This window comes from Trematomus bernacchii, unplaced genomic scaffold (genome assembly GCF_902827165.1).
Source record: "Trematomus bernacchii unplaced genomic scaffold, fTreBer1.1, whole genome shotgun sequence".
Taxonomy (NCBI): domain Eukaryota; kingdom Metazoa; phylum Chordata; class Actinopteri; order Perciformes; family Nototheniidae; genus Trematomus; species Trematomus bernacchii.
Window position 1 is genome coordinate 163,496 of NW_022987808.1, and position 72,089 is coordinate 235,584.

General features: G+C 39.2%; 1 protein-coding gene across 1 annotated transcript; it reads right to left on the reverse strand.

Annotated features, from left to right (window-relative positions):
• Positions 1-13,249: 13,249 nt before the first annotated feature.
• htr7c (5-hydroxytryptamine (serotonin) receptor 7c) lies at positions 13,250-58,971 on the reverse strand. The gene is made up of 2 exons (XM_034150890.1): positions 58,430-58,971; positions 13,250-14,065 (listed from the first exon to the last, which is right to left on the reverse strand). Exons 1-2 carry the CDS (start codon positions 58,915-58,917, stop codon positions 13,327-13,329), a joined length of 1,227 nt encoding a protein of 408 aa, XP_034006781.1. The 5' UTR covers positions 58,918-58,971; the 3' UTR covers positions 13,250-13,326.
• Positions 58,972-72,089: the final 13,118 nt, after the last annotated feature.

The window sequence follows — 72,089 nt, forward strand, 5'->3', positions numbered from 1 at the left end:
CATTTTAGCCGGCCCGGCTAAAATAACTGGATGGCCTACCTGCCTGTCAGCCTTCCATCTGTGCACAAACTTATCTTGTGCCCTCATTGGTCATGTGTGCGTTCGTGTGTGTTGGAGGAGGGGCTCTGTAAGGAAGTGGCAGATTTTCTCCGGTTGTGTATTTTCAAATTCTAGCGATCTCGAGCCGGTTTCTCCAAAATTACCTACCCTACCTTTAAGTAAAAAAATAAAGTAAACAAAGGAGTCCAAAAGAGGCATTTCAGGGGGGGGGGACACACAGGGATTTTAGCCTTTGCAGACCATTGACATGCACAGAAACCTATAAAACACACTACAGTAAAGAGAAAACCCAAAAAGCTGCATAACCTACTTCCTCCACTGCTGGTAAAATCAATAAAACACACACAGGCCGACACGTACTGTGAGTTCACTTTGAAGGGTTCCCTCATGTACAGTTTCCTTTGATGCTGCCAACCTTAAGAAGCATGCGTTTACCTCCCAGCACTATCACACAACCCTAACACAGAGAGCTGTTTGCAGAAAATACAAAACCAGGAAGTATTTTGGCTGTCACTTTGACATTTTTAGCAGATAACTTCTCTGCATAATGCTGTTCTGCAGGCCCATCCCCGCAGGAAGTGGCACGGACTAAACACCGAGTCCTGAGCTGTGATTGGCCGCTCGAGGTGTCCGTGGGAGGAAGTTGATATTTCAGGACACAGCACATCAATCGGATTAACACATAATTGACGTGTTTACTGGGTTTATTTATAGCCTCCATTTGATTAGAAAGTAAGGCTCAATTCACAGTGCTGCGAACACATGAGCCCACATCAACTTACAAATGTGATTTACATCGCTCTGTGGACGCAAATAATAAAGGAAGAGAGGGAAGATGTATTCAGATCCTTTAGTTAAATAAAAGTGATGATACCACGCTGTTAAAATACTCTGAACTAAAGTCCTGCATCGAAAATCGTGCATGTAAATGGTCTGCAAAGGCTAAAATGCCTGTGTTCCCTCCATCTGTACATCTCTAAGTGGTTGACCAATCACGGCTATTGGGCCAACTCTCCACCTATCAGGGGAATCAGGGGTTGGGCCACGGCCGGCCATTGCCGCTCGAAAGCGCTGGAGACGCTGTAGTACATATGCCAGGCCTGTAAGTGGCGCTCTAGTCTGCCACAAAAGCAGCGAAGAAAACTTCCCGCGCATGGTTGCCATGGTTACCCTTCTGTTTATAGAGAGGCGAAGTCCCTCCCTTTCCGGGGGAGCTCCATGGGACCTTATTTCGGAAAAGTTATGCATTGAAGTCAATGGAGAGAGAAAGATTATCTTTCGATCCCGTTTGAATTGTGCCACGAATTACACATATGATGTTTGTCAATTTAAAAGATAATTTTACAAGTCCAAAAAATTAAAATGTGTCGTAAAACTGTGAAGTAACACTTTTTTTGTGTGAAACCGCTCAATGAACTACATCTCCCGTCTCGCACCAGACACCAAGACGGCCGTCACGTTGGCACATTTCACTTCTTTCTTTCAGAATGAGGCGGAAAGTATTAAAAGAGGTGAAAATCACTCCAAGTCTGGGCATGTTGAGAGCTGTACATACACACAAGGGGAGTTAGTCGGTTCGTAAGAGCCAGCATGCGGGACAGGGATTCTGGGATTTGTAGTCTTTCTAGTTGCGTATTTTTCATAGTCTTATATTTCAACAGTTTTACGACAAACTGTGACTTTTTTTACATGGAAATTATTTTTTAAGATTGACAAACATCATATGTGTAATTCGTGGCACAATTCAAACGGGATCGAAAGATAATCTTTCTCTCTCCATTGACTTCAATACAAACTTTTTCCGAAATAAGGTCCCATGGGTCCCACCAGAAGGGGAGGGACTTCGCCTCTCTATTCTCCGCTGTGGCTTTTTTTCTCCCTCCCCGAGGCAAGCGTTTGCTCCCGCTGCTTTAATTCAATGCAATCCCTCCCCGTCGAGGCAAGCACTGTAATTCTCTCCGGTTAGTCCACCAGCAGATGACAAACACCCACCTCTCCGCCTCTTCCAAGGAACGAGGGGACCGTGCGGCAGAGTTTCAGTTAGATTTTTTTTCGCCGGTCAACATGTCAGTTAAAGTTTAAATCTTCCGGACAAAATTAGAAAAGTGCCGGTCAAAGGTCTTCTTTGTTATTTATTGAGCTTTAAAACAAATGAATAATGACTAGAATAAAACACGGAGGACGGAGATCTCTTTTTCTCCCCCTCTTCTGACTTGATCAGAGCACGCTCTCCTCTCCTGCAGGGGGGCGTGGTCAGCTGCAGCTCACAGAATCAGCCCCCTGCAAAAACAGGGCTGGGGAACAGCAAATAGAGCGAAATGAGGCATGGCTAAAATGCATGATCTGTTTGGTATTTTGAAAACAGAAACGTATAAATATACCTTATATAGGTATGGCCCTACAATATATAATTTAAATGTAGCATGATAGGTCCACTTTAAAGTAGAGACACTACATACTGATATACACCTGAACATCAGCAGGAGAGGACTCTTTAAAGTAGAGACACTACATACTGATATACACCTGAACATCAGCAGGAGAGGACTCTTTAAAGTAGAGACACTACATACTGATATACACCTGAACATCAGCAGGAGAGGACTCTTTAAAGTAGGGACACTCAATACAAATGTGAACCTGGAAATGAGGATAATAGAGAAAGGAATTCAAAAACTAAAAATGAATTGGTAGTAAACATTGTTCTTATCTAGGATAAAATGGCTGATCATATAAACAATTGAGTGGCCATGAAAGAAGAAGTAGAAATGTTGTGTGTTCATGTGCCAAAAAAAAGAATTCATACATATTTTAACAATGAAAATAATGATAAATCATACATGACATATAGTGCTTTTCACACTGCTCAACCATGCTTTACAGGCAAACAAGATTGTAACGACAGAGTAAACAAATGTCCTGAGTCCAGAGGAAGAAGAGGGAGGGAGGGAGGGGTGAAGAGGTGAAAGAGCAGCAGTGAAAAGGTCAGTTTTGAGGAGTTTTATTTGTCTTTTGTGTTTAAAAATGTGTATTTCCAGTATTTTAAGAATCTTTTAGAATCCCTTTTATAAAAGACAAGCGTTAAAGAAGTTCTTAACTGCCTAAATACCCCTTTACGTCTCTTTGAAAATGAAAGACTACATTATAAAAGCAAGATTACTGAAGAAAGAAATGCAGAAATGCTTTAATAAATGTGAAATATGATTGATATTATTGATAAACATCTTTCTTATCTAGGAATAATGGCTTAGCGTAATGAATAAATAAGTGGCCATGAGGGAGAAAGGGTGTGTGTTTATATGCCAACAATGTACAGTAAATTATATGACATGTACAGTATAGAGAGCTTTTCAAACTGCTCAAAGACACTTTACTAGCAAACAACATTTTAATGACAGAGTTAACAAATGGAGGGAGAAGAGTAAAGGGGTGAAAAGGTCGGTTTTGAGGTTTTATTTGTGTTTTAAAATGTGTTAGATTATCGCCTTTATCACTACTTACTCTCTAACTGCTGCAGGAGGCCTCTCATAACAGCTCTACGGTGTTTACATACGGGGGGGGGAGTAAGGGACACATTGCATGATAGTAACATTGCTTTAGATCTCCCTCTGCATGCTTAATCAAAGCTTCCCCCACTTAATTACTGAGGTGGATTAAAAATAGCCGAGCTGGAGAGTGTGTTCCCCCGTCAGCCTGTCAGAGCCCGTGGGCAGCATATGTGAAGAAAGACTCATCTGCTTCCATCCCTCTTTGATGAGAAATGGGCGACTACATCACACGTAAAGCATTTCCCCCTCTCATCCCGAGTACTGAGGAGAGAGAAGCACTCCTCTCACGTCGCGGCTCACTCGCCGAGAGTATCGCCTGTTGACATCGCTGCTGGGAGATCTGCGGAGAGATGCACTGGGAAAACAAAATGTCAACAAGGCCATGTCTCTGCCCTTTACTTCCCGGAGTTCAGACATTTTTATGCCCCAAATAATATTCCACGAAGAGCCATTTAAAATGATTTTGTCCCTGGCACCTTCATGTGTTGGCACATGACTTCTTATGCATATATATATATATATTATTATTTTCATTTTATTTTATCTTAATGAACATATTAATTTAATTTCTTGTATTTATATAATATGTTTCTCTTAATCGGACATAATTCATTCATTTTCTAATGTTGACATAATATTTTATTCTTTGATTCTGATGTTGTTGTTATTGTTGTTGTTAAAAAAGTACTGAATTACATAACTGTTCAGTGGACTTGGAACGATACTCGCAATGAAAAGTATAATTAGAAAAGTCCTTATGCTCTAATTGGATCAGTCCCACCAAATTATTTGATAAACAGCAGCATGCAGGAATTGGCTAAATCAAGCGTATAAACCCAAACAAGCAGATGATATTTGGGGAAATGATGTAATGTTAAGAAGATTAAAGAAAGCTTTGGAAATGTGTTAACAGAAAGACATGTCATCCCTAATTTAACAGATAGCAGCTATACAAGCAAGCACAGAAATGTCCCTTTCTCATTGTTGTCATAGGATGTTTGGTTTTTTAGATGTGAACCATCTGATCAATTCAACAAGAAAACAATATGCAGATCAAATTATATCATTTTATTTGGGAATACCTTGCAACACGTGACGCAAAGTCCTGCTCAAGACCAGTTTTGCAAACCCTAATGCTGCGTTCACACCGGACGCGATGCGAATATTCGCTTCGCTCTAATCGCTCCTATCGCTCCTATCGCATCGCTCTAAACGCTGGAGTTTCACCACGGCTGCCAGCTGTGTTTACTCGCATCATTCAAACAATGAGCTCGGGAGCTACAACTACAACAAATGAACATATTTTACCGTGATTTAATTGTAATACACGTTTCTAAATGATGCCGAAGTAACAACATACTGATACCGGTTAGTAAAAACCATGAATTAATGCTTTGACAAGTCTGCAGACAAGACGGCAGGAGAAAAACCTTTTAAAATGCTTGTTTTCTGAATGAAGATCGGGTCAACCAGGCTAAGCTAACGTTGTATATGCTCATTCCACACTCATAACAGCGTCATACAGACATAAATAAAGCAGCGACTGTATTCACCATGACACAGACAGTCTGTGGTTTGTACTTGTTTAACTTTTGTCCAGTTTCTGAACAGATATGAGGAGCTGTGAGCTCTGTGTGCTAACTGCTAACAGCTAACGGCTGATGTTGTGTGGTTGTGTTGTGTTGTGACGGCGGCTGAGATCCTCACCGCTGATTGGCTTCCGCGAGAACGCGGCACCGTTCAATCGCGTGATTCGCGCCGCGTCCACCGCTTCATGCGCACCGTCGGAGCGAATTCGCGTCTGTCCGCGTCTCTGCATTGACTTTACATGTAATCGCGCCGTCCCCAAACATCGCATCGCGTCCGGTGTGAACGCAGCATTACACAAACTTGCACCTGTTATTTTGCTTGTTTATGTAATTTCTTTATTAGTGTATGTCTTTTTATCTTGACATTATTGGTCATTAAGGTAACCTCAAATACTTTCAAGGTTTGAATAAAGGTTTTGAAGAGGCCCTATGCTTTTTGGGGATGTCCCTTTCCTGTAGTGTGTTCTATAGGTTTTTGTGCATGTAAATGGTCTGCAGAGGGTAAAATCCCTGTGTTTCTCTGGAACCGGAACATAGTAACATCGATATGAAACACTCCTATTCGCTAGCGCTCCATCACATTGTATGTGATAGGCTAAGGGGCGGGACATCTCTAAGCGGTTGACCAATAACAACAGAGCCGGCCAACTAACCAATCAGAGCAGACTGGGCTCTGGTTTCAGACAGAGGGTGAAAAGAGGTGCTGCAGCACAGGCAGTATGAGAAAAATAAAGAGCTTTTTGAACATTAAAGCATGGAGACATGTCCCAGTAGAGACACTACATACTGATATACACCTGAACATCAGCAGGAGAGGACTCTTTAAAGTAGAGACACTACATACTGATATACACCTGAACATCAGCAGGAGAGGACTCTTTAAAGTAGAGACACTACATACTGATATACACCTGAACATCAGCAGGAGAGGACTCTTTAAAGTAGAGACACTACATACTGATATACACCTGAAGATCAGCAGGAGAGGACTCTTTAAAGTAGAGACACTACATACTGATATACACCTGAACATCAGCAGGAGAGGACTCTTTAAAGTAGAGGCACTACATACTGATATACACCTGAACATCAGCAGGAGAGGACTCTTTAAAGTAGAGGCACTACATACTGATATACACCTGAACATCAGCAGGAGAGGACTCTTTAAAGTAGAGACACTACATACTGATATACACCTGAACATCAGCAGGAGAGGACTCTTTAAAGTAGAGACACTACATACTGATATACACCTGAACATCAGCAGGAGAGGACTCTTTAAAGTAGAGACACTACATACTGATATACACCTGAACATCAGCAGGAGAGGACTCTTTAAAGTAGAGGCACTACATACTGATATACACCTGAACATCAGCAGGAGAGGACTCTTTAAAGTAGAGGCACTACATACTGATATACACCTGAACATCAGCAGGAGAGGACTCTTTAAAGTAGAGACACTACATACTGATATACACCTGAACATCAGCAGGAGAGGACTCTTTAAAGTAGAGACACTACATACTGATATACACCTGAACATCAGCAGGAGAGGACTCTTTAAAGTAGAGACACTACATACTGATATACACCTGAAGATCAGCAGGAGAGGACTCTTTAAAGTAGAGACACTACATACTGATATACACCTGAAGATCAGCAGGAGAGGACTCTTTAAAGTAGAGACACTACATACTGATATACACCTGAAGATCAGCAGGAGAGGACTCTTTAAAGTAGAGACACTACATACTGATATACACCTGAACATCAGCAGGAGAGGACTCTTTAAAGTAGAGACACTACATACTGATATACACCTGAAGATCAGCAGGAGAGGACTCTTTAAAGTAGAGACACTACATACTGATATACACCTGAACATCAGCAGGAGAGGACTCTTTAAAGTAGAGACACTACATACTGATATACACCTGAACATCAGCAGGAGAGGACTCTTTAAAGTAGAGACACTACATACTGATATACACCTGAACATCAGCAGGAGAGGATTCTTTAAAGTAGAGACACTACATACCAGAGGTGGGAGTAAGTCCTACATGTGCAAGTCATGAGCAAGTCTCAAGTCTTGACCTACAAGTATCAAGCAAGTCCCAAGTCACTGTGGTGAGAGTCAAGCAAGTCAAGTCAAGTCATTGCTCAGGTCAAGCAAGTCAAGTCAAGTCATACGAAATTCTGATGAATAAGCCCAGTTTCCGCATTTAAATCAGTTAAAAGACAGTGGTTATGAAAATGGATTCAACCCACACTATGATCTTCATTACATACACAGTTAATCATTTGAAATCTAATTTAGACCGATGACAATCATATTAGATTAATATTAACCCCAGAACTGCAGACAATATAGCTAGGACTCAGTCAGTCTGTTCAAAAAGGCAGAATTCCAGGTAAGAAAATCATATATGGCATTTTCCATTACACATATTTAATTTAAATGTCTGTTAACACTAGAACCGCCAACAGCATCAGCACCTACATAGATATCATTTTGAAATCATTTCATTTGTTCCTCTTCATAATTTCCTTATAAACTAAGTAGGACGATTTAAAACTCAGTTAATTGGGTTAATTTAGAAATTGCTTCAGTTTATCATCATAACAGATCAAAAAGTTCAGATTCATTTTTACAATAAATCAAGGATTGATGCACTTCTACAAACAAAAACAACATAATTAAAACATTTAAACAAACTACTAAAAGTAGATGAACTACATTATTCAACAGTTTACAGTAACTTCTGATAACACAGGGGAAATAAACGAGGCATCTCTTTTCCTCTCTCTCTCTCCCCCTCCTGACAGCCCGTCAGTATCAGGGTTAGTCAAAATGAATCCCTTGGCGGTTCTAGTGTTAATTTACCGTTTTGTCTTCTCTTTGCTTAATCGATTTGAAACCAAGTCTAACGTAGCTTAAACTTAACGTTAGCTTTCTAGCTAACACAACACATTCACGCACCTTTCTCTGTGGGGTTTTTTGTAGTGACGAATGAAGTTGGATGTTGTGGTGGTCGTGTCACTGATCTTTATGCTGCAGACCCTGCATACCGCTGTTCTCTTCTTATTAGCGTCATCGACAACATAATCCTTGAATTCAAACTTCACTATTTGTGGAGTAACGCTAGCCGCTGCCATGTTAACTGACGCTCCTGTCTTCTAGTGCAGGGGTTTTCAAAGTGTGGGAAGGTGAGCCTCCCCTCAGAGAACATAAGAACAGCCGCGCCCCCCCTCCCAATTATTATTGCTATTATTATTATTATTATTGTTGTTGTTGCTATAATGCAGGGGTATTATCATCCAGTGGAATGCCCTTACCTACTGGCCTAGTTAAATCAAAGTGGTTACTTATTTTTGTCTGGGCAGTGTAGTTTTACACACCATCTTATTTGACTTTCTCAGGACAGACCCCCACAAAGAAAAAAATATATGTACAGTTTTTTATGCTCGAGTCATCCGTGAGCAGAGCATCAAGTTGGCATGCCTATTACAGCTGAATGCGGCGATTACCATCTTGTTCAGCAAAACGCCTCACAAACGTATTAAGATCCAAAGCTTTAGTGCGTTTTGATTCAATGCTGAGTACAGCCAAACTTGACAGTCTCTTCTCTGTCATTGTAGACCGCTAATACCTTATTCCTTCCGTGTACTTGGGTCCGAATGCTTCTCGTTTTCTGCGGCCCGTTCAATTGAAATCGCCGCCAATCACATTTCCTCGCTCGCGCCAGGGTTACAAGGCTCGCGTCTTGTGCTGCATTCACTTGCACTCGGACATCAGGGATTTTCTCTGATAAATGTCCGATGAGCCACAACTTTTATTTCAAAACAAAGCTGCCAACTGGGGTGGCCAGACGCTGTCTCCTCTCTCACTTTAGGTAACTTCACTAAAAATCGATCCATGTTGCCGCTCGCATAAAGTTAGCTGAAGTTAACGAGCTAGATTTCACTGTTTCTCTTTATTTTTTTCTCACACTGCGCCTCCCCTGAAGCTCTCTGGCGCCCCCCAGGGGAGGCGCGCCTCACACTTTGAAAACCGCTGTTCTAGTGGGTTGCCAGGTTTGCGCGCACGGTGCTATAATCACCCAATCACGTTTTTCGAAAAAACTAAACGTAATATCTCACTACAAAAACAAATGCAAATATTTAATTTTAAACAGTCAAGTCCTTTCAAGTCATCTGTCTCAAGCTTAAGTCAAGTCTCAAGTCATGAATACCAAGTCAAAGTCAAGTCAAGGCTTTTATCAATGTTAGTCAAGCAAGTCTCAAGCAAAAAAATATGCGACTCGAGTCTGACTCGAGTCAAGTCATGTGACTCGAGTCCCCACCTCTGCTACATACTGATATACACCTGAACATCAGCAGGAGAGGACTCTTTAAAGTAGAGACACTACATACTGATATACACCTGAACATCAGCAGGAGAGGACTCTTTAAAGTAGAGACACTACATACTGATATACACCTGAACATCAGCAGGAGAAAACTCTTTAAAGTAGAGACACTACATACTGATATACACCTGAACATCAGCAGGAGAGGACTCTTTAAAGTAGAGACACTGCATACTGATATACACCTGAACATCAGCAGGAGAAGACACTGCATACTGATATACACCTGAAAAATTGCTTATTAGGGCCACTTTAAATTAAAAAAGCCCGTCTGCTGTGCTTAACCTGTTTTTTTTGTTTTTTTATTAATTATTTTAATTTTTTTTTTTTTCTTTGGATGGAATGAATACCTATGGTGATAATTCAATGTAATACATCATTTTTATAGTCTGGTACCTGAAAAAGGTCAAATGGCACTGATGGAACCAGATGTACCCAAATGTGCCGAAAGCTTATTCCGCCTGGAACTTTTTTTTGCTAAACCTCTCTAAAAAGGTCAAATTTAACTTGTTTTGCCTCAATCTCGATACAGGGTACTTATTATATGTTATAGTTTGGATTCCTAAAGCTTTTAGTCTACCATCCCATCATTCAAGGGTGGTTTTCACTATAAGTAATGTGTTTTCTTTAGGCAGAGGTAAGAATTTACCTTTTTTTACTATGTTCCATCTGAATTGACTCTGACTGAGAAAAATCTATATTGATTCTGACACTTCTACATCCAACTCACAGAGGTAACCTTGCTTTGATAAAAGAAATTATTCATATAACCCTTTTAGAAGTGAAGTTGTAGTCATCTGTTTTGGGCATGTCATTTTCGAGCCTGAAACCTGAAAAACAGGCTCGGGGCTTAACAGGTTAAATACAACCTCTTAGAGCTAGCGTGGCATTAGATTTAGTCTTAGGTGTTTGTCTCTGCACAAACACAGCCTGAAAAATCTATATTGAGTTGTTTGGATACATTAACACTCCTACACATGACTGCTAGAAGTGTAAATTATTAGGTTTGAGTATATCTGAACACACCACACACATCAGACTCTACCTCGTCCTTGTGTCTCCACGGGACAATTTCAGTTATCAAAAACAAGCAGACAGCTGTCAGACTCTGAATAAAAGATTTAGCTCCAAGCAGACGGAAAATAAAGGAGTCCTTACAGTAGCATGAAGGCCTCGGTGATAATACTCTGGGAAAAGGATGAATTTTTAAAGGCTTCGAGCGGACCTTAAAGGTAGCGTCTCTATATCCCTTTACCTATCCGTCTAGGAGGTGAGGATTATGAATTGTGTATGACATACTGTGTGCATCAGGCTTTCTGTGGGGCTAGAAAGCGAGGAGCCTTGTGCGAATTGTCTCCTTTGAAAATGAGAAATGAAGAATCTTTTGATAGAAACTCGAGAAACATGTGCGTTCGTTCATATAATCTGAGGTTACCAATGTAGGTCACAGTGACGTTTAAACCAAGTGTTTCTTTATTTACAAAGTGATGAAATGCTTTGCCACTTCCCCAGCTTGTTTCTGAAAAGACAAAGCGTTCACACAGAGAGCAATCACAGAGCAGTTGTACACAGATTGATCTTACACCATATATAAAATAGCAATTAATTACAAAATGATGCAAGACAGCGGTACATCTGTTCGGAGGAAATCTCAAAATCGAGGTAGAAAAAGCACGCACTGCTTTGAATGGTGACATTTGACGACAAAAGTTCAAATGAATGATTCAAGAACGTTTGTATTCTTAAAGTGAAACTGCAGAGTTCATCAGCTTTAGTTGAGCTGCGTAAAACCAATAAGGTCAGCAGCCAAATGTTGAGTAAAAAATAAAAGGCAAAATAACGACAGTGAAAAATGTCCACAGTATCTGACACATATTGTATTGAGTTCATTTGTATTTCAAGTGTGCGATAAACACTGTATTCTGCTATAAATAATCTCTTATGGTTTATTTTTACAGTGGCATGTGTACGGTGTCCGACAGGTGCAAATGCAAAGGTCAAAAATATTTCCAATAGTAGCAACGCGCTGCAGTTTCAAAAACGATGCAAATATCAAAACACAAATGTGGCGAAACACATGCAGATGAATAAAACATCTTCACCGACTCACAAAACTTGCACAATTACTAAAAGGCTGCATAATCGAAATTCTGCAAGAAACTCAAAACACAATGGAAACGGGGGGACACTAAAAAGTGACGCACACAGCTGGGACCGGAGCGCTTGTTGACGTTCGGGGTTTATAAAGTTAGCCAACCTGCATAGCCGCGGGAAGTAGAGGTGCTGGAGGTGCTGCAGCACCCCCTGTTGACGAATGGTGTACATTTGAAAAACTGATTTTTCTTTATAAATATGGACATTTTGTGCACAAATTGAAATGCCACTGTCAATGTGGTTTGTCATTATTGATAGGGCTTTTTTGCCGGTTACTATTATGTTCATGTTACTGTTGAAATCTCTCCCCACTTTTGGCCGCACCCCTTAAGTAAAATGACTTCCCGCGGCTATGCCAACCTGTCTCTGTTGTTGGAAACTTACCTAAAATGTGAGTTTTAACGCCTTTTTTTTAACAATGTGATCACATGACTCCCTCCAATATTATAGCGGATCTGCTGTAAGCTTACGTAGCTAACCTAGTCATTTCAAATATACTGACAAAACACTTACAAATATGAAACAGACTATCTTTGCCAACAGAGACAGTTTGTCCATCTTTATATTCCTGAACGCTCCGGTCCCAGCTGTGTGCGTCACTTTTTAGCGTCCCTGTTTCCGTTGTGTTTTGAGCTTCTTGCAGCACTTTTAGTAAACGCTGCTCATGTTTCCTCAAGTTGCCAAATGTTATCTAAACGCTGCGCATGTTTGCATGTGTTTTCGCACATTTGTGTTCTTGTATTTGCTTGGTTTTTTAAACTGCTGCGCGTTTCTCTTAATGGAAATGTTTTGGGCCGTTGAAGCGCGTTTGCACTTGTCGGTAAAAATGTGTTTCGTGCAGACACTAAACAAACTACTTTCAATTTATTTTCATAGCAACAAATACTGAGGTTTAATGAATGGAAAATGTTCCCCTTCATTCTGCATTTAACACCATTTTGTCCACCCACCTCCTCTCGCTTGGCATCAACACATGTTTTGTGAAACAATCAAAGTGCTCCTGTTAAATTTAGTGAGAGGACCAAATGGAAAAGTATAACTGGAGTCAAAGTGATATAAATGTAAATGTAATCATGGCACAAAGCACAAAAGAGCTCAAAGTGTATACTCTGTCTGAAAGGAATCTGTGATGTCTCTAATGGGTGTTTTGATGAAGAAACTGTGCCACATAAACAAATGTTTTCCCTTATCAAACATCAATTTCACTAATGTACACAGATCTGTTTGCTTCTGTTCCCTTGATTAATTGTGTTTACATGTCATTTCCTTTGTCACTTCATTACCCTTCCATTAATCCAGGATTGGTGGCATTTGCACAAAAGCGCTGTCGACATGAATAGCCCATCATGTGCGCTCCATGATTTTCTTTCCAAAAATAGAAAGACTGGGACACACACACACACAGAGGGATGTGATTTGCAGAGAGACCAGAAAGCCACATACAGCAACTCCTCTTCTGTCAGTCTTATCTTCACGCTGTGTTCAACATCCCCCTTTAAGCACCAGGTATACAATCACAAGGCCTCCAAACCACCCTTTTTTTGACAGTCAAACCTCAGCTTTTTAAACCTTGAGAGCCTCGTGGACGCCCACAGCGGACAGTCTGCGGTTGATGTTTCGATAGCGACAGCGGAGAAGGTCACGGTAAGTGGAGCGCAGGTCTCTGTTGAAGAAGGCGTAGATAAAAGGGTTCATTAGGGAGTTTGCGTATCCCAACCAGAGCAGCGTTCGCTCCAACCAAATTGGAACGCAGCTACACTCAACGCCACAAATAAATGGCCTGGCGGTGGAAAGGATGAAGAACGGCAGCCAGCAAACGCCGAAAACCCCGACGATTACGCCCAACGTGGTCGCTGCTTTCTGCTCTCGCTTAAAGATGGAGATGTTTCTTCGCTCGCGGTTCAAAAGGCGGGAAATGGCGGCACATTCCTCCGCCACGCCACCCGGCTTCATTCCGTGCATCCTCAACGCCTCGTTAGCCACCGTGCTGAGACGCTCGCGGCGAGAAATGTCAGTGAAGCGATGTTTGGCGCCACTTTTACGCGCCGCCTTGAAGATCTTGTAGTACATGACCAGCATGACCAGCATGGGGATGTAGAAAGCGACGGCTGTGGAGTAGATGGTGTAGCCGAAGTCTTGGCTGATGAGGCACACGCCGGCTGTGTGCACGTTTTTGGCCCAGCCGCAGAAAGGTGGCAGCGTGATGGAGGCCGACGCCAGCCACACGCCCAGGATCATCTTCGCCATCAGCTGACCGTTCTGCCGCGCCGGATAGGTGAGAGGCCGCGTGATGCCCAGATATCTGCGGGGAGAGGAGACAGAAGAACATCAGTAACAACCTTTACAGTTTTACATTTATATTAAATTTAATATGCCATTCCTTGCACTCTTAATGTCAATAATATCCTGCTTTTAAATTGTGTTAGCTGGAATTTGGCCCTTCACCATTTGGTCTTCAGATATATATCTTCCACTGTCATTATGTATATATTTTACTTTACATTTCTGTTTTTATTTTCTATTTTGAGATGTTTATGTCTGTTTATTTCGTTCTCCTTTCTATTTTCACATTGTATGCAATGCCTTGTTTTAACATGCTGCTGTAACGAAAACATTTCCCAATTCAGGATCAATAAAGTATATCTTATCTTAAAATAATAAATAAGCAGTATTTTATGTCACTCTAAAGCATTTTATTTGATATTCTATTTTTGGCTCATCTCATTATTTCTTATTTTTTGCGCAAAGTTAACTTCTCCTGCATTAATTGAACATTACTCTTGCAAAATTGTATTTCTACTCTTTAAAATCCTGATGAGTGACTAAATGAAATTTTTAAAAGTTGGCTTACACATGTTTTCTAAAATGTTATGTTAAAAGAAATTGTATTTAAAACTTTATTAGTGGATTTGGGGAATATTTACAGTAAAAAATAGACAAAGTTTGTCAAAGAAAAGGCTCAATATGTATTTTGGATATGTTCTTGCTCGTGCTCAGAATCAAAAAAATGACCTGTGATAGAACAAACTATATTTTCCTGCATTGTCTCGCCCCACCTTGTCCAGTACGGTAGGTTTATCACAGTAAAACCAAGAATGTATTTTGAGTTTCTTCATGAAAAGCACTAAGACCCCCTGCTGATACACAACAATCTGCTGCCTGTCTTCTTTGGGTTGAAACTGCAGGGAAGTGACATAAAAGACATGGCTGTCAATTCAAAGACGGACATTTCAATGAGAGGTCATAAGCTCTGCCGCTGCCTGCAGAGTCATTAGCTGCTTTCCTTCAGCTCTGGGAAAGCTTAGCAGATGGAGAGCGAGCTATCAGTCAAACAGACGTGCTTTCAAATAGCTGCTGGAGGTGTCAGGGAAATAAAGATAAAGCGAGGTGTGAAAGCTTTAATTTGTACAAAACCGTGGAAGTTGCCACAATTCTCACATAATGACAAATCTGTGTGTACATCTCATCGAGTTTTTGGCAGTATTCCCACAGCCTTCTTGAGCATCGAATGCGTCATTGATGAAAGCTGTAGATCTGAACCCCCCCCCCTTTGGCTGTTTTTCTAGTTTCCGTCTCTATTGTTAATCACAAGATAAAAAGCTTTAGGGAGCACTGGCCAATTCGCGTCGTCGTCCATCAGCGATGAGATGCTATCAGCGCCGATCCAATTCACCTCAGTCAGCCCAGGTGGCATTCTTCACTTTATAAACGACTTTAAGATGTTGAAGTTAATACAAGTGTCTGGAAGTTTACACATTTTACTTCCTGAAGCACCGTTTTGTGCTTGTTACAAATGCCATGGGGCTGTGTGGAATCTGTGCTTCATATTTTTGTACATTCAGATAACAGGACAGGGGTAATTACACGACTTTGTTTTTTAGTTTTGGTGATGGCAACATGAGTCGGAAATCCAGTCCAAAACGTTGGTGGTACCCGGTACAAAACAGCAAGTGATTTGCAAACCAAATAGTACTTATCCAAATGTTTTGTTTGCCAGAAAAATAAGGCACTTTAGCCCAGTATTTCTACTACACACTCATATTGTTAACAACTGACAACACATAGTAGTAATGTAGATCGGATCCATTTGCAAAGGACAACAAGGCTACAACTACACTGCAAAAAGCTTGATTATATTCCCAACACAACACCACAATCCCTACTCTACACACACACACACACACACACACACACACACACACACACACACACACACACACACACACACACACACACACACACACACACACATACTCAAACATATGTGATACAGATCTGATGGTTTTTAATCAGCTTAAAAAAGATGCACGAATCATGATTAATTTTTTTTAGTTCCTATCAGGACCACTTGTATAAATCGACTACATGCCACTCATCCCATGATTCTGTCAACATTGCAATGATGAACACGGATAAAACTGTCATTTATTTTAAGACAGGTATCATATTTTGTCACTCCTGGCAAGCGGAGTGGACGAGTTTCATATACCAGTGGTTCCCAATACGGGGTATTAGCGCCTCATACGGGGCACCAGAAATCAAAGTGGATGTACCCAGATTTGTCTTTTTAAAATTCGATTTGAACATGTTTAACTATAATCCTTATTAGGGACGTGCACAGTTACGGGCTAATGTTGCCCGGACAACAGCCCGTTTGCCCTTTTTGGCTGACCTGCCCCTCTGGAGAGAGGTGTGGCCGAATCAACATGATAAGCCCCACAATTAGTATTGTAGCGTCTCGCTGCGGGAAACACACCTTGTCAGCGCTGTCATCTGCCCCCAGTCACGTGACTTTGTTTACAATCTGACAGCTGGAAGCAAAGGAAAGCCCTCTGAGTCCGGCCTCATATCGCTATGGTGATCATACCACATGCCTGCCTGGCTTTGGTGGCCAATCCCCGGGTCAATCTGTCCCCGGAAATGTCCCTGTTTTTAAATAGGCCTATGCTTATATTGATTTTGAGTTTTCTCATGGCAGTTAGAGGGGACAAACAGGGGACTTTACTTCCTCTTGACACCGTCGGTTATTTACCAAAAAAACACCTAAATATACTTGTTATTGTGCTTCTGTCTTTCTGTGTCTTTTCATCTGCTCCATAAACTCCCTCAACGGGCCGCTCTCTCTCTTTTGTTGATCGCCCTCTCATATGGGAGAACAGTTCAATGTCCCGCTTTATTGTAGGATTTCTGCCATGTCTCTACCCCTTTAGTTTGACCATCTCTGATATTAAGTTATTGAATACTAAATAAATAAGTAATTAGATACCGTTACTGCGCTCATAAAGAATGATAAGAATAAGAATAATGCGTATTGAACTGGTTTCATTAATTAGTGAGTTTATTTAAGGTAATTAGTTAGAAGCCGTATTTTATCAGTATGTCTGCACAGCAGGTACAATGGTCAAACTACATTAAAACAGAATTGTCCCCATTTTTTCTTTAATAGTTACTAACATTAGATATTTTACTGAGATATGGACCGCAAAACAAAAAATGTGCCTGAATAACGAATTTAGCAGTTGGACATAAAAGTCAACTGAGTGTCACATGCAATGACATTGTTGTGTTTTTATTTTATGAACCTTTTACATTAAAAACAAGTTAACATTTTCAAAAGGTCTTGTGTTTTATTTCGGGGGGGGGGCTTTTTCCAGTTTAGAGCAATAGCCCGTCCAAATGTCTGTGCACGTCCCTGCTCCTTATAACACTTGATTGATTGTTTTACAAAGAAAAATGTTTTTAAATATATAGCTTCTTTGCTGAGAGTCTCAAATAGTCAGTTTCTTAGTTGGCCCTACCTCAATAACGCTCTCAATCCCTTTCGTCAGGTTATATTGTTAGCATCTCAAACTTGTTTTTTCATGAAAGCAGAGCATCACAGTTATGTATGAAAAAATGTGTGATGACTAAAAGTGCTGGTGACTATTCAAAAAGGGAAAATAAAGCTATATGTCAAGAGGTACTTAAACATTGGTTTTATTGAAGGACAGGTGCTTAACCTTGTTTTTCTCAGTCAGAGCATCACTGTGTTATGAATGAAAGAAAATGTCTGAGGAATGTAAGAGTGCTGATGACTAACCAGCATCAAACAATAAAGTAAAGCTGTATCTTGAAAGTTACATAAACTTTGGTTTTGTTGAAGGACATGCACGTCTAGACCAGATTGTGGCATATGTAAAAGCTAGCAAACAAGAGCAATTCAACAAGCAACATGAACATCAAGAGGTTGGTTAAGTTAAGAAAAAAAGGTAAAAACAGTTGGCGCTATCAAAATGATTCACAGACATCATAAAAACAAAATGACGTAGAAAATGTGAAAATATGGCTTTTTATATCTACAAGTTTCAAGGAAAAAGATGAGAAAGATCACAAAGCCAAATACACATCCTTCAATTCAGTCAAAAAAAGAAACTTACAATCTATGTTTGCATTGCTGTATGTTCATTCTGGTAATGAATATAAGTGACATGAAAATAAATGTCATTCCTTGGCAGTAACTTGATTGATTGCCACTTAAAAAACTGTACCGTTGACTTTAATTAATTGTATTATGTCAACATATTCCACATAAAAGTAGTAGGTTAGTTGAAAACAATAATATTAAGTTTACATAAGAAAAATTAGGTTCAACTTAATATTATTGCTTTCAACTAACCTAATACAGTTATGTGAAAATTGTTGACATAGTGAATTTAATTAAAGTAAACGTTTCACTTTGTTCAGTGTATTATAAACACTATCAATGAGTTGTCCTTAAAGATCCCTTGGGTCAGGTTAGTTGAATATTTCATTATTACTTGTGTTTATTCAACTCCAATTCCCTCCAACCACTGATCTTCCTAATTTACACGCTCACTTAAAATGTTCTTAAGCTCTACGAGAGGGCTGAGCACACCCAAGCGAACGATGTCAAATAAATACAAGACAGATCCGGAGATGAGTACACTGCATGCTGTGGGAATTCTTAGGATACATAATGGAATCCCAGTAATGCAACACTCTCCTCTGAATGCATTATTCAATAAGAGGAAGGTCGACGTGGTGCTTATTTGGGGGGATTTGAGTGTGTGGGTGGGGGGTGGAGGGCAGTTCTCCTCAAACCTGTGACTCATCTGCAGCCCTTTAATGCTGCAGAGCGGTTTTCACTCTCATTGGATTCAAAATGCTCTCACCATCCTTTGGAGACAAACAACTGCCAGGTTGGATAAGACAGCATGCATTTTAACACTTCATTACACAGCATCCTGCTCGTATTTCAGCAGGAGGAAGTGATGCCAACATCTGTGGGACCTCGGGTTAGTTTGATCTTGTTCGCTTTGACATAAAGGGATTAAAATGTACTGTTGTAACATTACTGTTGTTATGGGGTTATGTTTTCAGTCCAGTTGGTTGTCATTTTAATTTCGTGAAATCTACTGGCATGACGACTATGGGCGATGGAAGAAACCATTAACATTTGAAAGTATATTTAAATATACTAACAAATTATTTTTGAGTTTCATTACCTTTGCGTGTAAGGTCTTTACGCGCTTTCAGTTTTTTAGGGCCACTAGGGGGCAGCAGAAATCAGCTTTAAACACAACGTCGACATATTACCTCAAAGTTGACATGGCTAAAAGTTGTTAGAAAACAGTTGTGTATTTATATACCCAGAACAAACAGAGTAACATTTCTATTAATTTCTTTTTCTGAGTTTTTTTAACTATCACTCGGGCAAATATATAATTTGTATGACTTGTCTTTGTCTGACCAAAGAGAACCAGTAACAGGGTACAGCAAATATGGATTAATATAGACTTACACAACCAATACAATACAATGTACAGAGAAAATCATAACATAAATGCACATAATATGTGAACGTAGCTAAATATTGGAGAACAATGTATCTTCAAACATTACTGTTGTTAAGGGGTTATTTTTTCGGTCCAGTTTGGTTGTAATTAGATATTCGGGAAAATCTAGTGGCACGATGACAATGCAAGAAACCAATAAAGTTTTACACTAGGTTGCGGATATACAAATTATTTTTCACTTTCATTAACATTGCGTGATAGGACACTTGGCCTTGGTTTTGCTGTCTTTAAGGGCCTTTCTATGAAAATTGCATCAACACTTGTTTAGGCCACTTTTGGGCAACATTGACATATAACTTCAAAGGTGACAATCTCTAAAAGTTGCGTATTTACACACCCAGAACAAACATAGTCACATGTCTATTCATTTGGAGTCTTATTTCTGTCCGCCTGAGGTTTTTGAAGAATGTATCATTTGTATGACTTGTGTTTGTCTTTGAATAAATGTATTTTCTGTCTATAACTTTGTGTTGTTGTGTTTTGGCCAGGTCTCTTTTGAGAAATGAAACCCTGTATCTCAATGACATTGTCTGTAAAAAGACACAAGTGTTGCTGTCTACTAACTCCTGGGGGCTTTGCAGCTGCAAAACACTCCATTATGTTCACCGGCTAGTTATGAAAATGACCTTTTGGGATGTGCAGGTAGTGCACAGTGGGATTTTGGAGCTCTTTAGCTGAAAACAAAGGCCTGCTGTTTCGGAAAATGATGCTTTTGAAAGCTGTGAGAGGAATTCAAAGTTACGGCCATGGCATAAAAAAAAGATACTAAAAAAAAGACCTCATTAAAGCTGAGAGGGACTGTACAATCAGGAGATAATTATCTGTAGTGTGATAACTACAAGTCACCGCTCTCACACTACACACAAAACATTTATTACATTTGAGGAATATTATCTTCTACAGTATGTGCAATTAATGAGTGTAATGCAAAAAATGTATGAAATTGTAGCATATAGATAAGATACCACAAACCTCACAGGAATCACATAACAACAACAACACTGTGGCAACAGATTATTTTCACCTACAAGAAAACACTGTTGTAACTACAAAATATTTGAAGGAAATTATTGTTTTATTTTAGATATCAAATCAAATCAAATCAGGTTTTATTTATATAGCACATTTAAAAGCGATTTTTGGTCGAGCCAAAGTGCTGTACATGTAATAAAAACACATTACTACAATCACAATAAACGACAATAAGTTACAACAGATATATATAAAAAACAAAATTAAAATAAAAACACAAGGAAAAGTCAGGAGTCGTGCTCCGCTCTAACTAGAAAGCCAGAGAGAAGAAGTGTGTTTTTAGAGTGGATTTAAAAACCCCTAGGGTCTGGGCCGACCTCACATGGAGGGGCAGAGTGTTCCAGAGCCTCGGGCCAGCTGCTGTGAAGGCTCGGTGCCCTCGGGTTTTAAGCCTGGTCTTGGGCACTACCAGCAGCAGCTGGTCAGCAGACCTTAAAGGTCTGGCTGGGGTGTAGCGCTGGAGGAGTTCAGCTATATAGGCCGGAGCCAGCCCATTTAGTGCTTTAAGATATGTTGCTGTAATGTATTTGTAATGATGCCAACTGCATTCACCCTAATCATGATAAGGTTTCCCTTAAGTTAAAAACAATAAGGATGATGCTATTTTCCCCCTGGTGTCTATAGTCAACAATTATATTTTCCCCCTGGTGTCTATAGTCAACAATGCTATTTGCACCCGGGTGTCTATAGTCAACAATTATATTTGCACCCTGGTGTCTATAGTCAACAATGCTATTTGCACCTGGGTGTCTATAGTCAACAATGCTATTTGCACCTGGGTGTCTATAGTCAACAATGCTATTTACACCTAGGTCTCTATAGTCAACAATGCTATTTGCACCCGGGTGTCTATAGTCAACAATGCTATTTACACCTAGGTGTCTATAGTCAACAATGCTATTTTCCCCCTGGTGTCTATAGTCAACAATGCTATTTTCCCCCGGGTGTCTATAGTCAACAATGCTATTTACACCTAGGTGTCTATAGTCAACAATGCTATTTGCACCTGGGTGTCTATAGTCAACAATGCTATTTACACCTAGGTGTCTATAGTCAACAATGCTATTTTCCCCCTGGTGTCTATAGTCAACAATTCTGTTTGAACCCGGGTGTCTATAGTCAACAATGCTATATGTAATGTTTGGAGCGGGATGGGTGTTATTAGCCGAATTACTATGGTGTAGCTATTTTCACCCGGCTACAAATAGACACTCCAAAAAAATAAATAACAGGTATAAAACTGTTTTTTTCAACAGTCATGATGGAGAATTTATTCTGAGCTGCAGTAATTTGATCTGCTGTTAATATAAAACCATTAATCACAGCTGCTTTGGGGAATAATATGTTCTATGTGCGATAAATGAGTGCTTATGCAAAATGAATATATGAAATCGTAGCATACCACACGTAGGATACCACAAACGTCACAGGAATCGCACTGTGGCAAAGGATTAGATTCACCTCCTAGAAAACACCCTGCGCTAAACAGTGACAGTGACACCACAAAGGGAGTTAAGAGTGTGTTTTTAAATCTCTGAAGGATTTGAAACATGTCCACAGCCGCAGCAGCCCTCGGGGATTACCCTGCGACTGACAAACATTGTGCCCGAGCTAATGGAGAATGCCATTACTTCCACTTGGCTAACGGCTAGGGCAGTAAAGTGAACTATTTCCTGCTCTGAAACGCTGTAAAAACCTCTCAAAACCTTTTACATCTGAGAAGGGAAGCACAGTTAAATTATTACTAAGGTACACATTTAGAACAGGGTCTCCTAAAAAAGAAAGTAACAGGTCGGGAAGGGAAGACTGTCGAATTATTCATGTTTAACCCACAGAAACCTTTCACTGCAGAATCCTCACTCATTTGGCTCCCTGAAGCATTTAAAATTCATCCATAATGAGCCTGTGAAAAAGTGAATTGTGTCCCGTTTAAGACAGAATATCCTTTTTCATTTTGCAGTTCATCTGTGTGAGAGATGTAGACATCGCTTTAGATCACAGCATTTATGTTGAAGAACTGTCTTTTCAGGAACTGAGTGCAGCGTGGCTTTGTTTTATCTCTCAGGCATAGTGTGTATTCATGCATTTGTTTTGGAAAAAGTGAATGAGTTTGCTGGAAGAACATCTAAAGACAGACATAATTATATTGTTCACTCTCTGCTCTGTGAAAATTATACATTTGATAGAAAAGAGTATTTTCTTGTTGATATTCTGATGTGCGGTTTCTAGGGTTACTTCAAACATGTCTTACAATTACCTGTTACCTGTACAAAAGTGTAATCACTAACCTAATCTGAGTATCACAATGTAAAAGTAATGTAACCTGATTACCTGACCCCATTACTTCGGATTACCTCAATATCAAATGGCATGCAAATGAACAAGAGAGAAGACAAAGCTATACTTAAGTGTAGTATGTAAGACAGAACAGAACAACAGGACCTTATAGGACCCAACCAAGATATTTGTAATCAACAATGTGTCCTCTGCTCAGAGATGTTATGATAGAAAAACCTGCCTTTCATGAAGCATATTGAGCAGTAGCCTTCAATGAAACACATGAGCATACTGTATACTACAGTTTAAAAAAGCAGATAAAATCTGAGCTGAAAATGCTCCGTTTTAGTTTAACACACACAGTTAAGCTCACACACACAATTTTATGAACACAGGTTCACCTGCTGAATTAAAAACAGAACAAATGAAGCAAAGAAAGTGAAAACCATAAAGCAGATTCAGGCAGTAGAAGTATAGATTCACACTTAAAGTATTATCCTACAGAACAGCTTACAGCGACATAAAAGCTGTTTCAATCAGAATTTGTATTAAAAAAGTGAGAATTTAGAAAAATAAGTTTTTGTAAAAAAGTGATATTTTTTTGAAAAAGTGACATTTTTTTAGAAAAAGTGATATTTATTTGGGAAAAAGTGATAATTTTTGAAAATAGTGATATATTTTTTTAAAACAGTGAGCAATTTCAAAGAAAATAAAATTTGGGGAAAAAAAATCCAAACTCACATTGGTTTCTCATACAGCCTCTCTGTATAGTATGCTTGTTGGAGCTCCTGCCCCCCCCTCACTATGAGCCCAGTGGCCGTCTGCGAGACAGCGAGACACAGCGAAACCCAGCCCGAAACACACACACACCCGCAGCCTGGCTGGGAGTTTGTGTGTGTGCTCAGGCTGAGTTCCGCGGTGTCTCGCTGTCTCGCCGACCCCACACCAGTGAGCCAGCTCACACTGTCCCGCTCCTCGCAGCAGCAAGCCTCGCAACGTCCCGCCGAGTGTGTGTGTGCTCCGCCGTTACGTTACGTTACGTCACTATACCCAAGAAGAAAACAATGGAAAAAGAGAAATGTCCAACGAGGCGTTCTGGGGCAGCATAGACAGGTCTTTTCTGTGTTACAGTTTTACTCGCTATAGGGTGTACTTTGAGGGTTCGTGACTCTGCAGACCGTTTACATGCAGAAAAACCTTCATAACACACAAGGGGACGGGTAATAACCGGAAAAGCATGACATGGGACCTTTAAAGTATTAGATCAGCACAGTTTACAGAGAAGAGATAACTTCTGATACTTTTACAACAAACACTATATGCTCTTTTTATTGTATTAGTTCAGTCCTGCTAGTAATCCCCAAATGTACAGAAATGTTACGGTAATCTGATCGTCTTTATGTAAGTTACCTTTTTTGCATCCTGATGACATACTGCTGTCACCTGTAATCTGTTACTCCCCAAGCCTGAGAATAACCCTAACACTGATAGGGTTTGTCTTTAAAATTAATTATAAAAGAGTGTTTATTTCATCAACCATGACAGAGAATTTATTCTGAGCTGCCCTAGACTGCAGAAGGTTCAAATCTGTCTAGTGATAGATCTGTGATTTCTCAGACATCAAATAACAACCTCAGTCCTCGAGGAATGCTCCAGCTCTCCTAGTCTATTTGAGGATCCTCCGTCAGACATAAATTAAACTTCTCCTCTCACAGAGCACACTGCACAAACGCCAGCAAATGTAATTTCCTCCTCAACAAGGAAGCAAAGGAGTAATCCCATTTTTGTCATACTTCACACAGAATCCATTCTCAAACAAACTTACCAGGTCAGGTTTGTTTTCTTCTGCTGCTCAGGTTCAGGTTGTATGAGTCAGTGAAAAGAGCAGCAGCAGTTTTAAATAATCTCATTTATACTCTTACATAAGGCAAATTGAGTCATCCCCAGTACTTCATCCCTCAGTCTGTTACCTCACAGCTTAGGTCAGACTAGTGTCAAACAGACTGTGAACAAGTGTCGGCACTTATTTAGACGACTTGTGGATGAAGATGCTTGGGAATTGTAAACCAAGACAAGAGAATTGTTTACCAGGAAGTGCATAGGTCAACACTCTATATATGTATATGTTATGATGGCTAAGGATTAACGACACTGAGATGGGAAAGAAGTGAGTGCAGTTCAACCAAATTCAAAAACGACATTTACCTACACTCTTGTATATAGACATGTAGGCAAGGCAAGGCAAGTTTATTTATATAGCACCTTTCAACACAAGGCAATTCAAAGTGCATTACAAAAATGAAAGACACCTAAGAAAATGGCATTTAAAAACAGTCATTAAAAAGCAAAGATAATACAATAAACATATGTATATATATTTGTATTATTCATAACTGTTCATATCAGTGTGTATGCAAACAGTCAACCACATGTTCTTTGACCACAGAAAGAGAAGCCGTTTACAAGAAGATATGTATATAATCTTCTCCAGTCAATATTGTGGTGCAGGAATGAGTCCTAAAACTTTGAAATTAGTTAGCATTTTAACTTATGGTTCCTTCTCTTTGAAGTCAACAGTTTTCTGAATGTGTGTTTGGTAGTGAGCTTGAAATAAGGTCTGTGCGTTAACACAAGCTATAGAGATGTTCTACAACATAAAATACGTCAGTAAGTAGCCCACTGGTGAATTTGAAAACCTGGTTGCTATCAAGTGTCTAAATGAGACGACTAAGCGTCATCACTCCCAACATTAGCCGTCTTTAGCTTAGCGGTGGTGACGTGAAATCATGTGACCGTGCTGTAGTTCCTTTATAGCCCAACATTAGCCGCCTTTAGCTTAGCGGTGGTGATGTGAAGTCATGTGACCGTGCTGTAGTTCCTTTATAGCCCAACATTAGCCGCCATTAGCTTAGCGGTGTTGACGTGAAGTCATGTGACCGTGCTGTAGTTCCTTTATAGCCCAACATTAGCCGCCTTTAGCTTAGCGATGGCGACGTGAAGTCATGTGACCGTGCTGTAGTTCCTTTATAGCCTAACGTTAGCCACCTTTAGCTTAGCGGTGGTGATGTGAAGTCATGTGACCGTGCTGTAGTTCCTTTATAGCCCAACATTAGCCGCCTTTAGCTTAGCGGTGGTGATGTGAAGTCATGTGACCGTGCTGTAGTTCCTTTATAGCCCAACATTAGCCGCCATTAGCTTAGCGGTGTTGACGTGAAGTCATGTGACCGTGCTGTAGTTCCTTTATAGCCCAACATTAGCCGCCTTTAGCTTAGCGATGGCGACGTGAAGTCATGTGACCGTGCTGTAGTTCCTTTATAGCCTAACGTTAGCCGCCTTTAGCTTAGCGATGGCGACGTGAAGTCATGTGACCGTGCTGTAGTTCCTTTATAGCATAATAATAGCTTTTTACTTCAAAAATCATAAAGTGGTGTTAACATGTGGATATTATCCTGTGGAACTAAACGTCTAAGAATCGTAAGGTTTTTTTACAGATTGTTTTCTGCAATAATCCAAAATCCAGTGGATAATGCCATTGGCTTTTTGTCGAGGGAGCTCTTGGGAGGCTAACATCATCAACAAAAACATCATCACTGCATCCCTCTATAACAGGGGTGGGGAACCTCCGGCCGTATACGGCCCGCGAGACCATTTGGTACGGCCCTCGAGGTAATTTATAAACACACGCAAAAAAGAAAAAAATTAAAGAAATCTAGACCGCAAAAGAATTAAACAAGCGAGTGCCTGTTTTTCCTGGCCACGGTCAGGGTCCTTGAACACAACACGAGCCTAACGTGTCATCACGTGGTATATGTCTCGTCTGACAGGGGTGCAGTTCTGACGGAGAGCACCAGAACGCTGCTCCGGGACTTCAAAAATTGCAGTACCCATAAGGAGCCGTACACATGCCGCAGTTTTTGCGTGGCTGTGTCTTTAGTTGAAAGCCCAGTGGCGATCTGTTCATCTGTCATACTGATCATACAGTCAATAACTTTGTTATTATTAGCATCTGGTTAGCTAGCTATGCTAACGAATATAAGAAGCTTTTTCTACAACCAGTGAGGTAAAGGCACATCTTTATATGATCATTATACGTAGTTATAAACAAACAAGAGAATAAAGTAAACAGGTATAAAATACTATATGACAGTAAAAAAAAGTTGTTATTAATAAACAAGAATACAGTTTGAAAGGGGAGTGATTGGTAAAATATCCATAAAGAAAAATAAAATCTGCTTACAGTTCAGTTTCATATGGGTGTTGAGAGATGTATCCATAGATCTCTTCATGTTGCTCTCAAAGTGCACCAGATTGATGCTTTTAACTTCAACATTTAAAAACAAATCTTCCCGGGGGAGCATGCCCCCGGACCCCCCTAGAGTAGGTTAGGTCCCCCCCCACTTAAATCATGTCCACATGGATAGGAAACTAAATACATTTGCACACATCTTGTGTCCATATCTTTCTGTTTTGGTGGTCATGCCTCAACCGTGCACGTGCATGCATGCGCGAGTCATGGTGAGATATCTGGATTAAGAGGTTGCTTTTTCTTTGCACAGCATGAAAGAAAGGCCAAATGAATGGGCTGTGATTTTTAAGCTGAGGTCAATAATTTGTACGGCCCTCGGAGGATGTTGAAAAAATTGAAATGGCCCTTGAGAGGAAAAACGTTCCCCACCCCTGCTTTATAAGATACTCTTGTTCTATAGTTTTAACAGCGACTCCCTTAAGGGCCACGCCATGGTTAACGATCTTTTCTGGACTCCCTGAGTAACTCTGGTTGAATCGCCCACTGATGGCTGCTCCTTAAAAAGCCATTTGCTTTATACTCTACATTATGTTGCAGTCATTCTCTTAACGGCAAACTATTTACAGAACCATTGTGTGCACTTTAAAGGCACACCTAAAAACAATAATCCACTCCTCCGACATTAAGTCCTGATGCCTTTATGATGTCTGTTTTACCTCCTATTAATTGTTTTAAAGCGGGTACTTTATGGCCTCTTGCAGCTCACCACCTGTCCCTATCGGGTGTTTACTGGCTCCCACAGCAATAGAGATGATGGGCGACTATTAGTGTCACAGAGATAAATGGATTCTCCTTTCAACAGTCAGCGTGTCCATCCCTTTCTGAGCTGGGTGTCCTTGGAAAGACAAAGAAAACGCTCCATGGAGTCGAGTGGGGAAGATAATAGGGTCGTAGAATTTACGAAAATATGGCAAATACAAAGATAAGATAAGATTCAAGGCTTTTATTGTCATTCGTACATAGCTACAGTGTAGATATGTCGATGAAAATCTTAGGTCACAGGCTCCTCCAACAGTGCAACACAATAAAACAGATAATAGTGCAAGTAAATACAAATAAAATAGAATAGAAAAAGTGCAATAAGAGTGGATATACAAGTAATTGTAATATGATATATTAGATAAATAATTTGTAAGTTACGGCCACCGCCTCCCCGTTCCTGTTAACTCTGCTTCGACTGTGTTTTATGTAAATGAGCTGTGCGGTTGCCCTGATGTCATTGGCTACTCATCTCCTGGCCCGCCCCCGAAGATTGTGATTGGAGCATGCCGGGCCCGACGCGCTCCAATCCCAGCGCACATCCAGCGCACACCTTCCGGAGACGACTACAAAGCCTGTGGACAGCGATAAGTCGGGAGGCTCTGATGTGTGAACAGACGCCTCTCGCTACTTGCTCCTCAATCATAGACAAAGCTGTTAACTGTGATTAACTCGTGTGGTCCGTATTTAGTGTAGTGTTGTTGTGATTAGTGGTGTCTAGAGTAGCCTAGAATTACGTTGACTGTTGTCCTCTAGCTTGGCTGTGTTTTCGTACAGCCTCCTTTTGTTAGTTTGTACCACTTTGATAGTGAGGGTTGTTTTGTTGCTATTTAGGTTGTTAGTATCTATTCCTTTGTATTTAATTAGGCTCCGTTATTAGAGTCCTCCCTTTGTTGGTTCCTCATTTAAACCTGCGCCCTTTTGGCCCTTTTGTTTGTTTCAGGCTGCTTGCCTTCCATTTAGTTAACCTGTTATTTAATAAACTCCTTATAATTATTACCAAAACTGGTGTATGTTGCTTTCCTCTTCCCCTAGTGGGGACGTAACAGTTGCAAACAGGTGAATGTTATGGATGTTCTTTCAAAAGTTCAGGTGTTTAACAGTCTTATGGCGTGTGGGATGAAACTGTCCCTGAGTCTGGTGGTTTTAGATAAGATAATAAAATAAGATAATAAGTACTTTATTAATCCCAATTTGGGAAATATTTGCGTTGCAGCATCATAAAAAGAATGTAAACATCAAGAAATAAAATAGCATTAAAAAAGTTGAAAATATACATGTTGAATTATGCATTTAAACTAACAAAATATAAAGCAGGATATTATATATACAGTAAGTATGTGAGGGATGGACTATTACATATTAGATTGAATATAAATGTAAAATGTACAGTGTGAGTTTAAGTCCAGGTAGGTATAACGGTACGTCCACACGGCAGCGTCGCGTTGAAGCTTGCCGGTGGGCGTGTCTGGCGTGCGACCAACAACCAATCACATTAATCTCCCGCCCCGGACACACAAGCACGCGGTTTGATTGGCTAGAGCTTGTACTGGCATATGATTTGATTGGCTGGCGCTTCCGTCGACGCTTGAAAAGTTGAACATTTCTCAACTTTCGAAGCGAGCAGCGGAGGCAAAGTGACGCGACGGAACAACAATGCAGTTCGGCAAAGCGTGACGTCACCCCATTCAAAGTGAATGGGAAGCGTCTCCGTTGAAGCACGCGACGCTGCCGTGTGGACGGGCCGAAAAGATGTGATATAGTTTAGCTATGCCACAGATGAGAAGGGAATCCATTTACAAAAAAAAACTGTTAGAGGTGATCTTCCAGCTTTGTAGAGCAGAACACAGACTCAGAGGAAAAGACCCGTGACTTCACAGTCTAGTTCACTGAAAATAATCGAGCTCATTAAACATGTAGTTTAACGACGGAGGGGGGCACATTTTATACCTGTTTCGACCTGCGACGAAATAGTTTTAAAAGACTAACAGGATAAAGAGGTGAAACATTTAGGTCCAGATTATTCCTTTGAAGGTGATATTGATAGGGTTTACATTTAGACAAAAAATTAAAAAAAATAAACCTTAAATGTGATTTTTTTTTTATGATAACAATAAAACATTTTACAAAGTACGAAATAAAACATATTTCTTTTTCTAAAGATATTTGTCCTTAATAACTTATGTATGTAGAATACTTAAAGGGGACCTATCATGCAAAATGCACTTTTTGATGACTTTTATACATAAATATGTGTCCCCGGTGTGTCGAGGAACTCATGCAGCGTCAGAAAATAAAACCCTCTCTCTTTTCCTCCGTACCCAAATCTTTTAAAAATGGGGGTACAACGGGCGGATACAGATTTGCTGCCAATATGACGTCAAATCGGCAGCGGACCCACAGAAAGTGGCTATCAGAAACAATGCCTGACGTGTTTTGGACGTAATCTCGTCTTTTGTTTACGTTAGCAAGCCTCGCTAACACTCAGAGCTAACCTGTACTGAAGAGCACATGTGTTTAAAAAGCAGGAAATACAAAAAGGAACTCACCTTGTGATAAACCCGCAAGAGAAAAAGCATTTGAGCTCCATACTGTTTCAGAAATAATCCTTGATGTGGTTTAGAACAGGATGGCGTTTTATCACAGCAGAATTTAACTTTATCTCCGGTAGAATTCTGATCAGGCATTAGCTCCGCCTCCTCTTTTTTTTTTTTAAGCTAAGGACCCAAAATCCGCGTTTTTCGAACAGGGCTGGAATAGAGGGGTATGAGCCATGGATGTATAATAAGAACTGGATACAGCGTGGGAGGCGGGGCCTCGTTCATTCCTATGAGAGTTGCTCATTGGCGCATGAAGACAAAATGTCCCAACTTTTGAGAGAGCGAAACGTCACGAAAGTATTCATGTAATCATATAATCCGTTCTTATTGTGCATCCATGGATAAAAGTAAAACTCATGTAGTACTGAATACGTCACATGAACGTGCCGGGCGGCGCGGTCCGGTGGAAATAATGCAGAGGAAAATAACTCTCGGAATAACGTTATTAGCACATTTTACAACTTGAGGACCGAATGTTTTTAATAAGGGCTATACAAATGTTCATACTGGGTAGTTTATTTAGTTTAAACAAAATTATCCAACGATTTACAGACCACTCTTTCCCAATGTAAGTCAATGCTGAAAAGTATTTCCGGGCCCAGTGATGGATACAGAAGTGTAGTACCGCCGTTTGGCCACAACGAATATTTTCCTCAGAGTCCGGCGCACTTCCTGGGGGCTTGGTATGAGCAGTATGAGGCATGGCTACAATGGGTGATCTGTTTGGTATTTGAAGCAAAAAACTTCACAGACATGTTTTGTATAGGTATGGCCCTACAATATATTTTTCCAATATAGCATAATAGGTCCACTTTAAGCTTTTAAAGAAAGGGAAATACCAATTATTGCTTTTCCAAAAATAAATATTAGGTTATATGAAAACATTTTGATGTAGATGAATAATTAAAAAAAAAAAGGTTTGAAAAGGTGTGGCAATAAAATATTTGCTTTTTCTTAAAAGAAAAAATGTAGAATTATTATTTGAATATGCATTTATTTTCCTGAAAAAATTAAATATATATTATATTCATGAAAGTTTTTTTGTGGACATTATTTAAAAAAAACATTTAAAAATATGGACAAATAAAAAAGAATATTGCTTTTCCTTAAAAGATATTATGCATTTAAGGGTTGTATTAATAACTTTTTTATTCGTTTCTTTTTTCTTAAAGTGGACCTATAATGCTCTTTTTAGGCAATAGCATAGGTCTCAGATATATAAAAATATATAAAAAAACATGTCTATTAACTGTTTTGCTCAAAATACCAAACAGATCACCCATTCTAGCCATGCCTCATATCCCTCTATTTCACTTCCTGTTTCAAAAGTGATGATTTTGGGTATAAAGCTTTAAAAAAAAAAAAATTGATTAAAAAATGAGGGGCGGAGCTTATGCGGGAGCTTATGCGGGAGATTCCGGCAGATACTGCGGGGATGAAACGCCATATCATGGATTATCAAGGATTATTTGTGAAACAGTATGGAGCTCAAAGGCTTTCTCTCTTGCCGGTTATACCACAAGGTGAGTTCCTTTTTATTTCCTGCTTCTTCACACACATGCTCTCCAGTACAGGTTAGCTCTGAGTGTTAGCGATGCTAATGTAAACATGCACCGACCATATTACGTCCAAAACAGTCGGGCATTGTTTCTGATAGCAACATTTCTGATAGGGCCGTGGGTCCACATTTCAGATATTACGTCATATCGGACTCAAATCTGGATCAGCTCCGTTGTGCCCTCGTTTTTAGAGATTTGGGTACGGAGGAAAAGAGAGAGGGTTTTATTTTCTGACGCTGCGTGAGTTCCCCGACACACTGGGGACACATATTTATGTATAAAAGACATCAAAAAGTGCATTTTGCATGATAGGTCCCCTTTAAAACACTTTTACAAGATGGCAAATAAAAATATCTCCAATAAAAGTGTTACTAATATTTCAATTTAAAGGTTATACTGAAAACCTTTGTATTAAAATAATCTAAAATAAATAAAAGCTAAATGATTATAATTGTAAAAATAATGATTCTGAAATGTAAAAGATTATACTGATGCCATTTTATGCAGATGATTAACAGATAAACATTTAAAAAGCTTTAAAAACGTGCATTTAGAGCTCATTATCTCAACTCCAAGCTCCATATATCAAACTGCTTTTCTTCACCATTAACCAACAATAATGTCTTTGTGATTTTGTCTATTTTTACAATCATGAATGAATTCTCTTCCAGCCTTTTACTGTCTTATTGCTGCTTCTAGCTGTTCCTCCCTGGCCAGAACATGCTTTATATATATTTCAAATATCTAAATACAGTATCTTCCTCTTAAGTTTAAGTGGAAGCAAATATAATTCCCATCACACGCATTATTTAACATTTTCTCCTCTCTTTTAGTCTCACTCTTCAGATTCCCCATCCCAGTGGACCTCACCCTTTTTAACGGATGTTTCAACCTCTGTGATCAGATAATGGAGAGCTCCTCTCGGCTCTTCCAGTCCTTAAGATACTTCAAAAGCACTCACACGCATCATATCTCCATCTGTGATCCATGGGTTGAACAAACTATATTTTCAGCAGTACACAGACACCATGGCGACTGAAAAGACGGGGTTAAGCTGGCATACAATAGGCAAAAACTTATCTTTATTCCTCTAATGTTTGTGCTTTTTTTCCCCTCAAATCCCTAGTTGAAAGCTGAGACAAATGTATGTAGCATGGCAGGGATTTAAGGTGTAACTCTTTGACTATATGTATCACTTCTTCTCCTCTAATACCTAGCGATTGACACAATTTGGCCAAACCAGTCCAATATGTTCCCCTTGGTTGCTCTACAATTATATGTCATTATTATATTTAGTGTGCATCAATTATGTTTCTGTCTCTGGACAACCTTGTCTCTGAGAAATTACATTCATATTTGAAAATTGCAAATCCATGTATGCTATGGTTTTATATTTGATGAAATAAATGGAAAAACTTTTCTACCATGTCAAGAATTTAAAGGGGCTCTATTGTACTTTTTGGGGTTTCAATTTCCTGTGTGTCAATGGTCTGCAAAGGCTAAAATCCCTGTGTTTCCTTAACCCTTGTGTTGTGTTCGAAAGCTGATACCGTTCATGGTCAATTTTGAGCCATGATTTATCTCAGTCCAAACACTCAAAAAGAATGACTATCATCCAATATTGTTTTAACTACATCATAACTAACTTATTATGCATTCATAACCGTACAATCCTGTTGTAATTTAATGTTATGGCCCGAAACACATTACACCACATATTGCACACGTGCATGTGTGTGTTCAGGTTCAAGTGTTACATATTCTTTGAGAAAGGTCGAGTTCCCGTGGGGGGAGGGGGGCAGAGGGAGGGGAGACCAGGTGCATGTTGCATACAATTATTGTTACAGTGGATGAAGGGGGTGGGGGAGGGGCGTCTAAAGTCAAAGATGAATCTTGATTGGGCCAAATTTGACCCCGAGTGACCCACAACCATGCTGCTGGGTCTCCCCAGACCCGAACACCAAATGATACACTTTTTTTTTAGAGACCTTCAGACTTGGCTACAATTGTCAAAATCAGTTTTGTAGAGTTTATATAGCTGTTGTGGAGGATATCATGAAGCCTTGTTGCGATAAAAAAAAACTAGAGCGTAGTTATTACATAATATTTACTTGAAACGGGTCACGGGAGACTCGAACACAACATAAGGGTTAAGAAAGAGTTCATAGTTCAGAGCTTTTTTAACACTAAAGTATGGCAACAAGTCACAGTAAAGGCACTAAATACTGATATGAACCTGAAAATGAAATATGTCGTCTTTAAAGTGCAAGGCTTCAACTATATTCTCTTTTTTTCCTGTAATATTTGTGCATTTTCATGTCTTCAACCCCTCATTAAAGCCAACATATTAGCCAAACTGTTCTAATATCTTTCTTTGGTTACTCTGAAATGCAAATTGTATCACTCTCTTTAGTGTGCATAATTCTTGAAGTCATCAGGCAATGTTTAGTCCCTCTGGTGTCTTAGAAAATGTGTTTGTTTTACTAAAATATTGTCCTAATGTGCAATATTTATCTACCATGACAGAAATGTAAAGAGCAAAACTTTGAATATATAAACTTTGCTTTGCCCCTAATGAAAAATAAACAATGCGTCTCTTCGTTTGAAGTCACGGTAGAGGTGTTTTTCATTAAACCCAGACTATGATCTTTCCCTCCTATATGTCTTACTGTTTCTTGTAGTTAATATTCTCGAGCGGAAGCAAATTGGTCACAACCTTAATTCTCATGGCCTCGCCTAAAAATAACTATTATATAAGCAAAGAAACGAGGTCTAACACCACATTTACATATTCATTAACAACAAACACGCTTTCTTTTTTGACCAGGAAGCTCATCAGTAAGCAAAGTATTTCCGTCACACCTTGTGTTTTGGGGGGAAAGCATGTGGTGTTTGCTGAATGTTTTTCAAGTTGATTTAAGGACACGTCTGTCTGTGTCTGCCTCGTGACATAATTTACTTTTTACTTTCTGAGAGGATTTTGCCTGCTTGTTATGCATTTAACCATTTTCTCACTCCCTGTCAAATCTTTAATGGACTTCCATTATCGCTGCAGCCATGGTGACCAGGATTGTGGTGCGGCTGGAAAAAGCCTCTATAAACCTCTCTGTTCATGCCACAACATTTAATTTGTCCACCCTCAGTGGAATATGTTCATGAAAAGCATTTTAATATGCGTGTATTACCGCATGTGAAGTGCTATTACTGCCCACCAATATAAATACTGTGGTCAGCATCCCTTTCAAACTCATTTAGCAAAATCCCAAAAAGCTCACTTAAATATTTATGCTTGTGCTAACTCTCTCTTCATTATAATACAAGGACTCAAGTCTGTTAGGTGCCAGGGAGTCTATCTTCCTCTCTTTTTTCCTAATGTGAAGAGACCCTTCATCTGCATCCTCTCCACACACTCTCTATCAAAGGACACCTTGGACAAATTAAATAAGCTTAGAGGAAGTCTCTGATGTAGGGGGGAGGAATCTTATTCTCCACTTCCTCCCATTTTTACTTCTGACCTTTTCAGGGCTTTTTCTTTTTTTGACCATTTTAGTTACCAAGGATACCACGGGCAGCTCTTTTGTGGCTTTTGCATAGCGTCAGACCCATTATATGTCATCATTTTGTGTCTCTGCAAATAGAAAGAAGGACGGTGAGAAGGAGTGGTATCCAACTTGTTTCTGAGTCACTACGTTGTAACATGAAAGGAGAACATGAAGACTGTGCTTTTTACTCCGACTCGTGTTCTCTTACTGACCTTTTATTTTTTTGGGTCATTAAAATCTCAGTGATATTTCAAAACGCAGCTAGGAGCAAGAGAATGCCACAGATACATTTATTCTTTTTTTTGTAGGATTCATCTTTCATCACACACAGGAGATATGAGTCTGTGTCATGTACTTCTGATACAATGTGAGCTTTAAATGTATTTTAACAGCTTTAATACCTCACCTCTGGCTAGCAGAAAACTCTCACAGCTTAAAGGGGTCCTTTTCTTCTCATGTTCAGATCAGTAGTGTCTCTATTTTAAAGAGCCCTCTCCTGCTGATGTTCAGGTTCATATCAGTATGTAGTGTCTCTACTTTAAAGAGTCATTTCCTTCTGATGTTCAGGTGTATATCAGTATGTAGTGTCTCTACTTTAAAGAGTCCTCTCCTGCTGATGTTCAGGTGTATATCAGTATGTAGTGTTTCTACTTTAAAGAGTCCTCTCCTGCTGATGTTCAGGTTCATATCAGTATGGAGTGTCTCTACTTTAAAGAGTCCTCTCCTGCTGATGTTCAGGTGTATATCAGTATGTAGTGTCTCTACTTTAAAGAGTCCTCTCCTGCTGATGTTCAGGTGTATATCAGTATGTAGTGTCTCTACTTTAAAGAGTCCTCTCCTGCTGATGTTCAGGTGTATATCAGTATGTAGTGTCTCTACTTTAAAGAGTCCTCTCCTGCTGATGTTCAGGTGTATATCAGTATGTAGTGTCTCTACTTTAAAGAGTCCTCTCCTGCTGATGTTCAGGTGTATATCAGTATGTAGTGTCTCTACTTTAAAGAGTCCTCTCCTGCTGATGTTCAGGTGTATATCAGTATGTAGTGTCTCTGCTGGGACATGTCTCCATGCTTTAATGTTCAAAAAGCTCTTTATTTTTCTCATACTGTCTGTGCTGCAGCACCTCTGTTCACCCTCTGTCTGAAACCAGAGCCCAGTCTGCTCTGATTGGTCAGCTGGCCGGCTCTGTTGTGATTGGTCAGCCGCTTAGAGATGTCCCGCCCCTTAGCCTATCACGTACAATGTGTTCTAGCGCTAGCCAATAGAAGCGTGAGTGTTGCATAGTGATGTCACTATGCTCCTGAATGTATATATAATGTTTAGAGTTTCTTCAGTAGTAGATTAGTTTATTATAGTGTATTTTATATTTTTATTTTGTGTTATACTCTGTTTTGAAACCATTTCAAATGTTGTACTGGGAGCATGTAATGACACCGGGTGCTTTACATTTAAATAAAACACACATAAATAAATAAAAGTAGTTATTATAATTGTTCCTGCAAAGAACGTATTAATCTATCCATGGTATTTTTATGGCTATGAAGTCAAAAAAAAAAAAATTGAACATTTTGATTAAAATATGAGAAAGGGGGAATAGGCCGACTGTATGTTCTGCTTTACAAGAAGGAATGATTGAAGAAAAAATTGATAAAAGCAGCTTTTCTGCTTACATTAGCAAGGCTGATATTAATGTTTTTCGGGGAAGGAAAGTTAATTGAATGTAATTAGATTTTGCACCGGATGACATACCACGGAACAAAAGATATGGATACGGAAACTGTGTTCCTGTCTGAGCACAGTGTGCACCAAGCAGAATAGACTCTGACAGATTACAGGAATATTCATTATGTGAGCAATTTTACGGCTGTTTATCTCGAGCGGAGAGAGGGTGAAGTTATTAAGCGTCTTTTTCCTGGCAAAGCACATTTAGGTGAACAGTATCGCATTAGTACATTTCAGGGATTAATCTTAACGCAGGCTAATTTGAAAGGTAGATAAACACAATGCCATTATGGCTTGAGCAAGCAATGCTGGGAAAACAAGATAATAATACAGATACAACTGATCCGGTGTAAAAAAAGGTCAATGTTGTGCATGTAATGATAGTTTAGAAGCAGTCAACAAATCATAGGAATTAACAGCAACATTTGATAATATGAACAAAAAAAGGAAGGTCCATATTTCTAGCTACAGTAGTTTGCTGTGATCTAAATGTCACCAAAGCTTTGTGGCTTAAAATCATAAAATAATTCATCTGAGAGTCTACACACCAGATTTTGGGGAGATTAAGCGACACTAAAGTCGTCCATCTGTGCCGGCCAGATCATTGGCTCAGTGTTCACAAACACAACTACAGTATACTGTATGTTGAGCATTAAGCTGCATCACACAGTTTTGAACATAATAAAAAAGTAAATATAGAACACACTATTTTGTTCCCACTGGAGCTACATCCTAACACACAAATACACTCACTGGCACATGTTTCTGCAAACTCATATCTTTATCCATGCTAGCTGCCATGCTAATTTGTCCCAATGAATTTGATGATGCCCTGGCTTTTCTAATTACATTTCCATCAGCCTCATCTGTGTGGGTTTATGTTCTGTGTTGTTTAGGACATACTAGCATGTTAACAGGCCAAACTAAGGTGCAGAAATTGGCTCCATGTTCACATGAACACCCACACAATCCCCCAACACAGGGGCACGGTTCTGAGCTAGCAAGCTAATATTTTTAGCCACGCTTGCTGCGAAGCTCTTGGGATTGCAGTGTTTCTTCCAACACTTTGGTCCAGACAGAAATATCTAAACAACTGTTGGATGGATTGCACATGAGATTTTGCACCAGCATTTAACACTCTGTTGGGCCATTTCCAACAGCCACATCTGTATTTATGTTTAAGGCAATTTTGTACATGCTAGCACGTAAACAGGCTAAACTTAGGTTGTTCACCAACACTACTGTATGTTGAGCATTAAGCTCTACACACACAGAACTTTGCAGCGACATATTGCACAGTAAATATACTACACACTGTTTTGTACCACTGGAGCTACTCCTCTTTGTAGGCTACATCCTCCCAGACACAAACACACCATCCCCCCACACTAAGTTAGCTATGTTTGTGCACGCACTTTAGAACAGACAGTATTATTTGAACAACTGTTGGACGTTTTCGCACAAGCATTCCACAAACTTTGGGCACACTTGTCCAGACAGAAAAATCTAAACAACTGTTGGATAGATTGCCATCACATTTTGCACAAAACATTCAACAAACATTAAGGAATTTCATAACTTTTCCTCTAGCATCAGTTGTAAGTCAACATTCTCACTTCCTATTCAGTGAAATATTTCAAGATGTTCTTCGTGGTTTTGGACGACATTTCTAGCAGACATTCATGGTCCCCAGACAATTTACTGTGGTGACTTGTCCATGACATTTCTCATGACATTTCCATCAGCCTCATCTGTATAGGGTTTATGTATAGCCTAAGGCTATTTAGAACATGTTAACAGGCTAAACATGTTGACATGCTGAAGGTAGCATTTAACGGCTTAGGATTAGGGATGTCCCGATCCGATCACGTGATCGGGGATCGGAGCCGATCACGTGATTTTCACGTGATCGGGGATCGGGAGAAAAAAATCGGGGATCGGAATTTTTTTTTTTTTTTTTTTTTTTTTTATAAAATATTTTTATACATTTTATTTAATGTTACAAAACAAAAATGACCATGTTCACGTCTTAAAGTCATCCTGAGGCCTTAGTTTTGGGTTAAAATTACACAACATCATGTATGTGTTGCTTCTTTTGGGCTTGTTTTCATAGACCTGGTTGCTTATTTCTCTCAAATCTGGCAACAGAGTGGGCGCAGTGTCTAATAGTAGCAGTAAGCTAACAAGAGGCTACGTTCAGCTGGTGACTCGGGAGTCGGGACAGAGAAAATGTCAGGAGTTTGGAAGTATTATAAAATTGAAAGCGAAGGCAGTGTAACAGCCAGATGCAATGTTTGCAAGGCGGAGGTTCCGCGTGGTGGAAAGAACAGAGCTACGTTCAACATGACCAATCTAATACAAACACCACCAACAACAACACGACGAGTACACAGCGGCCACTCAGGTAACGGCACTGAAACAACCGACACTTTCAGAGACTTTTAAAAGGAAAGAGAAACTACCCCAGAACAGCCAAGATAGCTGAATTCATCGCGTTGGATGACCAGCCGTTATCTGTTACCTTTTTTTTCCTCTTAATGCATTGCATAAAGATCGGATCGGGAAAAATCGGTATCGGCAGATTGTCAAAATCAAATGATCGGAATCGGATCGGGAGCAAAAAAAGGTGATCGGGACATCCCTACTTAGGATTGATCACATCCATGGGGGTCAGACATTTATGCAAGCAGTGTTGGCAGCACTCAGACCTTTTACGTTTGAAAAAATGGCTAACTTTAAAACCCATTACACATTAAAGTATTAGCATCAAAATATACCGTATTAAAAGTAAAAGTACTTATTGTGTGTAATTAACCATTTCAGAATCATATATATTAAATTACTGCATTATGATATTTGGTTGATTTATGTGTTAATCAATGGTACATTTGGAACGAATTTTGCTACTACTGCTGGATATCTTAACCTATATTATTACACGGCTTAGTTGAATACTCACTTCTGAATGGTCAATTCCGAATTCATTATAGCCATTATTAGTCGTTCTAGGCTTTCTTATCAACTGGGTTTTAATTTGTGGAGGCTCAGTTTTCTATTTTCTTTTAGATGCTGCAAGTCATTATAGCCATAAGTAGTTTGGGAACTTCTTAATTAGCTTGGGTTTGCCCAGTTGAACTGAAGATGTTCAGCTGTAAAAGATTAAAAACAACCTTTTGAAGAGATTGTTTTTGTCAACTGCTGTTTAATATGAACTTCCTATCTGAACAGTTTTTTCTCCGGATTACATTTGATGTTGCATCGGACTGAATTCTGCTTTTCCCAGTAGGCTGTTACAGTATACTGAGGTTTTCAAAGAGTGCAGCGCTGCCTTTAGTGCAATGACCCAGTTAGTGGTCAGCTATGGGATTCAGTGTTTTGCTAAAGGGCAGTTTGGCAGTGACGGATTGGCATCACTCAATTTTCTGAATCACAGCTGGAATATGAACTCTACTCAGCGCTGGGGGGTTAAATCACCCACTTCTCAGCGTGACTTGGGAACTGTTTCGCCTTTAAAGTCACATTGACCTACGTCCAATGAACGTTTTAATCATACGCTACTCTTGGATAATGAGTTTGTGATTAACTGAGAACTGTATTGGTTGATTCAGAGCAGTGAACATTTATGAAGAGTGATGTTTCAGTGAGAGAAATATGAGGCAATTTATTAATGGCGGCATGTCTATTAGAATTGCTTTTATGAGCTATAGCCTTTTGGCCACATTACAGTACTGTGCTCAAATAGAGACACTTTTACTTGCATGCATCTTTTAAACAATAACACACATGGATGCACAAGACTAGTCACATATATAAAGAAAGTTAACTTCTCTGTTATTGTGTATAGCATGCTTGATTTAATGGAGAGTATAAATATTCAGTTCATGTGCACAGATGAACCGAATGCCCCAGCTGGAGTTGCATAGTTATTTTGCATCAATATGCTTTATTTACCAAGCATATTATCTGCTATCTACCACATGATGTGTGTACGAGCATCTCGGCTTCATTAACATTAAGCCCATTATCTCGTTGCTTGCTTAATGCGTGTTGTTCCTTTAGTTTAATCTTCATGAATAATGGACACCACCTTTGTTATGCTAAGCACAAAGCATGATTTATGCCTAAGTGAAGTCGCTCATCACTTTGCCCTTTTTGTTTTCTTGTTCCCTGAGACTGCAGGGTAGGGTGACTAGGGTGGAAATAAAACAATAGCCTCCTGGGATTGACGTATAAAAGTTAGGTATCCCCTGCTAGTATATCATTTTATATACTATCTCTACAGTATTTTATAAGCCTATATTCCTGCAGTATTTCTGATCTTTTTAAAGAACATTTTAATTATCAAGAATTTTGTATATTGTTTGATTAAATACTATTTTTCATTTTAATTGTATTTTTCATTGTTAACTATTTTCCACTTTTTAAGTATTTGTAATGTTGAGCACACTGGTCCTGTAACAAAATAATTAATTAATATAGTATCTATCTATCTATCAATCTATCTTTCCAAAAACAAGGGTTTTCTTTCCACTATGTTCATTAAACTCCCTCAAAACATCAACAACTGTTTATAATTCCAGATCAAGAGAGTAAAACAGACGCATCAAACTTGGGTAAAATGTATTTTTTTACCCAAAAGAAGGGACATGTTAATAATTTAAAACATCAGCACAACAACCCAAAACAACCCCCTTTCATAACCTCATTTTCAGATGGGAAAACACTCTGGCAGCATATTTTCCTTTTAGTCTCTGATCCATCAATTCCACTACTACTACTACTCAAATATGATGCATAACTGGATCTGGTTCAAGAGCTCACTGATTAGCTGCGTAGGCAAATCTGATTTAAGTGGCTCCCTACAGAGACAACAAATAAACCAACAAGATAAACCAAATAACAGATCATGTGTCAGTGAGGCATGAATATCCGTGCTGTTTAAAAACTTGCAGCTTTTTCAAATATTTTCTCTATCATTAAATTCGAACCAAGTCCCTTGTAAGGTCAAAAGGCCGTCCTTTTTTGTCTCAGTTCTCCAGCTTAAGCCTTCCTCTTCCAGAGTAACGAGGAGCAGTAGTAACAAATGCACTATGAAACATTTAACATTACTTTAAGGCAGAGACAGAGATAACACATGTTTAGTGTAAAAAAGTAGCCATGCTAGCGACATAGCTTGAAGGATTACAACTCTTGTCCAGATTTAAAACATCTCAACAACTATTGCTCAAAAACTAGGTAATGTTAACATGCAAACAAGCTAAACCAAGATCATGCAAATGGCAAACATTATACCTGAACAACAGCATGTTACTTTGTCATTGTGAGCATGTTAGCATGCTAACGTTAGCACTTGTAGGTCTACAAATTTGTATAGTCCTCCCTCAGTCAGTGAAATGTCTCAACACACTTGACTGAACATGTCATGCAGACAAATAAGAATGTGTGTTTTTTAAATGTTTAACATAACACATGCTGATCAGAATATTAGCCATTTTGAGCATGATAGCCTGCTGATGTTAGCATTTAGCTCAAGGGCACTACTGGGTATTCAACCCAGTCTCACGGCATTTCGTGTTATAGTCACGAAATTAATTTAATCTATTGAATCGTGTTCACCAACACGATTTTCGCATTTTTTTCGTGTCACACAGAACGATTTTAAAAGCAATGTATTTCTATTGGTAGTATGTTTCGTGCCTGCACCACGTCTTTTTGTCCGGTCGGGTCTTGGAAGACCAGAAGCTGTGTGGTTCATAAAAACATTTTCTTACTCAATATATTACCCTAAGCCTAACCCTATCCCTTTTATTTTAAATTGTATAATGTCGGAGTTTTTTTGCCGTCCGCGAGGAAAATAGATGGGCCTCAGAGCCTCAAAATACTGAAATCTGTATTTTTTGTCATCTTTTTTTCCTTCTAATTTGTTATTATTTGGTGCAGGCACGAAACATACTACCAATAGAAATACATTGCTTCTAAAATCGTTCTGTGTGACACGAAAAAAATGGCGAAATCGTGTTGGTGAACACGAATCAATAGATTAATTTCGTGACTATAACACGAAATGCCGTGAGACTGTGTTGGGGTATTAATGCAGCATCCAAAGGCAGCTATTTTTGCCGCAGACTCTTCGCCTTGTTCTATTCTTCCTCTTCATCCTGTTTTTTGTTTATCAGATAACATTCAGCATTTCTGCCCCTCGCTGAGTACCAATTTCCTTGAGTCCCTTGACGATGAACAACGGGAGATTACAAAAGGATGGGGAAGGTTAAATAAAGGAAAAGGAAAAATGCATGTGTCCACAACGTTAACATTGTGCACCAGGGTTTAGTTCAACATAACTTACCCTCTAGACTAGAGTGGTAGGCACTTACATGTTATTGATTGTTTGAATTATAGGATCAAATATGATGGTGGATGAGTAATAAATGTCCCGTGGGAGGTGAGGAGGAGAAATGTTTGGTCATGAAATGAAACTGTTTGTTCCATTTGACAACTTCTGACAGTAATAAAGTGGGTAATTTACATTTTCAGTGAAATATAATTAGCGTTCAGTTAGTGTGAGTGATTGACTCGAGCTGTCATGAACCGCCCATGTTTGCTTTTCAGAGATATTTCTGAATTATCAGAGTAAAAAATAGATTTAATTGTTTTAAAGATTTTAGATTCCTTGTCCTCAACAACAACAACAATTGTGCATATGTATATATTTTCACTTTCTTATACTAAGATAGACAGAAGAAGCTTTTCACCCATTGTACTAGACTACTTCCTTCTGCATTTAACAAGAAGCGAGTTGAAATCTGATAAACATGGTATCTTCTGTTAGACTTAAATGCAGCATACCATGATTGACCGTGTGCTGTAGCTGCTATTTGACAACAAGCCAGAGCTAAATATATCTGTGTTTAATGAACCAACGACAAGCTCAAAAAGAATGATAGCTTACAAGTTGAATTTCTCAAGATATCAAGAGATCAGTCACTTAAGTACACTTGCAAAGACCGTAACTCCATGACTCTAGTAACAATATTTAAGAAGAATTGAACAATCTTAAAGTCAAGCAACATAAAGAAAATCCCAGCCATCATTTTATCTCTCCTCCTTTTTGACTTTCTGTGTTCAGACATCCCATTCCCCTTTGAATGAGCTCATTCCCAGACACACCACGCTATCTGACCACACGATCAGTAAAATATGTCTCACAAGTCAAACAGACAGTCAAACAAGACAGAAACTGAGCTGCGGTTGACAGTACCAGCGGCACTTATCAATGATTAACTTGCGAATTGCCTTCCTCCCAGCATTTTGAAATAATGGTGCTCTGAATTTTTTTTTATTGACAGCAGTTTGCTCTGGAAGAAGTGCTTATTTACAGGAAGTTGGATGTGGTAAATTCAAATATAGTTTCCGCTATAAGGGGACAGTGGTTTGTTTTGTATGAAACAGATAGTGACAATAAAGGTGTCTCTTGAGGGTTTCTGAAAGTGAGCCGGGCCTTTTTCGTAATAGCCAAACGCTTTTACTGCAACTTCCTTGTCAATCTGTGATGTCATGTATGCCCAAAAAAGACTTTCCCATTGACTTACATTGGGAATGAGACGTCTGTAAATTAGCCCATATTTATTTAACTTAATCAACTATGCAGTACGAACACTTTATAAAGCCCTTATTTAAATCACAAGGGTCTAAAAGTTGTACAATGCGCTAAAAGTTATTTTCTCTCGATTGATTTGAGTGAGTAGAGATCGCCCAATATGCTGTGGACTGGAGGATTAAGGAAATGTTGGCTTTATGCACCACTGAGCAACTTTCATAGGATTGAATAGATTTCCGCCTCCAACGCTGTATCCAGTTCTCTTCATACATCCATGCTCTAAACTCTCTTAAAATATAACACTCTCTGGGAACTGGTTGTGATCACAAGACTTCACTGTAAGTCTAAAAAACACCAACAAATTCAGCCTTCCTCTACAAGCATGAAGTGCTTTTAATCTGATCCCACGAGCCAAGCAGCGAGGTCCAATCCTCCACATTTCATCGAGGTGGCCGACAAGTGAGAAGTGGAAAGTGCCTGAGAGAGTGGAGCTCAGGCGTCACATCGTATTACCTGAGGAACCGTCAGCTAGGTCAACTCATCTGTGTCTGCTTCTCTTTCCCCGGCTGCACTAACTGTCTCTCTTGGGACAAACCTCGCAAAAAAATATTGTCAGTCGTTGAGGATGGGTCATCGTGTGAGCTGTGTGTGAACTCGGCTCATCATTTACACACCAGTTGGCAGAAAGCATGTGAAGGCTGCGGGTAATCCTGCTGTCATCTAAAGGCTGCCGCTACAGGCTGATTTCCTCCCTCAGATCCCTGGCAGAAGCTTACGGGTGTGATCACACCTACACTGTAAAAGTTTACTTTCCTGCAGTTATGTGATATTTCTCTCGACCTACATCCCATCGGGTTTCCACAAGTTCACGAATAGTTAAACCAGGATATATTCGGTTGGCAACTTTTGCTACTCTAAGCTCTTCTATCTCTTTGGCACTAGATGTCTACATAAAAAGGGCTACCATCTCTTACCCCTGTTGTGAATAAATCATTCATCATTCACTATTGAATTATTGAACATACAACATATGACTCTCAGTGAAGGTAAAAACAGACGGTAGCCAAAAGGGATACTAACTTTGTGTGGGCTTTGCTGAAAGTGCATGCTGGGTTATCTTTTGAAACTGCTGTCTCTTATATTCACTTCCCTCCACTCAGACTGGACTCTTCTGCTGTCTTTTTGCATGGGTCAATGCCGTCGTGTGTGAAGTTCAATCTACTCTCTTGAATCTCCACTTAAAGAGGCTGGAGGTGTTGAATGGTTACTCATCCATAAGCATGGCCTTCACAGCCATAAATCCACATTTGCACACACAATACAAAATCAATACCACAGAAGAGAATTGTACAGATCTTTTGACGAGACCAAAGCCACAGAACAGGTAACCTTTTCGCCAAGTTTATCAATAGCTTGCTGTTATTCTGGGGGGAAAAGGTTACTAAAGTACGTTTTAAAAGTGACTTTAATGCAGATTTATCCGGCATATTGCAAGGAGGAAACGAGGCAATAGGTCGGACATTTAGATCTTGAATTCATGTCGGATTATTTTGTTTGTTTACTTTATTCATTAAAGTGAAATATTATTCAAACAGTTGAAAAGTAATTTCCCCTTCCATTTGGATCATAATGGATTTTTAAATAGGGTTGGGTGCAAAGCAGATGCAGATGATATAAATGTGTCAGGGAACAGAGATGTTATCCCATATGGTTTACCCCATGATATCTATCTGTTTAATATTTCTGGGTGTATTAGGGACTGGTGGGAACTGATGCGAATCAATGAGCAGGGATTGATTTATTTCATTTGATTGTTATACGAAGTACTTTGATTTGGCATTCAAGATTTTAAAAAACATTTATACAGAAAAGTCTCTTTAATATTTTTCTAATTTCTCAGTTTATTTTCCACATTGATTTGATTTATTCCCCTAAATGAGACTGTGGTATTGAATTACATCTTGTGTATATCAGTATGTAGTGTCTCTACTTTAAGGAGTCCTCTCCTGCTGATGTTCAGGTGTATATCAGTATGTAGTGTCTCTACTTTAAAGAGTCCTCTCCTGCTGATGTTCAGGTGTATATCAGTATGTGTCTCTACTTTAAAGAGTCCTCTCCTGCTGATGTTCAGGTGTATATCAGTATGTAGTGTCTCTACTTTAAAGAGTCCTCTCCTGCTGATGTTCAGGTGTATATCAGTATGTAGTGTCTCTACTTTAAAGAGTCCTCTCCTGCTGATGTTCAGGTGTATATCAGTATGTAGTGTTTCTACTTTAAAGAGTCCTCTCCTGCTGCATGATGTTCAGGTGTATATCAGTATGTAGTGTCTCTACTTTAAAGAGTCCTCTCCTGCTGATGTTCAGGTGTATATCAGTATGTAGTGCCTCTACATTAAAGAGTCCTCTCCTGCTGATGTTCAGGTGTATATCAGTATGTAGTGTCTCTACATGTCTCCATGCTTTAATGTTCAAAAAGCTCTTTTCTCATACTGCCTGTGCTGCAGCACCTCTTTTCACCCTCTGTCTGAAACCAGAGCCCAGTCTGCTCTGATTGGTTAGCTGGCCGGCTCTGTTGTGATTGGTCAACCGCTTAGAGATGTCCCGCCTCTTAGCCTATCACGTACAATGTGTTGGAGCGCTAATGCATAACATTAACACCAACATCATATGAACCTTTGGACTTATATTTGGATATTCAAAACTGTTCATATTTGTATATATGCAAACACATTCACCTGTTGTTGATATTTGATTATATACTGTTACTTGTTAAGGAATAATTCTTCTAACCTTTTACTCTGACATGTGTTATCTCCTTTAACCTGTTAAGCCCCGAGCCTGTTTTTCAGGTTTCAGGCTCGAAAATGACATGCCCAAAACAAATGACTACAACTTCACTTCTAAAAGGGTTATATGAATAATTTCTTTTATCAAAGCAAGGTTACCTCTGTGAGTTGGATGTAGAAGTGTCAGAATCAATATAGATTTTTCTCAGTCAGAGTCAATTCAGATGGAACATAGTAAAAAAAGGTAAATTCTTACCTCCGCCTACAAAAAACCCATTACTTATAGTGAAAACCACCCTTGGATGATGGGTTAGTAGACTAAAAGCTTTAGGAATCCAAACTATAACATATAATAAGTACCCTGTATCAAGATTGAGGCAAAACCAGTTAAATTTGACCTTTTTAGAGAGGTTTAGCAAAAAAAAGTTCCAGGCGGAATAGGCTTTCGGCACATTTGGGTATATCTGGTTCCATCAGTGCCATTTGACCTTTTTCAGGTACCAGACTATAAAAATGATGTGTTACATTGAATTATCACCATAGGTATTCATTCCATTCAAAGAAAAAAAATTAATAAAAAATTTAAAAATTTAAAAAAAACCTTTTTTTTTTTTTTTTATTTGTGAAAAAAAAAAAGACCCGCCGAGGGGGGCTTTGGGGCTTAACAGGTTTTAAGGAAAGGCCTTGGTGCCATATGTGTTGTTGTCACCAGTGTGTGACCGGTCAACTTGACTGGCACGAAGGGTAATTGTGGGAACACTGAGGCACTTCTTTATCGGTGTTTGTGGGCTCTAGGATGTGAAATCCTTGAGGCCATGAGTGTCGGACACAAATTCAGTGTTTAGTCTACTCCTTCAGAGATGTTGATTTCTCTCTGTGAACCAGTTAAAAGGTCTAGCATAGAGAGACGTTCTTCAGAATTGACGTGGCAACTCTACCGTGTGGTCAGAACCTCTGACTCTTTGATTTGTGATGTGAATCCTCCGGCCGAATACTCTGAATAAACCCATCAGTGTTTGACATCAAAGCTCCAACTCTCACCGTGTCTCCTTCCTGAGTCGGTGACTCCATGCATTACTACACAGAAGTTTCCTCCACAAATTGGCGTTGTCGGCAGGATACCAACAGATCTTCAGAGACTGGTAAGTGTGATTTCAAATCTACATTTGGACATTGCCTTACCAGAATCTGTGATTGACGGTATCCTAAAATTATCTGTGAAGCTGAGCGGCTGTGTTTCATTTTGGTTAATGAACATTTGGGGCTATTAACCCCAGGGGATCATCCAGGGACGCTGACCTGGCTGATTTCCTCTGTGTGTGCTGCTCGGGACATGTGTGCCGTACAGGCAGTAGCAGAGATGTTTTGCTGCTCGGGGCATGTGTGCCGTACAGGCAGTCACAGAGATGTTTAAAAATACCTTAATGAGGGCATCTGTAAAGTGGAACTTCTGTGTGAAAGCAAAATAGGGATTTGTAGTGAACAAATCGCCGAAATTCTGGGGGTTTCAGCGGCCAATACTAGCAGTTAACATAAGCAGCCAGAGATATTACCCCTATCGCCTCTAAAAAAAACACGGCTCCAGCTGCGGCTCCGGGTGTGTGTGTCCTCTTGTGTGTGCTGCTCGGGACATGTGTGCCGCACAGGCAGCCGTTTTGCTGCTCGGGGCATGTGTTCCGCACAGGCAGTCGCAGGGATCCAAAATACCTCCCCGTATCTGCATGGGCTGGTGAAGTGAACTCAGAGGGAGAAAATCACAGCTTTTGTCTATAGCTTTAACTCACACCACCGCCGTCTCTATTAAAAACGAGACGGTTTAAAAGCACTCTCGTGGCTTGTGGCCGTTTACGATTAGCTGGCAGGTGCGAGGTGCGTGCATTACCTGATGCGACACAGATGACTCCATGCATTACTACACAGAAGTTTCCTCCACATTACTTACATTCTTTATTTTATATTCTTATTTGTACTTGTGTGAACTCTTACCTGATTCTGATAAATCTTCATATGTTTTAGATTATATTGCCCTACAATTTCTATTTGCCCCAGGACCCCAAAGGGTTTGATTTGGCGCTGATTAGATTTGTGTTAAAGTGGATACTGAATGTCAGAGAGTGTGTATTCCACCAGGATGACAGCAGTTTCTCTGAGACTATGAAAGCCTGTCAGGTCCCTGCAGGATCATAAACTCATTGGTCCCTCACACCAGGGACCACTCATCCAGCGCCACATTGTCCATATTGACATATACATATAAGAAGCCCTCTGCAAATCTGAAAGAGCTCAGAGAGAAAATCAATATCCCTCTGCACCATATGCCTCAGGGGAAAAAATAACCCCAAAACCTGTTCAATCCTGAGCCTCATCTGCAGCCCTCCCTACTGTACAGTTTAAAATGTAAAATGCATGTCCTTGGGAATCTTTAAATGACAGTGAGAGAGCCCTAATTACAGCTAACCATGTGTCTAATTGGCAATTCCCATCCTAATGAATTATCTCTATGACTCCCGTTGTGAATCATATACCAAACAAGCACTGAATCTTAATTAAAATGAGTCTGTTTTCATGGAGATTACAGAACAGTCTATGTGGGGATGAAACTATTCCAAAACTAAAGTCAACATTATTTGAAATTCTCAGTCTATAAGCAGTTGTGGAAAGTAACTAAGTACATTTACTCAAGTACAGTACTTAAGTTCAATTGTTAGGTACTTGCTTACTTGAGTATTTCCATTTTAAAGTACTTTGTACTTCTACTCCACTGCAGTTCAGAGGTAAATGGTGTACTTTTAGTTACTTTAGATTTGGATGAATGATGTGAAATATAATCAAGTGTTAAATCAGACTTTAGTTCCACCTGGAGTAAATTCACAAGCTACCCTGCAGTATACAAAGTCATTCAAACTAGCTGCACCTTTACCAGCTTTGAGAACACTTTCATGATCAATCATTATAAAACATATCATATATATTATTCTGAAATGGACCAATCTGCACAATGACTACTTTTACTGTCGCTACTTTAACTATATTTTGATGAGAATACTTTTCTACTTTTACTTGAGGAACATTTTGAATGCAGGACTTTTACTGTAACAGAGTATTCCTATACTCTGGTACTTCTACTTTTACTCAAGTACAAGTTCTGAGTACTTCTACTTTTACTCAAGTACAAGATCTGAGTACTTCTACTTTTACTAAAGTACAAGATCTGAGTACTTCTACTTTTACTCAAGTACAAGATCTGAGTACTTCTACTTTTACTCAAGTACAAGATCTGAGTACTTCTACTTTTACTCCAGTACAAGATCTGAGTACTTCTACTTTTACTCCAGTACAATATCTGAGTACTTCTAATTTTACTCAAGTACAAGATCTGAGTACTTCTACTTTTACTCAATTACATTATCTGAGTACTTCTACTTTTACTCAAGATCTGAGTACTTCTACTTTTACTCAAGTACAAGATCTGAGTACTTCTACTTTTACTCAATTACATTATCTGAGTACTTCTACTTATACTCAAGATCTGAGTACTTATACTCAAGATCTGAGTACTTCTACTTTTACTCAATTACATTATCTGAGTACTTCTACTTATACTCAAGATCTGAGTACTTCTACTTATACTCAAGATCTGAGTACTTCTACTTATACTCAAGATCTGAGTACTTCTACTTATACTCAAGATCTGAGTACTTCTCCCCCTCTGTCTAGAAGCAGTAAGAGACAGTAAAGTTAATGCAGAATCATTTGGTTTAGTGGGTGATCGCTCTTTTGATTTGATTTAAACACCTACTCTGTCTTTTCAGTCACGCTCGCTCACAGGTGGGTGCGTTTGACCTGTCTGAGTATTTGAGCAAATCTCTTTACTCATCACAGACAATTGCCATGACTCCACACTCCCACTACCTCTCCTCCACCGGAATAAACAGGCTGGTTTAACACATTGATGTTATTCATTATTTTAGATATTTTAAAATGTAGATCTAGGTGTAGCAGATTGTGAAGGGATTGTCAAACAGGTCAAAACTCCAGCGATACCAGTGTATGGAACAGCACTGGTTACACTTTTCATTAGAGGATAATGTTAACTCATCAAATTGAACAGGTAAAATGTAAGTTGGTCTATTCAACAATAGGCCAACTACTTCTTGGTTATCACATTACTTTTAACAAACCATCCATCCATCTTCTCCCGCTTATCCGTGGTCGGGTCGTGGAGGTAGCAGTTCCAGCAGAGAGCCCCAAACGTTCCTTTCCCTGGCCACATCAACCAGCTCTGACTGGGGGATCCCAAGGCGCTCCCAGGCCAGCGAAGAGATATAATCCCTCCACCTGGTCCTAGGTCTACCCCTCGGTCTCCTCCCAGCTGGACGTGCCTGGAACACCTCCCTATGGAGGCGCCCAGGTGGCATCCTTACTAGGTGCCCGAACCACCTCAACTGGCTCCTTTCGACGCGAAGGAGGAGCGGTTCAACTCCGAGTCCCTCCCGGATGACTGAAACCTTATCCCTAAGGGAGACGCCCGCCACCCTGCGGAGAAAACCCATCTCGGCCGCTTGTATCCGCGATGTCGTTCTTTCGGTCATGACCCATCCTTCATGACCATAGGTGAGGTTAGGAACGAAAATGGCCCATTAGACAGAGAGCTTTGCCTTCTGGCTCAACAAACCATTCAACCATTATTAATGTTTTAACTTATATAATACCTTTCACTATTTTAACTATTATTACTGTTCCTATTAGCTATCTTTCAATAGCTCATGACTTTTCTTTTGGCTAACTGTCTTAACTGTTTATAAGCTGTTGTTTTAGCTAGGCTATGTATATTGTATATAAATATATATGTATATATAACGATAGCCTACTTCTAGCCATAGACAGTAGTATGCTTCTAGCTTTCTTTTTTAACCATATATTCCTTAAGTTACTAGTTTTTTTTTACTTTACTTCAAATATTGTTGCATTACTTTTAACAATTTAAAAATGTTTCCAATACTTTTAGCTTATCATTTTCTATTGATATTACTTTTTTAGCTAATTATTTCAACCATTAAGTCATTACGTTTAGCCCCCGGTTTAAACTTCTATTCTTGGTTGCTAAATGGTTTCTACACACTCTCACGGCCTGTCCACACGGCGGCGTGCGTTGTCGCTTGCCGGCGGGGGGGGGGGCTGAAACTCGACCAACAACCAATCACATGAATCTCCCGCCCCGGACACACAAGCACGCGGTTTGATTGGCTAGAGCTTGTACTGGCATATGATTCGATTGGCTGACGCTTCCGCCGAAGCTTCAAAAGTTGAACATTGCTCAACTTTCGTCGCGAGCAACGTGAGCAAATCTACGCTTCGCTCCCACAATGCAGTTTGGCGAAACGTGACGTCACCCCATTCAAAGTGAATGGGCAGAAGCGTTGAAGCTTCAACGCACGCCTCCGCGTGGATGGGCCGTTATAAAACTCCAACATGTCGTTTTCAGGTGTGTTACAGTTGACATAATGTTAATATGAGGATATAATTTAAATTCTCTTTTCCCTTGTGTTTGTGAATTTGGCCTGCGTTGTCTGAGGAAAAACTAGATATAAGATATATAAAACTTTAAAATAAGATTGACCAATTGTGTTTGTTAGCCTTCCTTGGAGTGGATATAATCTCTACATAATTGTTTTCCCTTGTGTTTGTGAATTTGGCCTGAGTGGTCTACAGAAAAGCTTTAATATAAGACTTAGTTGTTTAGCCTTCCTTGGGGAGTTGCCACAGACGTAAATCTATCCATCCATTGTCAATAACATGACCTCTGTGACCTCTGTGACCTAACCCTTTGTCCAACCAGCTCAAAACACATTCTCAATTACACTTCATCACACAATGATACCCGGAATCCACTTCCTCCCATAATATCATTATCTTCCTCAGGAACACTTAACTCTCTCGTGCTCCACAGTGCTTCAACATTCATATAAATAATGCACTGAGGGAACAACACCTGATTGGCAAGATGGAGGATTAATCAGATCATCAATACTCCAATGAGCCCCCTATCTTCATTATGGTTACTGAGGTAGAACAATGATCAATTGACTCTTAATTCAGTTCATATTATAGTGGGAGCACTGGAAATGTCTCATGTGTCAAAAGCAATCAGAATGAGCTCTGGCATTATAAACCCAGCCGCTTTTAATCAAACTATTCATATCTTACACTGCACTGTAACTCTTATTCATGTATTTTACACCTGTGTTATTCTATATTAGCTTGTTTTTATGTATATTTGTTTATCAATTGCACCAATCTGTCTACATTCAAATCTCAAATCAAAACTCACCTCGTCAGAACTGCTTTTAATCTCTTATTATCGTTGTGTTTTATATATTTTAAGTGTGTTGTTTTTATGAATTTTAGCATGTAAAGTGTCTTTGATTACCATGAGAAGCGCTCCATACATAAAATGTGTTCTTATTATTATATTTTAAATGCAAAGACAATATATTTTATTGTGTTTGCTGTTAAATGACTGTTTTTAAATGCCGTTTTATAATCTGATTCTGCTGAACTAATTCTTAAGGCCCTTGACGGTTTTTATTTTTTGTAAAGCGCTTTGAATTGCCTTGTGTTGAAAGATGCTGTCTAAATAAACTTGTCTCGCCTTGAGATAGTGAAAGTGGATCTTGATGAATGAAGGGATGAGTGTTTACTTTTCCCATTTTGAATAAGGAATGTAATGCCACTGTTGGGAAATGGGGAACTAACTTGAATTAATCATTTAGGGACAATGAGCAAAACACCAGGCTGGAAAAACTCATATTCATACTCAAAATACTTCAAAATCTGCTCAAACATTGTAAGTCAACCTTTTGAGAGACTTTATGAATCACCTGACCATAACAACATCATCTCTGACCCCAACCATGTTGTAGGAGTCAAAATGATTGTTTTGCCATTGATTATTATTTCTATTATTATCTTCACACTACATAAACAGAAAATATATATTGCCAAAAACTAGAAATCTTGCCAAGTATATTTGTCTAATATCTAGTCAGAATATGTCTTTACACCTGATATAAGACACAATCATAAGTAACACTGCAGTGAGATATCGGGTCTTGTTTTTAGACAATGCATCATCTTGTTAAGTCAAAACATCTTATTTTGAGTTGCATCTCAGATGAAACACATATTTTTTAACTAAGATCAGAAAACAGAACACTTTTGAGCATTTGTGGCTTATTTTGTAACACAACATTTCCTGAATCTGGTCAAATATAGTTCAAAATGAGTTCTCCCAGCTAATTACAAGATCTGATTTATCTAAATATCCCTTCTTATTTCAATAAATCTTACCAAGCTAATTTTCACTTGTTCTATTGGCAGAGTTTTGTACTTATTTCAAGTGAAAACAGCTTGTTTTCATTATTGTTTCACTTGTTTTTGGAGCAGCTTTTTTTCCAGTGCATTTCTGTTTGCACCTCGTTTAATTCTTATTGGTTATCACTTCCGGCAATTGTCACGTGAGTGTGGTTTATTGGTATTTAGCTCACCGGTTGCCGGATGCCGGTTTTGGGTGTATGACAAAGAGGAGAGGGTGAATTGCTCCGGAGTTAGATATTGTTTGTTTTTGTGTCGTTATTACAACACCATGAACTCTAATTGACTACGGTAGGGGTGTCAAAACTACGGCGCGGCGGCCAAATGCGGCCCGCGGGACATTTTGAATCGGCCCTCAGCAAATAAAAAAAGTATAATGGAATACGGCCCACGAATGAAACTTGAGCTTTTCTTGTATTGTACTTCTTAAATATATCTGTACACATATATTACACAGTAGTGTTCATGTGTTAATAAGCCCAATTTACAATAAATTCAGTCAATTCAATTTGAAAATATGTTCTAACAAATCTAAGTCGATAAGAAAAAAGCCCAATAACTTATATACATAACAACCTTGAAATATACCCTTCATATTTCCTCTTATGATAATCAATCTGGGGCTCCTGTTGTGCTGAGGGGTGAGCTGCTAACAAATTAAATGAAACTCTCTGGGGCTGTTGTATCAAGCATAATTGACCTACATTTGATTGATTTTGCTAACTTATAACGCATCACAGCGAAGAGCAAGTTTTAGCCTCTCAGCGGCATTACTCATGGGGAGTTTTTGCTGCTACACATGTCCTGAACAGTGAATATGAATTGTTACCATCTAACCGGAGATACAGGGTCCCACGATTTAATAAAGTGAGACTGAAGCTCTCCTTTGTGTACCAGTCGATCCTACACTCTTATGCTGCGTTCACACCGGACGCGATGCGATTTTTGGGGGCGGCGCGATTACATGTAAAGTCAATGCAGAGACGCGGACAGACGCAAGTGGAGGCGATTGAAGGGGGCCGCGTCAAATTCATGTGACACATTCTCGCGAAAGCCAATCAGCATTGGGATTCCCTCTGACGTCCCTCTGACGTCCTGCTGTTGATCAGTTGTAAAGATGGAAGAGATGATCGTTGTGGTTGTGAGTGGGTTCCCGGAGATTTACGATACAATGTCGTATATCTACCGGGACCGCAACAAAAAGGAGCTGGCTTGGAGGAGAATAAGAACCCAGACATGACGGCGTTTGTTGCTACGTTTGTAGGACTTCCACAGAAGGTACAAAGCAGCAATAGTTGTTATGTCCTCCATAGTCAAGGACAGAAATAACCAAAACGATCTTGCATGGAAGTGTAAACGACCTCAACTGTCCGTCAACGGCGCGGCGCGTCATTGGTATGTCTGTTTTGAATGACGCAATAAAACAAACTGCAAGCCGCGGTGAAACTTGAGCGATTGGAGCGATGCGAATATTTGCATCGCGTCCGGTATGAACGCAGCATTAGATCCAAAGTCAAATGTACATTAGAGTGTCTGGAACAAGTCGTTTTTTAAGTGATTGTTAAATGTTAGTTTTTCCTTGTATCGTGTCTTTATATTTCTCCTTGTTCGATGTTGCAAATGGAGCTGCTGTGATACAAGAGAAATGTCAGACTTGATCTGAAAATGATATATCATTGTATATTTAGTGAGAATGCACAACAGTATTTGTTAACTTCACCTAACAGCACTGTGAGTGAATGGTTAAGGGGGCGAGATAATGACGGAGAGCAGGTGCGATGTGTGTGTAAAATGAAGGACGAAGGTGAATTATGTTTCAAAGTCAGAGCAGCCGTAATGTCCATGGGCAAGATCAAGCGTAATTACAAGAAACACAGCTCATCGTCCGGTCAGGGAAATGAATTAAACATGATTTGAATTAATCACAGTCTGCGTATTCACTGATGGAGCTGTGTCCTCTTTGTGGAAGCAACAACATCTAGGCATCTTTATTTGGAGGTTGTTCATATCTGCATTCTTTAATACATCCCTTTTTTTGGTTGTTTTTTATGTCTATCTCTTTGTTGTATGAATGTCTTTGAGGTCATGTTGGATCTTATCGTTGTCAGTTATCGTCTTTATGTTCATTTTGTGTCTCTTTTGCATCTCATTATGGTCAGTTTGCATCTATCTGAAGTCGTGTTGTGTCCCTGTGTTCAGCTTCTATCACTTTGTAGTGGTTTTGCAGAGGTCATTTACCATCTCGGTTTTTCCTGAATCACAGTCTGCGTATTCATTTTCTGTTAATGGAGCTGTGTCCTCTTTGTGGAAGCAACAACATAGGCATCTAGATGTGGATGTTGTTCATGTCTGCAATCTTTTGTGGTTTTAACCGCACAGAGGAATAGTGGATCATATGGAGTGATGTATTTAAATATCATTCCCTGGCATAAAAACAAATGTATTACTGTGTTTGGCACTTGAACTGTTTCTGCTCCTACTTAGAGCAGCTTATAATACAGCTTTAATCTCAGGGTGCACGACATGTGCAATGGTGGTTCCAGATCAATTCTTCTGCAGGTGGCCATGCAGTTATTGATGAGAAATGGGGAACATTTAATGCTGGACAGGAGCTCAAAAACCGTGTTAAAAATGTTAACTTTTCAGTAAAGTCATAGCGCACAATAAAACCTAAAATACCATTATTGTTTTCTGACTTTGTAACGATTTTAGTTTCGTTACTTACCTTATCTTTGACCTAAATGCAGTTTGGGATAATAAATACTTTACTTATGCAGCCAAAGGTTGTTTTTATTGTATTTCTTAATATTTGTTGGTATTTGTTTTTAGAAACAGAATTTGTTTGAGTAATTTAGATTCAATTTATCTAAATACATTACTAAAAAAAAAAGAACAGGTTATAGCACAGTATCAGTTGCTATGGTTTCAGAGTGTCCTCCTGACTCTTTTATGGTGTTTTATTGTATTGGTTATTTGTATTTTTACTGTCTTTTGGTTATATTTCACGTTTTGACTTTTATACTTTTCTGTAATTTTAATTATCTTTTACATTGTCATTAATGTTGTTTTTTGTGATATTGGACTATATAAATAAACGTTGATTTTATTTCATTTGACAATTCAATTCACTTTTGGAGGGGGGCCACAGGGGGGTCCAAGCACAGAGTTACCCCCCTAGAACCGCCCATGCTTCATGCGTAATGTTGTTACCAGTGCAAATTGACAGGCTTTCTCTAGTTGCTATAACTTTGCCAACTTACCTATCGACGCTGATCACACACAGGGTCATGATGGAGGCAGTGCAGCACATTACATCCATGGCGATGAAGATGTTGCAGAACACCTCTCCAAAAAGCCACTTCCCCCCGGTGAGGTCTGTCACTATCACAAAGGGCATCACAGCGATGGCCACGGACAGGTCGGCCACTGCCAGAGACACCAGAAGGTAGTTTGAAGGTTGCCTCAGCTTCTTCACCACGCACACCGCGATCACCACCAGCGTGTTGCCCATAACGGTGACCGCTGTGATGATGGCCAGCATCACCCCGATGATGATCTTCTCCGGACGCCCGAAATCCTGCAGCTGTTCCCCGCAAGACTCGTTCCACATGGCCGTGGGACCAACGATGGTGAAGGCGTCGTACAGAAGCTGCAGAGAGCCATTGATAACTTCGGAAATATCCTCCTTCTTGGTAAAAGTGAGCTCAATTCCCGAAGTATTGAACATCACGACGACGTTATCCCGCATGGGTAGCAAGGGACGCCTCGCAAGTGCACTCCAATTACGCGCATATTTGGATGAGTGGAACCTGGTGTCTGTCCAGCGGTGTTAGACGGAGGCTGTTGCAGCAGCTCCTCCACATCACAGTTGCCAACAACTCACTGAGACGTCTTGGCTGTTTAAGAATGAGCTACATGGAAATCCAAAACTATATAATATTAAAAAAAAGTTACACCATCAAATCATAGCTGCTCCCGATGTGCTTGTTTCCCGAGCTCAGTAACCGGACAAATGAGGAGTATTTGGGGAGTTGCGCTGTGCAAACCGCACCTATCCATGTGACGCATCACTGAGGCGCACAGCCCACCGACTGGAGAGGAAGCATGAAGGACACGGCAGAGGTTTCAAAGTGGATTTAAGGGAGCTCCAAGCGTGCAAAAGCATGAATAATTTCATGTTTTTGTTTTACATTCTGGCACAGGGTTTAGTCTCCAAACTCACCACCTGACAACTCAATTTAGAATATAGTCATCTTACAAAAAAGTTACATGATGTTTATTTTTTCTGTGCAATACCACTATATATATTCTCCTCCTTTTTGGACACATACAGTAAATGTTACATGTGACAGATGTGTGTTTGAAAACCCTTTAAGCCTTTTTTGGAGAAACACAAATAGTGCAGCAAAGTTTGGTTTTAAAAAAAGAAATCCCAGATTATAAGGGAGCTCCAAGCGAGCAAAAGCATTAATAATGTAATGTGTTTTTTTACATTTGGGCACAGGATTCCCTCTCACCCCCTGACAACAATATTCACTCATCGTAGAAAAGCAGTTACACGATGGGTTTGTCTTCTGTGAAGTGGTATCATTTTAACGTTTTCTATTTCTATTACCACAAATATCTCACACAATATACCACTCTCACATCTCATACTCCTTTTTGGACACATACAGTAAATGTTACATGTGACAGATGTTTGTTTGAAAACCCTTTAACCATTGTGTTGTGTTCGAAAGCTGTTACCGTTCATGGTGTTCGCGGGTCAATTTTGAGCCATGATTTATCTCAGTCCAAAACACTCCAAAATAATGACTATAATCCAATATTGTTTTAACTACATCATAACTAACTTATTATGCATTCATAACCGTACAATCCTGTTGTAATTTCATGTTATGGCCCAAAACACATTACACCACATATTGCACACGTGCATGTGTGAGTTCAGGTTCAAGTGTTATTGTACATATTCTTTGAGAAAGGTTGAGTTCCCGTGGGGGGAGGGGGGCAGAGGGAGGGGAGACCAGGTGCATGTTGCGTAAAATTATTGTTACAGTGGATGAAGGGGGTGGGGGAGGGGCGTCTAAAGTCAAAGATGAATCTTGATTGGGCCAAATTTGACCCCGAGTGACCCAAAACAATGCTGCTGGGTCTCCCCAGACCCCAACACCAAATTATACACTTTTTTTTTAGAGACCTTCAGACTTGGCTACAATTGTCAAAATCTGTTTTGCAGTGTTTATATAGCTGTTGTGGAGGATATCATGAAGCCTTGTTGCGTTTAAAACTAGAGCGTAGTTATAATATCATTTTAACTTGAAACGGGTCACGGGAGACCCGAACACAACATAAGGGTTAAGACTTTTTTGGGAAACATAAATAGTGCAGCAAAATTTGCTTTTATAAAAAGAAATCCCAGATTATAAGGGAGCTCCAAGCGAGCAAAAGCATTAATAATTTAATGTTTTTTTACATTTCGGCACAGGATTCCCTCTCAAAACTCACCCCCTGACAACTTCATTTACAATATTCACTCATAAAAGCAGTTACACGATGGGTTTGTCTTTTGTGAAGTGGTATCATTTTAACGTTTTCTATTTCTATTACCACAAATATCTCACACAATATACCACTCTCACATCTCATACTCCTTTTTGGACACATACAGTAAATGTTACATGTGACAGATGTTTGTTTGAAAACCCTTTAAGTCTTTTTTGGGGAAACATAAATAGTGCAGCAAAGTTTGTGTTAGGAAAATATCACTCGACACCGGGTTGAAAATCAATAGTCAGGTACTAATTTATTCTTGCAAAAAGGAGCAGAGTCACATACAAAGGATATGGTTCAACTCACACACATGAGGTAGTGGAGGCGTGTGGCGCAGTGGGTAGAGCCTTGGTGTTCGGATCAGGGGAGCACAGGTTCAAACCCCACTGCAGTCAGCATGTCGTTGTGTCCCTGGGCAAGACACTTCACCCCAAATTGCTCCTGTGGGGATTGTCCACAGTATTGAGTATGTAAGTCGCTTTGGATAAAAGCGTCTAACAAGTGACATGGAATGTAATGTAATGTAGTGAGGTATGCTGCTCAAAGGAGCAGGAAGTAACATCAAGCTTATATAGTCTAAAGTCAGGAGGTACCAAACAGTGTCGTAAATCGGTTTGGCGTCGGGACATCTCTGTGTTGCTCTTTGCCCCTCAAAGAGGAGAGGAGACAAAGTGTGTCTGCTCTCGTTGGAATCAACAACATGAATTATGCCCTGCCTTCTCCACGAAGAGGCAGCTGCAAGGTCACAGTGCAAAGTCACACACAGTATCATGCCCATCAGAAAGCCCATAATAAAGAAGACACCTTGTATTTTCTCCAATCAATCAATCAATCAATCAATGTTTATTTATATAGCCCAATATCACAAATGTTACATTTGTCTCAGTGGACTTCCAACAGTTTGCTTTAAAAAAAAAAAGAAATCCCAGATTATAAGGGAGCTCCAAGCGAGCAAAAGCATTAATAATGTAATGTTTTTTTACATTTGGGCACAGGATTCCCTCTCAAAACTCACCCCCTGACAACTTAATTTACAATATCCACTCATCGTAGAAAAACAGTTCCACGATGGGGTTTCTTCTGTGCAGCCATATAATTAACGTTTTCTATTTCCAAAGATATCTCACACAATATACCACTTTATATCTCCTCCTCGTTTTTGGACACATACAGCACATGTTAGATACTGTATGTTTGTTTAAAAACCCTTTACATCTTTTTAGATTGGCTTTTTATTAGCTCGTGCAGTAAAGTTTGCTTTTTTTTTTAAAAGACATATTTTCCCCACACATGCATCTCGGATTCAAAGCAGACACAGGAAATGGACCTCATGGCGTTTTGCCAGCGCTTCTAACAAGCAAAAAAAAAGAAAAGCTGTCTATAAATATAACATCTCAGTCAAAGTCCACTCTGTTGTAAATGCCTTTATTTTGTGCCGAAGCCTTTCTTGGTTGCCTTGGCTCCTCAGACGTACGCTCTGAAGACAAATGAACAGAGAGTCGATGGGAACATGCGGGAAAGCGTCCCAGGGTTTTGGCTGCTTGCATCAGGCAGAAACATCTGTGCTGTGTTTGTTCCCCCCTGGCTCTGTTCTTCTTTCCATTTTGTTCTCATTTTTTCTCTTTTCTTCTCTTTTTCCATTAATTCAATTTTTTAAAATTTGTTTCCTTTTCGGTCCTTCTTTCAGTTTTTCATTTTTTCCTAATTTTTTCTAATTTTTACCAATTTTTTCTATTTCTTTTCCAAATGTTCTCAATTTTATTTTTTTTCCTTTTTGCCATTTTCCGACTATTATCCTTTTTTTCATTTTCTTTCCCTTTTTTCGCTTTTCCCCTTTTTAAAATGTTTCCCTTGTTTCCCTTTTTTCTCTATTATTTACATACTGTATATGAGCATCATACATTTTGTAAACAAACAAAGTTGACATCAGGGGTGGACATCAAAAAGGACATTAAATAAATAAAGACAAAAACCAAGAAATTATATAAAGTCAGTTTAATATTTCAGATAAAATATTTGTTAAATACACAATGTACAATGTCTTCATCCTGGAGATATACTGTTTGTCCTGTTTTCTTTTTTTTAAAGACCAAAACCTTCTAGAATACATTCAGTCATAGAATAAAGGACACATCGTTTCTTCTTGTAAATTACAAAAAGAACAGGAATATTCAATATCAAGTCTGTACAATTTTGAAGAAAACCTATTTTCTTTCCCCAAAAATGTGTTTCCAATTAACTACATTTCTTTCCAATTGATCTCTCCATAACGTGAAGCCCAGAATAATCTCCCTTCAGTTACACTTTGTATGCCATAATGTTCCCCTGTCTCTGTGCTGTTTCCCACAATGCCCTTAAAGCCTGTCATCACTGCCCCTCCCCCCACATGCTAGCCGTGGCCTTTTAGTCAGCACTACCTCCTGCTCCGTCAGACAGACAGGTCAGTGATGATTGTCACATCGCATTAACGCCACTGACCCTCCGCTGTCCTACTTACACTCACAATATTACCTAAGAAGTCAGAGGAGATTTGAGGCAACTTCTCAGGGCTTATGCAAAGCAACCTGTCAACATGTGAGCATCTCTCAGGCCCTCTGAGGGTCTTGTAATGAGAATGGTTAAATAGGTACAATTCAGAGGTAAATGGTGTACTCTTACTCCACTACATGTATTTAATACCTTTAGTTACTTTGCAGATTTGTTTTGGACTTAAGTATATTGTAAACTGCTCTGTTACAAGCCTTCAGATGTTCTTTGCCAACAAGTATGCTGTAGATATTGTGCACAAAGCCTTTGAATCTAAAATCTGTGAATCTTGAATCATCCCGTTTTACATTTAACCTGAATTTGTAGCAGCATGTCAATGACGTCTGGATGTTTACATGTCAGAACACACTGCGTAGGTCTTATCTAAACATGCTGCATTTGACATGACAGGTAAAGCCGTTGATTTGTATGCCGTGATATGATCTGACATAATGTTATCGTTATCGTTCAGTAATCTGAAGTGAAATGTCTTTAGATGGAGATTCAGCTGAAGGCAGACAGGTGGAAGGTGTCCCTGCTTACTGGCCATAGGGAAAATAAACATTGTTTATGTCGTTTTCCTGGCTGTAAATTGAGGATTTGCGAAATTAACCTTAATAAAGTGTCACCATCAGGTGTGCAGCAGCAAGCGGCTAATTTCATCAAAATGCAATAGAGCAGCAGAATAGGAAAACACATTTGTTTCCAAGTACCAAATGACACCGGGAGTGTTTGTGGTTTTGTGCTGAACTCACTTCTAAATGAAGGACACATACGTTTACAAAACAAATGTTATTAATATAACTTAAATAGGTTTGATTCTGCTTATAAAAAACAAGTTATTTTATTCCAGAAGCCAAGCTGTTCTCCATTTCGTCTTAAATCCATTTTAGTCATGTTTTCTCTCACTGATTATACTGATATGTTAAATGTTTGTTGTTTGTTTTTGTGTCTTGATATGTGTCTGTTGATGTTACTCATGGAGCTGCTGTGATGCAAGTCACATTTCAGACTTGATCTGACCAATAAAGTAATATCGTATTGTATAGTCAGTGCGCCAGGGGAATGCCAATTTGGCATGTTCCTTGGGGGAAACTCTGCTTAAATCATTTTGATTAATTCAAGTTGGTAACAAAGATGTAAGCTAGGTAACGTTGTCCAAAAGCTGTCCAGTAATTTATGCAATGACTCACTTCAATCACGTTTAACAATAGTAAAATCCAGAGACTAGAATCTTCCTAAGAGTGCGGGTCGATCACGTTTTAAGTTAATAAGTTATGTTTTAACCGCTCTGCATTATAGCTCGGTGCCCACACTCATCCCGCCCCCAGTAATGCTATTCTTATCAATATAGCATCCGAAGGGGCATTAAAGCCGGTCTCAATTGCCTCTGTTTTGTTATTCCAAAAATATCTCGAAAGCTTTATCGATCTGTGTGTCTTTTACCAGATGAGGGCTTTTGTTTTGAAATGACTTTACCAAATGAATGATCCTTTGGTCATTCAGTCAGGTAAAAACAGCAAAAGACAAAAATGCATTCAAGGTTCAAGGCTTTTATTGGTCATACGTCATTTGGTCATGGTCATTGCGGTCGCTTTTCTGTTTACTAAAGAAAGAAATACAATTGAAACGGAGGTACACACTCACAGCTTGCCAATGATTCATTTTATTCCACTACAAAAAGCCAAATTCTAAAATATGATTAGTGAGAATAAAGAAAGAAGTCATGTCTGTATTTAAATAACAACAATCCTAATCAACCCATTAGATATTACATATTCATTTGAACGAACAACATTGAAAATCCCATTTGCTAATTCATAGCGACAAAGGGCCTTCAGGCTTTGTATCAATAATTGTTTTTGGCTTTACTTCTGTTAGCATCGACTTTTTTTTTTTTGCAGCTGGTACTCTATTGTGATTTATTTCCAAATCATTGTTAAAGGATAATTAAAGAACGGGTTGTGAACTGATGTTCATTCTTACTGGAGTCACGTGTTTCTCCTCACTGAAGCAAAACACTCTGCTGTATGCAGTGGCGGCGACAGAGTATTTTTGTTGGGTAATCTATGGTAGGGCTAACCCATACAGTGGTGGGGCTCAAGTCAGTATTTGCAATGTAATTACATACACGCTATATCGCCCGATTTTTTGAAATACTAAAATAAAATACACATTCTAGTACTCTCTTGAGAAGAAAAATAAATAAATCTATTACTACACATTTAAAAAAATGAATGCCATTTTAGTTTTTTGTTACTTACTTTGTTCTGAAAGCTGAACCTGCTGCTCCTCACAGAAGAGGCTGTGTGAATTACTTTACATTGTGGATAAGGGTGGATAGCCCCCATTGTTCTGTGTGTCAAAATGAAAGACAGCCCACACACCTATCAATCATCAAACCGTGGGGTCTTATTTCATTACGTGTTGATTTCTATCAACACGTAATGTTGTATCGATGTATAGAGATGTACTACCGCAAAAGTATTCTCCGTCGGGACTTCCTGGAACAACTCCACACCGTTATCGTAATTCTGATTGGCCAGAAGACATTATCAAAGATGTTTTATTGAGAAGATGATCACTAAGTGACAAAAGTTTTCAAAACCGTTTCTAGTCTTCGGTATTTCCAGACAAGTGGCTACTGAAATCAATCTTACTAACTGCTGTCTGTGCAATTTACTTCGCGCGAGTTGGCGGACTTTATTTTGCTTACTTTAACATCATTTTTCATGGTGGGGCTAAGGTAGGGCTAAGCCATTTCTTGGTATGGCTGTAGCCTACCCCAGCCATACCCTGGCGCCGCCACTGGCTGTATGTCTGCAGATGACACTAGAAAACAAAATGATATCACCTCATCACCGTGTTTTCAACATTTCACCGGTCACCTTTTAGCTCTTTTCTATCCGAAATGAATGAAGTATGTGTCCTTACAGAGAGAAGCTTTTGTCAGAGGATCATTATATTGGAATTAAGAGAAGTATGATGAAAAGAAGAATGGTGTTACTGATGTTGGCGCCTCTCTGGTGTTTGAAGTTACACTACACCTGTGTGTCATATAGGTTTTAGTGCATGTAAATCAGGGGTCTCAAACTCAAGGCCCGGGGGCCAAATCCGGCCCGCAACTTCATTTTATGTGGCCCAGCAAGAGCTTGCAAAGAATATAATACGTTTATTATACGGTTACATGCCACTTTACAGAAGCAGGTTGCCCATAAACTACATGTCCCACAATGCATCTCGTTTTGTGACATGCACACTGAAGAGACTTGCAATTATTTGCCCTGGACTTCTGCTTTCAGACGTAGTTAATTACTAAGTTATTATCCTATCCGATAATAATCCAATTCAGAGGCAATAATGTAATATAATACATTATTTTATATATATATATATATTATATATTTATATAGTTACAACCGGCCCTTTGAGTGCAACCTTTATGTGAATGTGGCCCGCGATGAAATTGAGTTTGACACCCCTGATGTAAATGGTCTGCAAAGGCTAAAATCCCTGTGTTCCCTCGGGCGCAGAGTTTAAAATAATGTTGATATCATGTCTGACTGCAGTGTGTTGTGCAGCAAGATGTACAGAAAACCCAGAATGAAGATAAGATCAGATCAAATAAGATACAAATAAAATGAGATTATCCTTTATTCGTCAAAAAAACAAAAATGAATCAAATGTAAAAGAAGGTTTACATGAGAATTATCATTATGTAATGTAATGATCATATGCTACAGGTCATCTTTGTTGTAATGTATTGATTATCGTTTGTTTGATGCTAATGAGGTAACTACTTGTTATACACCTAATTGCCCCTAATGGATATATTCTTACTCTTAAAGGTCCCATGTCATGCTTTTCTGGTTATTACCCGTCCCCTTGTGTGTTATGAAGGTTTTTCTGCATGTAAACGGTCTGCAGAGTCACAAACCCTCAAAGTACACCCTGTAGCGAGTAAAACTCTAACACAGAAAAGACCTGTCTATGCTGCCCCAGAACGCCTCGTTGGACATTTCTCTTTTTCCATTTTTTTCTTCCTGAGTATGGTGATGTAACGACGACCAAATGGACCAATCCGTGGAGCTCCTCACACACACACACTCACTCAGCCTTATATTTTCTCAGCCGCGGCTCCGTGGATCTCCACTCACAGTTCGCCAGTTCGTGTGTGTGCTCAGGCTGAGTTCCGCGGTGTCTCGCTGTCTCGCAGACCCCACGCAGACACCAGGAAACAACACCAGTAATCCAGCTCACACTGTCCGCTCCTCGAGCCTCAAAGGGCGGAGCAGCGAGCCCCGCAACGTCCCACCAACACGGCACCCAGACCCCACGCAGCATTCTCATCTGTTTGTCAATACTGGTGTCATTTTCTGGTTGCTAACAAACGCCATTGTAACACATAAACACACATCAGAGCACAGTGGGCTCATAGGGAGGGGGGGGGGCAGGAGCTCCAACAAGGCGTTTAGGACAGAGAGTGAATACACATACTATACAGAGATGCTGTATGAGAAACCAATGTGATTTTGGAACATTGAACAATGTAAATCTATTTTAGTATACCTCAACAATGGAATTATGATCAGTAGAAATGGCCATGACATGGGACCTTTAATATCTGGCAGTTACCTCTGTGTGTGAATAGATGGCATTACAAGCTTTAGAGCCAAAACCAGTTGATGCTGTACTCATACACCCAGTATGTATTGTAACCATATGAAAAAGCATGTTTACTGATCTAAAAAATAACTATGTGAATGTTTTTCATTTTACACACTATCCTGTCTGGTATAGTTCCCCCCAAAAATAATAGGACAAATGAAGTGGTTATTTTCTGGAACAATGATTAATTTATTTCCTGCAGAGACCAGGTAAAAGCACAAAGTCAACTTAATCACCTTAATATTCCTCTGGGAGCATTTCTGTGATTATTTCCTAAGAGTCTAAGGCTAATTGCCAATATGCCTGACCGGTGACCTGAAAAACGAAAGCTCTGAGGGGTTGTGGACTTTTAAGAAGTCCTCAGCATTATTATTTCAAATCATCATTTTTTTTAAATACACACATCTATGTGCATGCCAGCAGCTGTCCTTGAGTGATGAAAGAAAACTTTTTATTTTAATTTCTCCTTCGTGTCTCCAAAACGATTGTTCATAGTTGCAAAAGCCAATATTCGTAGGACTTGCCATTATAACTAATTCCTCTTGAATGCCATACAGTATACTATGTGACGCATGCAATTACAGAATTTTGGGTAATTGCCCGGAAGACAATAATTACTTAAAATGACTCACCATCACCAAGCTGCACCAAGATAATTATGCCCCAGTGACTTTAGCTGGTTTCAATTGGCCACCAGGAGGAGGTTGTGTATCTCCCATGCGTATTAAATGTGTGACGCATTTCGTGCTGAATCACATCTCTGAAAAACTTTTAAAACTTTAGAAGTTACAAAAAGCAAATGCAATTTTAGGTTTGGAAATTCCACCATCTAGAAATAGTGTCATTGTAGTGTTATTACATAGTTTGTTTATAATTGCACATTTTTTTCAGTTACAATATTTGTTTTTTTTAACCCTTTCATGCATTGTGGTCACTACATTAGAGACTGCTATTTACATGCTGTTTTCTTGTATATGCATGCATGGGTTTTCGGGTGGTAGAGTTGCACATCAGGCACCACAGTGGATTTTATTATAATATTTGTGTATTGTATCTTATAGTTTTTGCATAATATATCATTTTGTTCATTGGTTTGTTAAACATATATTATTTCAATTGAAAAAATGTCGTTATGTTCACTATACATCACTATATTGTAATTATTTATATAGGCTTTTTCTATCAAAAATGTTCGGGGTCGGTCAGGGAAAAGTGTGAGAAGCACTGATCTAGCAGATATGCTCTTGGATTTTGCCAATGACTTTATCCTAATTGCATTACTGGGTTTATATTAAAATGTTATCTTCATTGACTTATAACATATAGAACGGAACGGCATGTCATGAGCCTGAATTAAATGTGCAAAAGATGAAGATCACTGATTCGAAGAGACTTAAGAGACTGCTTAAAGGATGTTGAGTGAATATTTACTCAGGCACTACTGGAATAATGTCTTGTTTTATTGTGTTGTATTGTATTTCACTGTAGTAAGTAAGTAATAAGTAAGTAATACTTTATTTATATAGCACCCTTCTCAACACGAATGTACAAAGTGCTTTACATACAGTACACAATACACAATACAAAATACACTATAAAATGTAGAATAAAAGGCATAAAACACAGCAAGTAAAACATAGACTAAAACACCAATGAAAGACAGCTACAAACTCACCTCCTCCGACGCCCCCAAGGGCCTGTCGGAAAAGGTGAGTCTTTAGCTGCCCCTTAAAAATCTCCACTGAGACAGAGGCTCTTAGTTTCTGGGGGAGTTCATTCCAAAGCCTTGGAGCCACCGCCTCAAAGGCACGGTCCCCCTTAGTTTTTAACCTTGTTCGGGGCACCCTTAAGAGGCCTTGCTCGGAGGACTTCAGGGCCCGGGTTGACCTGTGATAAGGTCGTTAATGTAGGTGGGGGCTTGGCCATGGACAGCTCTATATGTGTAAACCAATACCTTAAATTGGGTTCTGAGATGGACAGGGAGCCAGTGCAGGGTAGAAAGGATCGGAGTGATGTGGCATGTTTTTTTTGACCGAGTAAGCAATCTGGCTGCAGCATTTTGGACCTGTTGTAGTGCTTGTTGAAGTTCTGCATTCATCCTTTTAAGACCTTTATTTGTTATAGCCTGTGCAGGTACTGTAAATGGAAGTTGCTCTCCCATTTTACTCTTACTCTCTCATATTGACATTGAGTTGGAAACGGAAATAGATGGACAAGAAGATGAATCAATCTACTTTATTCATCCCAAATTGGGAAATTGTTGCTTACAGCAGTAACGTGTTATGAAGGCATTACATGGTAAAAAATAAATACAAACACATATGCACATATTAAAACTAGAAAGATATATCTATATAGTATACTAAGCAAGAATATAATACAAATTAATAAGTTAGAATACACAACAATATACCAAACAGTTAGAATTTTAAACACCTGAACTTTTGAAAGAACATACATAATATGAATCTGTTTGCAACTCATATATCAATATTCCAATTACTGTATATAGACTACTCTGCACAGTTTCTATTATATTCTGTTTCTATTATATTTTATTTTATTTACTTGTATTATTTTATCTGTTTTATTGTGTTTCACTGTTGGAGGAGCCTGTGACCTCAGATTATCATTGTCATAACTACACTGTAGCTATGCACACGACATGACCATAAAAGCCTTGAAACTTGAAACTAATGTGTTACTCTAATATTGATTAATGTGCACCCAGGACGGGTAAATAAATTATAAATAAACACAAACCTGAATAAATAAATACTGTGCCTGTACACCTGAGATGACAGCTGGTAACCACCAGAGGACAACACAGCTCTACTTTCCCAGTGTAGATGAATTTTAAATAAAAGATTGACAGTTAATTGAACCAATGCCTTGGGGGGAGTTACTACCGATCATCCAATAACGTACATTTTGGGGAGGGACAAACCCAGTATCGACCAGTTGAATCGAACAGGTGGATTAATAAAGAACAGATTTGAGACCTTGTGCCAGGTGAGAGTTATAAACGTCTATTATGATAGTTCTCATGCAGTAACATTAATATAACTGTACATTGTTTGCTTGTCTGCTGGATGTATTGTTGCGGTGTTTTATTTGCAGCGGTTTGCATCGTAAAATATGATTTACTTCCAACACGTGTTTCTGTTAGCTAATCATGCTAATGTTAATTTAAGCTAACGTTAGCTTCTAATAAATGTAGCTAACCGTGGCTAATGCTAACACCGACATTGCATTTGTATAACGTTGGCTAATGTTAATTTCGGCTAACGGAGACATTGTGTATATCTAACGTTGGTGCCCGACTGCTATATTATCTGACTTTGGTAATGAATGTGAAAATGAAATGACTGTTATATCGCTTAATCTCGCTAGCTAAGGGGCTAAATTAGCATTAGCTAATATATAATATGTGTATTAGTTTGATTGCCTTTTTATTCATAATGGTTTCAACAGTGCCATATAGTTTTAATTATTCGTAAAAATGTTCAAAATGTAAAACATATATTTTTATCATTCAATTTGGTAGTCAAGACAACTCGATAAGTGACGCAATTTCGCTAATTCTTAACAAAAGTACCTGTAGCTAACATAATTTTTAAACATAATTTCCAAGAATTAAAACAATAAAATATCACTATTAAATACATTGGGAATACAAAGTATATTTGTATTAATTTATTTTATTACTTAATATGTCTACTGTTATATTTTAAAGTCAAGACAACTCGATAAGTGATGTCATTTTACAGTTACTTCTTAACGGAAGCTAACGGTAGCTAATTTGCCATGCGGTGTTATCCACCTTTTTTATTTTCTGACCAGAGGTGGAAGAAGTCTCAGATCTTGTACTTGAGTAAAAGTAGAAGTACTCCGATCCTGTACTTGAGTAAAAGTAGAAGTACTCAGGTCTTGTACTTGAGTAAAAGTAGAAGTATTCAGATCTTGTACTTGAGTAAAAGTGCTCAGATCTTGTACTTTAGTAAAAGTAGGAGTACTCAGGTCTTGCACTTGAGTAGAAGTACCAGACTGCAGGAATACTCTGTTACAGTAAAAGTCCTACCTTCAAAATGTTCCTCAAGTAAAAGTAGAAAAGTATTATCATCAAAATATACTTAAAGTACCAAAAGTAAAAAGTAGTCGTTGTGCAGATTG

Bases quoted from the DNA above. Each gene is read 5' to 3' on its own strand.
- htr7c (XM_034150890.1), bottom strand. From the start codon at position 58,917: ATGCGGGATAACGTCGTCGTGATGTTCAATACTTCGGGAATTGAGCTC. The intron at 14,066-58,429 runs GTAAGTTGGCAA...CTCTCCCCGCAG, and splicing joins TGTGTGATCAGCGTCGATAG to ATATCTGGGCATCACGCGGC.